The 72,089-nt window shown below is 34.4% G+C and overlaps 3 protein-coding genes across 4 annotated transcripts in view; 1 reads left to right on the top strand and 2 right to left on the bottom strand.

Annotated features, from left to right (window-relative positions):
* LOC114183507 (basic leucine zipper 61-like) overlaps window positions 1–1,512 on the top strand; it is a 3,298-nt gene extending 1,786 nt beyond the window's left edge. Inside the window, exons 2-4 of the mRNA XM_028070546.1 lie at window positions 233–323; window positions 464–590; window positions 898–1,512. Of these exons, the coding sequence (XP_027926347.1) occupies window positions 233–323; window positions 464–590; window positions 898–1,097 (418 nt within the window). The 3' untranslated portion in view covers window positions 1,098–1,512. The remainder of the gene's footprint in view (window positions 1–232; window positions 324–463; window positions 591–897) is intronic.
* A 2,315-nt stretch (window positions 1,513–3,827) lies between these two features.
* On the bottom strand, window positions 3,828–7,497 carry LOC114183886 (glutamate receptor 2.8-like). 2 transcript variants are annotated; one of them, XM_028071053.1, is made up of 5 exons: window positions 7,221–7,497; window positions 5,432–6,678; window positions 5,027–5,336; window positions 4,533–4,930; window positions 3,828–4,421 (listed from the first exon to the last, which is right to left on the bottom strand). In XM_028071053.1, exons 1-5 carry the CDS (start codon window positions 7,489–7,491, stop codon window positions 4,032–4,034), a joined length of 2,616 nt encoding a protein of 871 aa, XP_027926854.1. In that variant the 5' UTR covers window positions 7,492–7,497; the 3' UTR covers window positions 3,828–4,031. The 2 variants fall into 2 exon arrangements, with proteins under 2 accessions (XP_027926854.1, XP_027926855.1); XM_028071054.1 differs by having other exon boundaries at window positions 5,432–6,744; window positions 7,221–7,335.
* Window positions 7,498–42,196: 34,699 nt separating this feature from the next.
* LOC114184827 (glutamate receptor 2.8-like) lies at window positions 42,197–57,685 on the bottom strand. Its single transcript, XM_028072142.1, has 5 exons — window positions 57,424–57,685; window positions 43,878–45,124; window positions 43,461–43,770; window positions 42,967–43,364; window positions 42,197–42,736 (listed from the first exon to the last, which is right to left on the bottom strand). The coding sequence occupies exons 1-5, from the start codon at window positions 57,677–57,679 to the stop codon at window positions 42,365–42,367; spliced, it is 2,583 nt and encodes an 860-aa protein (XP_027927943.1). The 5' UTR covers window positions 57,680–57,685; the 3' UTR covers window positions 42,197–42,364.
* Window positions 57,686–72,089: the final 14,404 nt, after the last annotated feature.

The raw sequence follows: 72,089 nt of genomic DNA, 5'->3' as shown, positions 1-72,089 counted from the left end.
GGATATAACATAGTCAACTTTATCCAACCAATTAAATGTGTTAGTTGAGTGCAGAAGTTAATTATGTTAGGCGAATAATCTCTTGTACCCAATCTTCCTTTTCAAGCTACTTTGACGTAGCCTTCTGCCATAAGTGATTCATCTTCTGTATGTATAAAAATAAAAGGAGTGTAATATACATATACCAAACCGAATCTAATATTTTTTTACTGTTATTATGTATGCATATCAGAATTTTGGCTAATAGGCAATCAGCACAGAGATCAAGGGTAAGAAAGCTACAATACATCTCTGAGCTTGAAAGGAGCGTAACAACATTGCAGGTAAATATAAGTTCAATTTAATTTTCATAATAACATATCTACACCAGGAATATATGAATGTCACATGTAGCATAATGATTGTTGAGTACATCATAGTATGAAACTTGCGCTAATTATGAGAAATTAACGTTAAAATGAAGACGGAGGTATCAGCATTGTCTCCACGAGTTGCATTTCTGGACCATCAACGTTTGATTCTTAATGTCGACAATAGTGCCTTGAAGCAACGTATTGCTGCTTTGGCCCAAGACAAGATTTTCAAAGACGGTATAATGCTTTTCTTTTTTTCCTTTTCCAAGTATTTTCACTTCAGCTTTTTATATACATAACAGTATATGGTGAAAGATTATTTTTCTGTTAATATGTAATACATGCGAGTGACCTAACACATCGTAAGACATATCCTAAGATTCTTGATCTCCATATAGTGAGGATGTTGGTTATAGGGAAGTTACATGTGTTGTTTTGTTTTGAGGATAATGTTATTTTGCAAGTTTTGTGGATTACATATGGAAGTTGGAAAAAGCACGATGATGATGATTACTGAGATAGTGGGAATTTTTGAATGTGTCAGCTCATCAAGAGGCATTAAAGAAGGAAATAGAGAGATTGAGGCAAATCTACCATCAACAGAACCTACAGAAGATGAACAACAATCTTCAAACCCCACCAACATCACAGCCACAAGCACATTCTCTTCATCAGCATCAGCAGCAGCAGATAGCAGTGTCTCAACCATTGGGATGCAAGGAGAAGGAGCAGCTCCTGAGTTGAGGGGAATGTGGATGTATGTATGTATGTATGATGTAGGTATGGATGGATGGATGGATGGATATGTTGGATGGTGGTAATTAAGTAGAAGTTTTCACGTGATGTGTTCCCCATGAATGTTGCTGTGGGGTTGCTGACACAGTGATGGGGTTGGAGGGTAGGAACTTGACAAGTGGAGTGTTTGCAATAGGGTGAAGAATTTTATTGGTTGGTTATATCTTGGGGGTTGGATTGGGATTTTGGGATTTCATTTTCTGCATATTACACTTTTTGGTTTTCCCTTTTTAACAGAAAAATTATTCTCAATCATTTTTTATTTTATTGGGTGGAATAAGGGGACAAACCATCGTGCTTTTGTATTGGGATATGCATGGAAGTTGTCAGAGCATTATTTTTCTCTTTTTTTTTTTTTTGGAGGAAGGGGTGTCTCGTCGCAGTATTTTTCTTGTTTTTCTTCCTTGGGACTAATTTTTTTTTTTTTCATTTTATTTGGATGAATTGTACAAAATTTTAAGCCAACTATAACATTTATTCTTACTTCCATATGGAGGCTGTGCTCTGCTACATGGATTAATTGTACCACCAAATCATATCTATCCAGCAGGTTGGGAAATGTAATATTAATGATGATATGCCATTTACTTAATATTTAAAACATGTCAAATTTAGCATTATAATTTGGTCGGTACTTCAAAACCCCAATAGTTATGTGTCATTATATGAGCATCTATAATATATATATATATATATATATATATATATATATATATATATATATAAAGGAAGGAAACTGTAAGTAGATATAGAAACCAAATAAAACTTATGTCAAAGAGAACATGAACAACTTAAAAGGTTCACAAAACCTAAATTCTGAAAATTTGTAGTTTTTCTTAACAAAATACAACTTTAGAATGGAGGTAAAAAGTCAAATCATAAAATTAATTTACTAAAAGCTTAGTGTTAGTAAAAAAAATTAGGGTTCAATATGGTTTTATTTCTTAATTTTTAATAAAAATTAGAATTAGTGTCTCTTCAAAATTTTGACTTAATTTAGTTCTAAATTTTAGAAATATATGAATTTAGTTATTTTAACTAAATTTTGTTAAATTTATTTGACGTTTTAAACGCGTTTTATGATAACATTTGGATTATTTACACCGGTTGACACATTTATGCTTTAATATTAATTGAGAAACACGTTTAAAACGTTAAATAAACTTAACAAAATTTGGTTAAAATGACTAAATTCACGCATTTCTAAATAAGAAAGACTAAATTAGACTAAAATTTCAAAAATGGACTAATTTCAATTTTCACAACAAGTTATAAGGATCAAAAATATATTTAATCCAAAAAATTAATATATTTATTTTCTTCACAAAAAGATATGTCATACTAAGTTTCAAAGAACAAATATCATTTCATTCTACCTAGACATAATAGAAATATTTTAGAAATCCGACACATAGAGAAGAAATTTCATTTCAACCACACTTTAAAAAAAGAAAATTCCTAAAAACTCCATAGCAAGAATAATTACATTCAAACTGAGTACATAACACATTATTGATGTATTATAGTTATATTGATATATTCTTAACTTTGTTTGTGCATAATTATAATCATATTTAAAGATATTATTTGATGAACATTTGTAATATATCTTAATGAATAAAGCAGAATGAGTTTTCTTTGCTCTAAAACTTTATCACACATCCGTAATTCCTAGAAAGGAAAAAATAAAAAATATAATATTCTTTGATACTTATGTTGGCAGCATATACTGGATTGCCTGACAACAATTATATTAACCTTAACCTTAATCTACACCGTCAATATTACACCTTTATCACTGAATATGATAACTTCCCAAAATCTTAATAACTTTTACTCTAAACGGTTGAGACCCATGTTCTGAAATTGCATTCAGAGACCATAAACGTGGGAGTCATCACATGAATTGACGCAATGGGAACATGGATAAATATACCATAGTTGAATTGTGAGCAACTACTAAACTTACGTTATTGTCGTTGAACGGGAATCACGATAGGCATAATCATCATAGGAGAATAACATGGGTAATGTGGGGAAAAATAGGAAGGAGATATGAAAGAAAAATCAGAATAAAAAAGAAACGAAAACCTAAACTAAAAATAAATAAAAATCATGATACTAACACATGACACCACCAAATTGCGTAAAAATATTAGAAATAATTAAATATTACTTTTATATATTAAAGGAAATAGACAGTTAACTTTCCTGGTCCAATACAGTTTCCTTCTAGCTTTGACCACCATAGATATTATTGGATTATGATGCTATCTCATTGGTCATTGGGGAGTGTGGGGTTCAAACAATCAAATACAGAGAGCACCCTTTTGCACTTGGATTATCCCCACTTGTACTGATATCAGAGTTTCAGCTTTATACTAATTTTTCATAAGTTAGAGTCATAATAGTTTGAACTAATGCAGCCAGCAATAATCACTCACTACGGAAAGATAAAGCTGAACTTATGGCGGTACTTGAAATAAAGCTGAACATTCATTGTGGCTTAATCTGATTATACAATTTCAGAAGTTTTCAAGAGCTGAACGCACAATTATATTTGCTAATAATTGGTATAGAACACGCTTGTTGTGCATTCAAGCAAGATGCATATTCTTGGACTGAAAATGAAATTCTCAAACAAATCAAAGTTATGAAGGAGTGCTGCTAATTAAGGGCTAAACATAATAAACAAATTCAGTTTTGTTAACTTGAACTTCTGTTTATTAATACAAGAACTGTACAGTGATATTTATAACATCACTTTTCCTTTGCATCAGTTACATTAGCAGTAAGTTATAACTTATGCTTGGTCATTTTATGTCACTGTCTGATGTACAACAACACTTTCCACTCCTTAACCAAGTACACTCTTCGACATGTTTAAATTTGGGTTGGTGTAGCATGTGTAGTTGAAGAGGTGGTAGGACTTTCTGCAACATCACTTACTTTTCTTGACATTCTTCTCTTTGCATTTTTACATTGTTGAATGATCATTGTGGTTAGTCTCTGGATTGTTTTCTCTTCACCGTTTGCATAATTCATACGGAAAACGTAAACAAAGAGAGAAAATGTTGATGTGCCTGCTGTGAATATGAAGAGGACCCAGAAGCTGTTCGGGCTGAGACTTGCAGTTTCTCCATTTACTTCTGTGTCTTCACATTCCTCTGATGCAAGCATTTTGTTCTCTAATTCATGCACCTTCCCTGTTTCTACTAAATCTAGAAGTGCTTTGTTTACATCAGGAATAAATGGAGACCCCCTTGCGAATGCCTAAGAAGAAGTCAACACAGAAAGATTATATTTTAAAAGAATATACATTAGAAAGTAGATTGTGAGCAGGTGCATAAATAAAAGTTATGAGAGTATCGTTGCATCACATACAAATCCAAATCCTCCAATTTTGTACAAAGGCCCGGCTTGAATAAACTCTTTACAGTACTTTGCTACGAAAATTTTGGCTGCAGGAACTTCAAGAAAGGCAGCTCCTATTTCTTTCCTTCTGAGAGCTTCAGCATACTCTTCAAGTTCTCCATAGTTCCTCATGCTTTCAGGGTGGAACTGTAACACTTCCTGCACATAATTCATCAGAAAGGATCCTGAACTGTATCCAACCCTGATGTTTCTATTCCGTAGCTGATCAATATCATCTACAGTTGGTTGAAGCCGTTCAGCAGTTAGCATGCTGGCAAGGTTAGCTGTGTAAGTCTGTGTTATGATAAGTGCCACAAATAACCAAGCCACCATAACCATCTTTGATAAATTGCTATGTAGCTTGTCTCCTATGTTCAGTCAAATGAACCAAATTAGAATTAGCTAAGTACTCAAGAATGCGATAAATGATGGCATGCAAGAACATAGAATTTTAAATTAAGTACCATCTAACTTGATTAGAGGGGTCAATGCCAACCAAGCCATGGTCCCAGTTTGATTCAGCACGGAACCTGTAATTTCAGGACTGTGGCGTCTTTCCAACATCCAAAGAATAAAGCCATTGTAGATAACCATGGCCAGTATTAGAACCCACATACTCTTTGTAAAAGGTTTCAAAAATAACCAAGCTCTATGATCCACTTTTGATTTAAGGGGAACTACCATCACCACTCCCGGATCAGTGTACGGCTGAGTGAATTCTGTATACTGATATCGATATGAAATTATGGTCACATCAATTACTGCATCGAAATTCTGTTTTCATGCATACACAAAATGAAGATGTGGGAACGAGTGTCAGTAACTATATATGAAGTCCAAATACAGATAGTATAGTCAAAAAGTCTTACCTTCAAATAAACTTGCTTCACCAAATTATCGTATGTGTCATTGAAAGGATAGAATTTGTAGGGAAAGGGATAGGGCAGCAACTCCATAGTTGCTCTAAAAAGATCAATGGTGAATCCATGGAAAGTGGTGGTATTTTCTGTTTGGTCCTGATTTACAGTTATGAATTGTTTCAATGTGCCCAAAACGGAGACCCCAATTCTTAGTGGGTTATCTGATGATGGAAGGGTCCATCCTCTTGGAGTTCCCCAAGGTCTTCCTGGCCATAAAACTTGTCCAAGTTCCTTCATTGAAGAATTGAAAGCAGCATTTTGGCCTATAATATTTGAGAACCCCAGTTCATGTGTCCAGAACCCAATTTCCTTGTCATCCTTCCCCATCACATTGATGATCTGAAAAGTATCTGAAGGATCTAACCTTTGGTCACTGAAATGAATTTTTCCACTTAAGCCAGTAAAATTATTAAGCAGAATCTTATCCAGTAACGTTTGATCCTTTTTTTTGTTTGCTGTGATCATGGATAGAGCAAGAGTCCATGCAGCATCATAAGCACGTGCTGCAAATATCCCAGGTTCATTATTAAGCTCATGAGGGTTCTCTGAGCTAAACTTTTTTCTAAATTTGAAGTAGAAGTCCTCGTATTGAAGCCCTATTTCTGGGAAGTAGCTCTTTACTCCAACTATCCCTTGCATTGAGGATATAATGGAAGAGTTCAAGGAATGGACAAGACTTGTAAGAGGATCAGTAACGATCCACACATAACCTTTCTCCATCATTCTCAATTCCTTTGCAGTTAGAAACAGGTTTATGGCCAAAGGAAGTGACAAATTAACAATAAAAACTCTGCAATAACCATCCCTAAGCTTCTCCAGTTCTTGAGACAGTGAAGATGAGCTTAACGGAGGGATGGTCAAAACATTGCTTATAAGAACACCTGCCACACTTAGATCTCTATAGAGATGAGAGAACATTCTTGTGGATGAAGAATCGGTATCATCGTATATAATGTTAACGTTGTACCATTCAAAGGAAAGTACAATATCTGCTACTGCTTTCATCTGCTTAAACTGATTAGGTGAGATTTGCACAAGGTAGGGCCACTTCAAAGTTGACCAGTTTGGAGTTGCATCAGCTAGAGATAGAACTGGGGTCATGTTTTGGCTACAAATTTCAGCCACTAAGGTTGTCACTTTCCATGTTTCAGGTCCTATAATTGCTTCCACTTTGTGTGTATCAATAAGATCTCTAGCTGCAGAAGAAAGGGCGGGAATTGTTTCACATAGCTTAGAAAGATCTTGATAATTGTTTCAATACACTGTCACAAACACTTTAAAAAATAAGAACGAAAATATATAATGAAATGAATTGAAACTAATTTTTTGAAGAAGTGAAAATTTTTCAAGAGGAGTTAATTGAATTAAATTAACTTTTAGAGAAGCTAATTAATGAAAACAATTTCCCCCATAAGGTAATCCGTTTATGTAGAAAATATAACTACATACCTTTCTTCTCTTAAGTTTCTATAAATATAAAAAAAATCATCCCGATGACCAATTTTCGGTTTTAGGCCAAAACATCAGTGTTTCACGGAAAACAAAGCTTGGATAAATCAAAGATCACTTTATCGGAGAAGAAGAAAAGGGAAGAAAGAAGTGAAAACATCTCATAACAGTTCTGATGAAAATTAAGTTTCTGCTTACACATGAAAGATACAACGGAAAGATTTATAATAGTTTTATGAAGTTGAATAGAATATGAAAGAATGAAAGAGTAGTGGGAAGTAAGAAAGACCTGCTAGAGCAGCCTGAAGAGGATCAGCATGTGAGTCCCTTATCTGTAAACCAAAACTTTGATTGCTATAATGATAGAAATCTTCCATTGCCATCTTAACAGCTACTATCTCCTCTTTACCGTTACGAGAGTTGTTGTCTGCAATAACTCCTATGGTACCCTTCATCTTCACATGCATGCCATCATCAACAGTTGTTTTTCCTAATGCAGTGCTCATCAAACAAAGAAGAAGAACAAGCACGTGCAAGCTACCCATAATACCAAACACCATCACTCTGGCTATGCATCATTCATATCCACATATTCCTTTATATGTAGCCACAAAAAACTTGCCAAAGTCAATTCATTGAGTCAACACTGAAGGAAGTTTCCAACCATCATCTTTAAGATATTTGTCTAATTATAGAATTTAAGATACTTATTTAGTTATATAATTGAATATTTTGAATTGAAAATAAGCATTTGTATATCTTTTATGATTTATAATTAATTGGTGTAGTATATTTTACATTTACTTTCAAATGAACCAATAAATATATTTTTTCCTAAAAAGAATGATAAAATAATAATTAAATTTAGAGATAAAAAATAATTAGTGTTAATATTGATTAAAAAATAGATAACATTTTATAAATTAAAAAGTAATGATGTTTAAAATAATCTCTAATATTAATAAAAAATTATTATAAAAACCTAACTTAATTCTAACCCTTGAAGATTAAAAGAAAAATAACCAAAAATAGTAAAAGCTTGAAACAGAGAGGAAATGAGAGAATGATTTTTCTTATTGGTCATCTTGACAAAAGCAATGACAGGGAATATATACTGCACAAAGGTGGTACACTTCATTTGTTTTAAGAATCATCTCCTATGTACTACAAAATACAACTGTAGAAACAGACAAAGGAAACCGTTATGCATAGGACTAAATATTTTTAGATGGGCTGCAAGGGCTGCAGGCTTGATTGTGCTGTTGTGGGCTTTTGATTTGATTCTTTTTCTTTTAGCCCCTCACAAGCTGGAGATTTGAAGATATCAAGAAGCCCAAGCTTGGATAAATTGGAGTGAAATAGACATGGATGAAGAGCTTTAGTGAAGATGTCTGCTAATTGATGTGATGATGAAACTGGTAAGAGATGCATGAGACCAGTAAGTAATTTCTTACGGACAATATGGCAGTCAATTTCTAAATGCTTCGTCCTTTCATGAAAAACTGGGTTGGCAGCAATATGTAGTGCACTTTGGCTATCACAGTAGAGGATATGACGTTTAGTAGTAAGAATTCTCAAATCTTCAAAGAGGAAAGAGAGCCATTGAAGTTCACAGGTGGCAGATGCAAGAGCCCTGTACTCTGCTTCTGCAGAAGATCGAGATACAGTAGATTGCTTCTTAGCTTTCTAAGACACTAAAGAATTACCAATAAAAAAAACAATAGTCGGTGATGGAACGTCGTGTGTCAACGCATGTGGCCCAATCAGCATCATTGAATCCAAAAAGTTGTGTTGAAGACTTCCGACTAAAAAATAGACCTTTTCTATGGCATCCCTTTAGATAACAAATCACTTTGAAAGTAGCTTGCAGATGCATCTGAGTTGGTGCTACCATGAATTGACTGAGCGGTTGTGTGGCAAAAGTTATATCGGGTCTTGTGTTGGTCAAATAAATGAGACGACCTATTAATCGTCTATATGACAATGGGTCAACTAGAGGTTCACTAGAATCCTGATGGAGACGCAAGGAATCATCCATTGGAGTTGAAGAGGGCTTGCAACCCATCAAACCACAATCCTTGATCAAGTCTAGACAATATTTGCGTTGACAAAGAGAAACTCCTTTGCTGGAATGAGCCACTTCTATTCCTAAAAAATATTTCAACCTACCAAGGTCCTTTATATGAAAGTGAGAGTGAAGTGTGTCTTTAATTTTAATAATCTCAGAAGTACAATTGTCGGTAAGTACAATGTCATCAACGTAAACAATGAGAGCAGTGAAAGCAGATCCAATATCTTTGATGAATAAACTATGATCAGCATGAGCTTGAACATACCTAGATGACAATAGTAAAAGAGATAATTTTGCATACCATGTACGACTTTCTTGTTTCAAACCGTAGAGAGATTTTTTCAATTTGCAGCAATGGTTCGATGGATGACCAGAAAGTCCCTCAGGAATCACCATATACACATCCTCTAAAAGTTCTCCATGAAGAAAAGCATTACTTATGTCCAGTTGTTGCAAGTCTCAACCGTGAATGGATGCCAAAGCTAGAACAACTCTTACAGTAGCCATTTTTACAACAGGGGATAAAGTTTCCAGATAATCAATCCCTTCAATTTGTGAATACCCTTTAGCCACTAGACGAGCTTTGTAGCGCTCAACAGATCCATCCGGTCTTCTTTTTATTTTGAAAACCCATTTGCACCCGATGAGTTTGATAGAGGGAGGTGTAGGAATGACCTCCCAAGTTTGGTTCTCCATTAAGGCAACAATTTCAACTTGCATCGCCTCCTGCCAGTGAGGTTGAGTCATTGCGTCTTGATACATTTTTGGTTCTTGCTCAGAATTGAGACACATAAAAAAAATGGGAGTGAGAAGAAGACAAGTGAGAATAATCAACAAAAGATTGGATGGGATAAAGGATCGTTGAAGAGGATTGGTGGGGAACAAGAGTCGAATCACTTGAAGAAATATTGCAATAATAATCATCAAGATATCTTGGGCGATTGGTGACGCGGGTGGAATGGCGTGGTAGAGGTGATATTGGATCTAAGTTTGGAGCGTCAAAATTTTGTGAGAAAGAGGGTTGTTGGTGCGGTGAGAGAGATGGAGATTTACTGGTTTGTGATGGGGAAGGCAAGATGGGATTGCAAATGGGAGTAGGTGAGTTTGGGGGTATGTGAAAAGTAGGTGACTCAAAGAAAGGTGGGGCAGTGCTTGTTGGGCTCGTGTCATAGTCAAAGGTTGATTTTGGGCTGAAATTATTGGGATTAGATTGAGGAGTTTGGCTGGATGGTAGGAAAGGGAAACACGCCTCATTAAATTGAACATTTTTTGACACACATATTTCTTTGCTGTTGATGTCAAAAATGACATAGCCTTTAGTGCCTGTTTGAAAACCCAACAAAATCCCACATTTAGAGCGGACATCAAATTTTTGACGTGGAGAATTTGTGGATGCATAACAAAGACAACCAAAAATTTTAATCATGGAAAAATCAGGAGGTTCTTGGTATAATAATTCAAAAGGGGTTTTATTTTTATAACAGGAGAAGGAACACGATTTATTAGAAAGACAACATGTTTTATAGCATAAGACCAAAAATGTTTTGGAATATTAGATTGAAACATGAGTGCCCTGGCCACATTAAGAATGTGTTGATGTTTTCTTTCAACACGTCCATTTTGTTGAGGGGTATAAACACAACTTGTTTGATGTAAAATTCCTTTTGATGAAAAAAAATCGTTTTGGAGAAATTCTGGTCCATTGTTAGACCGAATACACTTTATGGTGGTTTGGAATTGGTTTTCAATCAAAGTAACAAAATTTTGGATGTGCATTTGGACCTTCCCTTTTGATTTTAACAAAACAACCCATGTGTAGCGACTAAAGTCATCAACAATAGTTAAAAAATATTTATGGCCATGAATAGAGAGTTTGGCAAATGGTCTCCAAATATCCATATGCACTAAATCAAAGGATTTGCAATATCTATTAAAACTTGGAGAATATGACAAACGTTTTTGTTTAGCTAAATGGCAAATATCACAATTGTCATCAACATGCTTAGAAATGAAAGGAAAGTTCATATGCAAAATATTGAGACGATTTCTGGAAAGGTGTCGTAGTCTATAATGCCAAAGGTTGGTGTTGGTAATTGGAGGGATGGTGAAATTATTGATGGAGGAGACTTTAGGAGATGTCTGACTCTTGATAATGTCCAAGTGATAAAGGCCTTGTTTTAATTTACCCAAACCAATCATCTTCAAAGATTCTATCTCCTGTATGTAACAATTGACACCAGAAAAGGTTAAAAAATAATTGAGATAAGAAATGAGTTTGGAAAATGATAGTAAATTAAAAGTAAAATCAGAAACGTAAAGGACATCATGAAGAACAAATTCAGGAGATAATTGAACTGAACCAGAGAAATGTGAGAAAACAAAATTTCCATTGGGTAATTTTATTTGGACAGGTTTGATTTTAGAGTAATGAAGAAAAGGTTCAAAGAGGAGGCAATATGATCAGTTGCCCCAGAATCAATAATCCATGGAATGTTGTTTGGTGAGTGTGTGACAGGTGAGTGTGTGACAGGTGAGTGTGTGACAGGGACAGTGTGTGTGTTGGACATAAAGTGATAATTATGTGGTTGTGTGAGTGAGGTGGTGCAAAAAACAAACGAAGTACCAAACTTAGAGTTAGAAAACTGTTGTGGGCTTTGTTGAGTGACTTGAGTGAGGTTGGCTGTGATGGTTGGCTAGAGCTTGTACCATCAGTATCAAGAGGTTGTGACTGCATGAGGTTGATTAGGGTTTGATATTGAGCCTGGGTCATGTGAAATCCAGAACCAGAGGAAGATCCAGCGGAAGTATTGGAGCCATGGTTGCTGACCTCTTGAGTGGCATTGTTGACAGAGACAGTACCATCATGTGGCACACACTTCATGTTGGAAGTATTGCGCATGTGAGCACTTGGGGAAACGTCGAGAGGGCCACCACTGCATCCCTTTCCAGAAGACGTGGACCTCGAGTTGACAAAAATATTTGATTCTTCTGCGACAGGGGAGAAGAGAGTGTTGGCGCTCTTGTTGCACAACCATGGAGAATACGCGAGAAATCGGAGGCAAAGGGTCCATGAGTAAGATTTGGGAACGAACGACAGAAAACCCATCCGCCAGTCCTTTGAGAAATCGAATAACAAAATCATGTTGGTGATAGGTCTTGGCAAAACATTTGCATTTAGGGAATGGGCGATAATTATCAAGTTCTTCCCAATGAGATTTGAGAGAAGTGTAGTATTCAGAGACATAAAGTGAACCTTGCTTGAGGCCATATATTGTTTCTTGGAGCTCTGGAATACGAAGAAGGTCACTATGAGAAAAACGATCTCTGATATCATTCCATATGGCGGTTGCACTCTCGAAAAAAATGACACTTTGAGCAATGGGTGGAGATAAAGAGTTAAGAAGCCAAGACATGATTAATGTATTGCAACGTTCCCAGGTGGTATGTAAAGGATCTGAATATGGGGGGTTCAATAATGGCACCAGTGAGAAATCCCATCTTATTTTTAGAGATTAAAGCCATACGAATGGCACGAGACCAAGAAGCATAGTTAGGGCCAGTGAGAACATGGGTGATGTTGAAGGAATTAGGTCCTTCACTGGGATGTATGTAATAAGGACTGGAGGGATTAAGACTAGGGTCCGTATTAGAACCAATAGATGGAGAGTGAACTTCGGACATGATAAAAGGGGAAGGTATTAGCAGAGCTCCAAGAGGAGCTCTGATACCATAAAAGAAAAATAGCCAAAAGCAGTAAAAGCTTGAAACAGAGAGAAAATGAGAGAATGATTTTTCTTATTGGTCATCTTGACAAAAGCAATGACAAGGAATATATACTGCATAGAGGTGGTACACCTCATTTGTTTTAAGAATCATCTCCTATGTACTACAAAATACAGCTGTAGAAACAGACAAAAGAAACCGTTATGCATAGGGCTAAATATTTCTATATGGGTTGCAGGGGCTGCAGGCTTGATTGTGCTATTGTGGGCTTTTGATTTGATTCTTTTTCTTTTAAAGATATCTCAATCAAGCAACGAGATCATTTAACCAAAATACGGGAGGTGAGTAGAAGTTGGCATCAACCCAAGTGGCAGACTAGCTCAAATTGTTCTCCTTGACGTTGAGACTCGGCCATTAATTTAATTTTGTCTTAAAAGCTTTCACCTATTTTTTTTATTAATCAATATTTTAGCTATATGATTAGTTAACTAAGTTAAGCAACCGTTGTTTTGAGGTGCGAATCTACCAAGTTACTAAATATAAGTAATTATGTTGGTCAAATATGTGGTTGTGTGATTTTCTTGCTTCCCAAAAAGTTATAGCATTAGGCTAAAAAATTGAGGACATTTGGGTGAAATTACCAACGCCTTCATCAGTTTTAAAAGGTCACCAATTCTTAATTTTTTTTAGCACAACCTATCTAACATAAGCTAAACATATATAATCATTGACATCACAATCTAGTGGATCTGTCCATATTTGTACTTAGACCTTTGTAATGCAAATTCCTTAGAAATTAGGTTGTTAATTCATGCCTATAGCATTATATTTACCCTAGATAATTCTATATACTTGTAAGCTGTTCATGTAATCTTTTGCAAGATGTGGGCCGCTCTGCAAATTTATCTTTGTGTATGAATGTCTACATTGAGTTTCTTCAGTTGATGACCACATCTTCCCCTCCCTATAAATACACAAGTTTTCCTCCTACGAAAAGATACTACACTACTCTCTCTTATCTTTCTTTTCCTTCATCTTAAATCATGGGTTTAATACTCTTTAAGAGTTTCTTGCTAAATTTTGAGTACCTAAAAAATATATGAGAAGTACATATTGCATCTAGGGAGACTCTACAAGAAAATTTTTAAATATTAACTAATTTTAGTGACCAATAATTATAAGTAATTATAGTGACCAATTTATATAGCAAGTTACAAAACTTAAAATTGATTACTAAAATAGTCACTATTATATATGAATAAAAAATTATAATTGGTCACTAAATTGATCTTTAAAATTAGCTACCAATGTTTTAGCTACAAAAGGAAATTGGTCACTAAAAATTAACTATTTAGGTTTTGGCTACCAAAATGACTAAGTTTCTAAATTAGTCTCTAATTAATTAGTGACCAATTATAATTTTTTATTTATAATAGTGACTATTTTAGTAACCAATAATTTTTAATTTTCTAAACTGATATCTAAATTGGTTACTATAATGACTAATTATTTTTGGTTTCTAAATTTGGTTTTTATTATAGTGTTTTATTAATATTAGAGATCACATGTAAATAACTCATAGGTCAGTGATCACACACGATTCCAAAACTCCATTTAGTTCGTATTCTCATGAACTTTTCCAACACATACAAATATATTCTTTATTGAATTTTATATATCAAAATTTGAATCTTATCTCTATGTGATATTGATATAGAATATATTGAATCTTAAGTTTTTAGTTAAGATTTTATAACTTACTTTCAAAAGTTTTATTTTCTTAGATTAATATTGCATGACATAATGAAATGTTCTTCTTGATAGTGAGGGTTTTTCTTATTTATTCAATTCTTCTTTTGACGATTTAATAAGATGTTTCTTTTAATTTACATTTTGTAAAATCCCTTTTTCTTTTAAAACTCTAAACCAATCACTGTCAAATCAACAACATAAAAGCTTCGTTTCCAAACTCATTTTCCTCTATAGATCTTCATCTTCTTTATCCAATTTCTCACTCATCTTTCATCTCTTTCATGATCCAAGGCTGGGGTTGTGATCACTATGGAGACCTCTTCAAATCCAACCGAACAAAATCTCAGTTCGGGTAAAAGCACATGCGTGAATTTAGTCATTTTAACTAAATTTTGTTAAGTTTATTTGACACATTTCATATTTAAAGATATTATTTGATGGACATTTGTAATATCTATATTCTTATTTCTCCAAATTATTAGTAGGAGGGATCAAACCCATGACCTTCCACTCCCTTCTCTTTCTTCTAACCACTAGGTCACCTTATCACTCATATATTGATGACTTGATGAATAATGCAACATGAGTTTTCTTGCTCTAAAACTTTATCACACACCCGTAATTCCTAGAAAGGCAGAAACCAAAAATATAATATTCTCTTATACCAATGTTGCCAGCATGTCTTTGATTGCCTCTAATAGCACTGATATTAACCTTAACCTTAACCTTAATCTAATGAGCCTTTTTTGCTTTAATCAAGATATAAAAAGAATTAAAGGTTTAATTAGTATTTTCGTCCATAAATGAGTAAATATATCATAGTTAAATTGGTTATTAATCACCCAAATAACCAATCCAGACTCAACAAAAATTACAACAAAAAATCATGATCGCAATAAAGAGAATTGAAGCAAACAAACAATAAAATAGAAATCTCTACCGTCAATATTACACCTTTATCACTAAATATGATAACTTTCCAAAAGCCTACTAACTTTTACTCTAAACAGTTGAGACCCGTGTTCTGAAATTGCATTTAGAGACCATAAACATGGGAGTCATCACACGAATTGACGCAAAGGGAACATGGATAAATATTAGGGGTGTCAAAACGGGCTAACCCAACCAGTTATGACCCAGCCCGATTTTGGCCTACTTAAGACGGGTCGGGCCAGGCTGGCCCGTCAAGAGAAAATGAGTTGGATTATTTAACATGGCCACGGGCTAGCGGGTTGGCCCACCAACTTTGACTATTTTTTCCCAGATTTTTAATTTGAGGTCGAAATTAGATTTCAATTTTTTTTTAGATTTCCAAATTTGATTTTTTTTTCTCCTTCAATGAAGGATATAACAATAAATTATATACCAGAGTTGACGAATAAATAATATTGACTAAGACAAACACAAAATGTTTACTTTAAAAAACAATGTACAACATTATAAGACAACAAAACCATCACTTACACCAGCAAACGAGCAACTTGTTGTTGTAGAAGCCAAGGACACAGAGCGAAAGTATATATGTTTGATACTATTTTCCAACACATACTTACCCTAACCTCCCCATACTCACCTGCTTATACACAAGACTTGAAAAGGCCCAACGATGAGTTATGGATATTGACGAATCACATTAGAAATATATGCTAAAGTTAATCATCTTTAACAGAACAGCTCACAAGCTTGAAATGAAACAGTTCACAAGCTTGGTCTCACACACCAAAAGTGTTCACTAAAATAATATGAGATCTAAAACTATATTAACAAACAACTATGCAGTTATGGCACACATAAACTGAAATTACAAGCATAATAGAAGTTCATTAGTAGCTGCATTATATAACATCTATAACAGCAATTACAACAACAGAGCAACAAATTTAAGGCATGAATATTCAAATATCGAAATGTGCAGTAGAAAATTCAAATGATCAAATTATAATATATGTGCATTATTGTTGGCTAATAGCTCAAGAGGATCCATCTGGCCTATAAAACAATAGTGGAATTCAATGTCAGATAATTTATCAATGCACCAGAATCTATCAATATATGAATGAAGTGGAACAAACCGAAATGTATCAATGCACCACCATTCTCGACAACAGTACTTATGTGTGATTCAAAAAGACTACAAACTCTTCTTACAAGACTGCAAAAAGACTCTTCAGTTTAGGAGCTCCACTCCATTTCAATAGAATTAATTGAAAGAATGAAAAAAAATTACAAGCTATTGTAGGCAATATATTCCAACATAATGTATGGTGAATATAAACAAAGATAGTAGAGTTCCATAAAGCATGAGTAAAATAAAATCAATTCACCTTCAATCCTCATCAATTTCCTTTTCAGGGTTATTAGATCTTGATGGAGCCGACATCGTACATACTCTTTGGAATGTGATTCAATCGACCTCCAATCGTCGATCCAGGCGTATATCATCGACAAAAACAATGGAACCTCCCATACTCACGGTGGCTTGGGAAACCATAGGAGGAAGAATCCTCAACTAAGGAGAAGGGAGAGCTGACAAATGTGGGTTAAAACCTCATTTCATTCATCTAAGCTAGTTCATTACAATGATCGACCTGCCTTTTATAAGAAAGAAGGAAGTTGTGAAATGCACACTACAAGAAGAGAAAGAAATGCCAACTAACAAAGGTTCCTAACGGTAAGATGAAATCATGGCTAAGATTAGGGATGCTAGCGGAACCCTACCAGTGATAAGGTGAAGGAGGAAGCATTTGACAGGTGTCGTGAAGATGATGGCATGCGTGAGGATGACAAAGGGAAAACCCTAGTTGCTCTGCCTCTCTTATGCAATGGGTTGTCTTGTTGGCTCTTTGAACCAGAATGGCCTCGCGTGAAAAGAAGACTTGGTTGAAGACTTAGGCTACTGCTGTATCGGCCGAAAGACGTGGCTCTTTGAACAACAACATGCCATGACAGGTGATGGATCCACATGATGAATATCGCTGGATCAAATTGGGCTGGTACGTCTAGGCCCAATTGACACCTTTTTGGCTGCTGAAGAAGTCTTGGCCCACCAACGTATGTTACGTTGGAAAATGTTTGCAACTTTGTTGGGTTGTATTTAAAAAGAACCCAATTTAGAACAAACATTTATTTAATTAAAACAAAGGAAAATAAAGAAAATGGGCTTATTCAATGGTGTAAGACCCACGAAATTTAATTAATTAAATAAATAAATAAATAATAAATGCGGGTAGTTAGAGCCTTTATGACATTAAATTCTAACTTGTATGACGTGGAAAAGTACTAGCTCAAATGGTTGAGAGTACTTTAATTGTGTGAGAGGACTTGGGTTTGAGTCCTATGTATGTCATTTATGTGTTAATTAATGGCCATTAGTGATCAAGGGAGAATTTTCAAAGTTCTAAGCAAAGGAGACCAGAAGGAGAAAGAGAATGATGAGGTGGCAGGTTTTGATTGGTGATTTGAGTTAGTGGAGGATTGATGATGTGGCAAACTGTGAGTGGTTATTTTAGTGAGTGGGGAATTGAGGACGTGACATGTTGTAATTGGTTAATTTAGTAAGTGAAGGATTGCCACGTGGCGCAATCTGGTGGACTGGAGTTTAAGTAATATTAGGGGTGTAAATTAGTAAAAAGAAGGGGTGAAGAAAAGAAATAGAAAGTCCAATTACGGAAGGGGGTGTAAACCTGAAAACAGGGGGTGCAGCTAGCTCCAGAAATGTTTTTTTTAGAAATAGATATTCCAATTGGAAAAAGGGAGTGTAAACATGAGAATTGGGGGTGCATTTAGTATCTAAACTATTTCTCTCCAAAATTCCCATTTTGGGACAATTTATGAATTAAAATATTCATTATTTACACTCTTAAGGACCTAAATTAAATTACAGTTGCATTATTAAACTCAAGAATATCCAATAATATAGTATGCAACTAAATACAATTTTGAAGCGCAAAAATAATATTAAATTCCCAAAATTTAATTATTGAATGTGAACCAAGGTTCGACTTATCCTACCTTCCAGGCGATTTGGAAACGGGCAGCGCCTGGCGGTACGTGTCCCCCGCCAGGCAATTTTACTACAGCAGTATTGGTGTTGTTGGTTCTGTAGGCGTGATCTACGAGGCTTTTGGTGATGCTTCAAAGATGGGATTGTTGGTGTTCCTTGAGTTGTGGCTCGGAACGTATCCCTTGAGTTGTGGCTCAGGATAGGGGTTAAATCACATGATATTCCTTGAGTTGTGGCTCAGAATATCATCTCTTGAGTTGTGGCTCGAGATGGCAGATGAACACGAGGAACCCTTGAGTTGTGGCTCGGTTGGCGAGTGTTGCCGGTGTGAGTGTGCTGGTTGTGGCCAGTACAGATGGGTCCAAATAGATTTCCCTCCTCAGTAGTTGACTGACGAGTTTGGTAGTCTTGGGACGTTACAAGTTATACTCGTATTTGGGAACTTCACCTGGCGTTACGGTGTATGATCTGTAACATGGTTTCTCACACGTGCGCTATCGGTTGTGGTCGATAGGTATGACAGCAAATCATCTTGAAGTAATCACTACAAGAGGTAGAACACGAATATCCTGGTGGTGGCCAGGTGGTATGAATTAAAAGGGATGGAATTTCTTTGGTTGATTGGGTTGCCCATATATAAATGTGTATATATGTTTATGCTGTTTTATATGCTTTATCTATTAAGCTCACCCTATCTACTTGTGATTGGCGATGATTGTGTACGCGGTACACGTGAGCAGATGATGTTGATGTAGGTGGTTCTAGTGGAGCTTAGCTGCGGAGAGGGCATAGCTCGGGAATCTTTTATTTTTATTTTTATTGGTTTTGAAATAAGGCTTAAACCCATACAAGTATCTGTTTTATAATATTCTGGTTTTGAGAATTATGGATTTGAGTACTCTTTATTTATTTAATAAAGTTTAAATTTTCCCGCGTTTTGGGAAAGAAGGTATTATTAAATGCGACATGTTTATTTATTTTATCAAAAATTAGTAATATCCTGGCGGGATGTTACAAATGGCCCAAGCTATAAGCCTTGGGGTGGATTCATTATCCCCCCTCTTGAAAAGGATCTATCCTTGTATCAAGAGGGTTCTTTGAGGCCTATAACAACCAAAGCTGGGGTCCACCAGGGTGAAAAACATATATGCATGAGTCATCAAATAGAATTGCTTTAAAATCATAGAAATCGTGTATAAGATATTGATATAAGATGTGTGAAGAGGGATTTTTAAATTTTGAAAAATTTGATATTTGGCCCACTTCACAAGAGGAGTGTATCACACTTTGACTTAAAGGAGTTTAGAAAAGAATTTTAATGTCAAAGTGTGTTGTGGCAAAATATGTGGAGGAGTGTAAAAGAATGGAATGAGATGGATGACAAAATTGAGGGGGGAACAAGACAAAAGATTTAATGGAAAAGGAAGAAGAGTTTAAAGATGGGATTACTCCCTTTGAAAATTAAGTCTTCATGGATCGAAGTGGTGAAGAATGTAACACTAATTCACTAACCATGATTTCCTTCTTTGCTATTAATTCTCTCTTAAACTCTTCCTTTTGTGGTTTACTTGCAAACTCTTTCTCTTGTCTTAATTTCTTTCTTTCTTCACAATCTTTTCTCTTATTCTTTTCTTCTTTAGGTTTTTTCTCTTCTTTTTCCTTTTCTTCTTCATCTCTTTTCTTCTTCTCTTTTATCTCCTTTTCCAATTTCTCTATTTTCTTTCCTAAAGCTCAAAGCTTGTCAAGTTTTTCTTTCTCTCTTTTCTTTTCAAAAGCTCAAGCTTTTCAAGCTCTTCTTTCTCTCGCTTATGTTTTGCTCTCTCTTTTTTCTTACTCAAGAGCCAATCAAGGTTGATTGTAAAATCTTTTTCTTGATAGAAAACTTACCAGATTTTGGATGAATGCATAAACTATGTCAATTAAGTTTTCTATCCTAGACTATTGCTCTCAAGTTATCCTAAATGAAGAGGGAATAAAACGTTTCCATATGCATGCTTTCAATTCATAAAAAGTATTAATGCATGATTCTCTTCCCTTTTGCATTCTAGATTGCCTCTTTTACCACCACTCATATGTACGTCCTACAAACCTAGAAATAATATGCCTAAGAATGTCAAATTGACTATATTTACGAAACAATGGTTGCACCAACTTCTCTGTATCCCACATCCAATTTATGAAGGATATTGGTCATATATCCTCCCCAAAGAATGGAATGTCACTATGAATGGTATTATTCAACTCATTAGTATTATGCCTATGCAACCTAGAAGAACCAACATATAAAGAACAACTCATTGGAAAGACAAAGTTTGAAAAACAATTTTCTCAAAAATGTTAAGTGAAATTTCTAAAAAGAAATAGAAGGAAAACTTTCTAAAGATATTCCCAGGAAAGGGAGGTGAGTCACTTTGGACAAACTTAGGAACCAAACATTTCCTAGCCAAAAATCTTTAGTTAGCTTTCATAAAACTTCTAAGTAAAAATCTCAAGACAATGAAAGCAAGAAAAAACAATTTTTAAAGAAGCATAAGAAAGTATTTCCTAAGACCAAAGAAAGGTCATCTACAAGTTAAAAACACATCCTAAATACCATGAAGACTTAAAACAAAAATTAAACATGCATATAACAAGCAGAAACAGAACCTGGACATGGAAAACATGAAGACAAAAAACTTAACAAACATGAAAACATAAATTAGACGAAAAAAACACCTAAGTGAAGAAGCAAGTGGCCTTTGGAACCCTTTGAACCTCACACTACACGATTAAAACTATTACAAACCATGATAAGGATGGGATTGCTCTAAAGCATTTTCCCACCTAAGCCAAATAAAAGACAACAAAAATAAAAATACATCAAAATTCCGTGATATGAAGAACATAAAACTTAAAAAAAAAAAAACTATAGTTGGAAGTGAATGAGGCTCTGGGTTTCCCTCTTGGTCCAGTGTTTAAACTCTAGCCCAACTCACTCCTAGAAATCCACTCTTTTTTGCACTCAAATGGGTTGTCCTCTCGGTCTACTAGCTCCACCTTCAAGATGAAAATTCACCTACATAGGCTGCCAATATAATGAGATTCAAGCATAATTGAAACAAGAGAAAACAAGTAATCTTCCACTTGAGAGTAAAAAAAAGCAAAAAACAAGGAAAGCTCAAATTGAGAACTAGACTACATCAAATGATGGATTAGATGGACAAACTCAAAGAGAAATCAACAATGACAAGAAAGAAAAATAAGACAATTCAAGAAAGAAGGCACACCAAAAGGAACCTAAGGATAATGTCTAGAATATGATTAACAAAACAAAGTCAAGAAGAAACAAAATAAGTTCAATCCAAAATGGTGCACATGCATCTCAAATTGAAACTAGAATACCAAATAAAGGTGAAGTTATGAACTGCTCTAGCAACTTTCTTTATTTTTTTTCCAGATTTTCTTGTGATTAAATTCGTGTCACTGAATTTTCAATTCTTTCCTTTTCTTTTCACTTATTTTCTTTTCAGCTTTCAAAGATCAATCATACTCTTTAGTTTAGGCCACAGTTCACAACAATTTTCATGCTTCCAATGTCAATTAATAGATGCACATAAAGAAAGACAAAAGATTCAACTAAAAAAAATTATAAAACTAGAAACAGGTGGATGATAGGCTCGGTCAATGCAGATGTAGACATCAAAATGCAACAGATTTTCACTCTAACAAATGCAAAACAAAAACAACAGGGAAATTTATTTCAATTTTGGAAACTATCACAACAAGGACTACAAAGCAAAGCAAAATTGGCCCAAACATACACTACACTCAAGATATGCATCAAAGCACCCTAATAGAGATAATCTGCCAAGCAAAGGTTCAGACAATGCATCATAATGTCACACCACAGTTGTAGACAAAATGAGAGAAGATGGATTCAAAACATAATCTAAAACAAGAGATTTTAGTTTGATATAGAAAGTGTAATAAATTCAATCACACATACTGAATCAATGAATCAAGATACTGAATTGAAATCAAATCAAAAGAAAGTCTAGCACAAACAGGGCAGATATATGAAAAGACACATTAGATGACAAGATGTAACATCTAAGCTCATCATAGACCACCAAAGTGTGATGCAGCAGAGACATAAACTAAAAAGGATGCAGCGTACACTGAATAGACAAAAATCAAATTGTTTTTACTACACAAGTCTGGTTATGGTTCTGATCAAAGAAATCAACAATCAATCAAAACAACTAGACTGACATAGGAACAAAAGATCACTTGCAAGAAACTTAGGCCAGTTTAAACTTGTTCAACCAACACAAACCAATGCAAGCAACGCAGATAAATGAAACTGTAAACATGATTCAGCTTCAAGGATACAAAAATTAGGAATGAACATTGATGTAGAAATTGATGTTCATAGTAATAGAATTATGCCAATAGCACTACCTGTGCATACATATGAGAAGCTTGTGTTTCCACACATAGAGTTTGATATGAATCAAATTACACTATGATGGAATGCGTATGAAGTGCTTCAGTCAACAACAATCCTTAGCTAACAAATTGGTTTTAGAAACAACTCAATGCAAACATTAGTAGGTTTAGCAAAATTAAACAAGAACAATATCAATTAGCACTGCAGAAAATTTTGCTAATGATCTAATAGCAAAGTTAGAACTCCAGAAACATACAATCATAAAAACTAAGCATGTGATACACAACAGTGAGAGAACAAATGCGCAACATTGAACAACACACAAATTAGGCACAACGTCTAAGGAATCAGCAACATATAAAGCAAATTAAACAAGACCTAAGACAAAAAACATGAGATCAATGAAAATTGAAAGCTAAGTAAGAAAATGAAATTAAACCTAATTGACATGTATTGAACGACACACTAACAAAAGAGAAAAAAACTTCGTCTAACAAAGGTTCCTAACGACAAGATGAAATCCTGACTAAGGTTGGGGACGCTAGCGGAACCCTAACAGTGATAAGGTGAGGGAGGAAGCATTTGACAGGCGCCGTGACGATGATTGCACGCCTGAGGATGAGAAGGGGAAAATCTTAGCTGCTCTGCCTCTCTTATGCAATTGGCTGCGTTGATGGCTCTTTGAAGTAGAATGGCCTCGCGTGAATAGGAGACTTGGTGTAAGACTTGGGCTATTGCTATATCGGCCCAAACACATGGCTCTTTGAACAACAACATGCCATGACAGGTGCTGGCTCCACATGATGAATCTCACTAGGTGAAATTGGGCTGCTACGTGCGGACCCAGTTGACACCTTTTTGGCTGCTGAAGAAATCTTGGCCCACCAATATATGTTACGCTGGAAAATGTTGGCAGCTTTGTTAGGTTGTATTTATAAAGAACCCAATTTAGAAATAACATTTATTTAATTAAAACAAAGGAAAATAAAGAAAATGGGCTTAGTAAATGGCCTAAGCTATAAGCCTTAGGGTGGATTCATCAGATTCACCCTTAGAACAAATCTTTTTCCCTCTTCCATCTTGATCAACATCATCATCTTAAAATAACACATGGAATGCAATTGAAATAAACAAGTTAGAATATAAAACATTGCTTATGAAAATATATTTTTAGAATTTAAATTTGAGAAGTTACCATATTCACAAAACCCATGCTTCTAGCTGCAAGTACATATTATGGCTTCAACATGTTTTGACAATAGACGACTTCTATACTTATTCAAAATCTTTGAACCAATGCTGAAAGCCGATTTAGATGCAACTATGGTAATTGGGATACTTAGCAAGTCTCAAGCCTTGATTTATAAAATCTGAGAAATGTTGACTATTACTCTTCCACCATTCAAAAACATCCATACATTCAGTAATATCAACATCCAATGTTGGCTCATCCAAGTATATGTCAAGTATGTTCATTCTTATATTAATAAAAGACTGAAGCTTGCGTTGTTTTAATTCCTAACATAAAAACCAAAATCATTAGTGTATTTATATGTACAATAATAACAATTAAATTAGTAGAAATTAATATGATTATATGACTTACATGAAGAGCATTTGACTTGATAGAATCAATTGAGGATGACGTTGTTGACAAATCAGTATGCTTACGCTTTAGGAGAGGGAAATGTCATTCTTGGAAAAGTATTCAGAAAAAAGCTTGTACAATTTTTCTATCATGTTCTCTAACTTTATTTCCGAAGTAAGAGGGTCTATCTTCTCATAGCAATATCTCAATGTTTCCAACTTTATCCTTGGGTCTAAGATTGTTCCAAATGCAAGGACAATGCCACATTCATCCTAGTATTTATTAAACTTTACCATCACCCTTTCAGCCAAATCTTTGATAGCTTGAGTTTCATCTTTTAAACTTTCCATTAAAAGGGTTTGGATGTTCCAAACTTGTAAAAGTACAAGTTTGATGTAGGATAACTTGAGGCAGAAAGCATATTTGTAATATCATAAAAGTGTAACCAAAAAACATAGATTTTTTTTAACTCTTTTCAAACTCTTTTCCATTTTTTCTTAAACAAACAATACTTATAATTCTCATCAACTAAGTGCAAACTTGTAAACATACGTTGATATTTAAGGGCACTCTAAAGCATCAAATAAGTAGAGTTCCACCTTGTAGGAACATTTATACACAAAGCTGTTTTGGCATCAATGTCCCTTACTTTTTCAATATAGTGTTTAAACTTCATCATCCTACTTTCAGAACCTTTAAAATACTTTATGATCTCCTTAATATGATATACAGAATCACCAAGAGCTTTCAATCGTTCTTGCACAATTAAGTTTAAAATGTATGCACAACAATGCACATGCAAAAACTCACCATCACAAACCAAAGAATTTTGAAAAGAAGCTCACTTATTAAAGTTTTGATCAAAACATCATTAGTATATGCATTATCCAAAGTCAAAGAAAATACTATTTTCTCAATTCCCCAATCATCCAAAAATCCATTTATTTTCTTTGAAAGCTTAAAGCCAATGAGAGGTGGAGGGAAGTGGCAAAAGTTCAAAATTATAGTGCATAACTTCCAATTTATGTCAACATAATGTGCTGTCAAAGCAATATAACCCTCACCAGTTATACAAGTCAACAAATCGGATGTTAAACAACTCATATTTCTGATTTTCTTGAACTCTTCCTTTAGCATGTTTTTTTCTTTCATATGTATTTTCATAACATCACTCTTTATCGTATTTCTAGAAACTTAACACACATCAAGATTCATATAACTTATCCAAGTTCTAAGTATTTCATTATCAACAAAGTTGAATGGTAAACTGTGCTGGATAATTACATTGGCACATAGCTCATGGGAAACCATTGGATCTATGCTTCTAGATTTTAGCTTTCCTAACCCATCCTTATCACCTGCTTCACATCTTCAAATTTATGTTTATTATATTTCTCAATGTGACGCTTCAAAGGAGAAGTGTCATACTTTTTACTACCAATAATGTTTTTTTAGTTGCACCCATTACACTCTGCCCTCTCTTTTCCATCATCACCAACTCCTAATATTTCCAACAATCAGAAGTTGTTGACTTATTAATTTTCTTATTAGAAGACAATTCTCAAAATTTAACACTCTCATCCATATCCTCTTCAACCGCATCAACATTATCCGATTCATGATAACATTCTCAGTTTCATAATCAACACTTGGAGGAGGATTAATATTTGACTCATCCATTATATCTTACTAATCCCCCCTCCCCAGGTTCACTGAATCCTAACATAAACAAACACAAATGACATAACTCAATGAAAAAAAACACAAACATGAAGCCAAGCAACAAACAACCCAAACAACAACACATATTTCTACTGAAACAACAATACAAACAAAATTAAAGTAGTCCACCAAGACAAATGTTGGTGTGGTGTGGTTTGACAACTAACTAACATAACAAGAATCAATACTATGTGCTAAAATAACAACACTTTCAGCATAAAACTGTGTTATAAAACAGTAACACTTTTAGCTTAAAACATTAACAATGTGAGCTCAAAACAACAACGCAACACAAATTAACGGTAGACAACAACATACATCTCAATAACAAAAAAATACATTAAAATAACAACAACAAACATAAAAAATATTACAACAATTTACTACACAAACATGAACAAATAGTCTAACAATTGTTCATCTCAATTAAAAAGAATGGCTCGATATAGTTACCTTTAATCCAAAAGAGAGGTCAACAACTAAAAAAATAAATTTGAGGGAAATTTGAAGCAACACCAACAATCACATAATGGCTCCAAAGAAGGGGTGGGGAAATCGCAGCAAAAACACTCAGAGATACACCTTTACCTCTAATTAAGGGATGTGAAATTTAGGGCTAGGAAAATTATAAATTAGGGTTAGAAATTGAAAATTAGGGTGAAAGAAAAATAGGAAGGAGATAAAGGATGAAAGAAAATTCAGAAGAAAAAAGGAAACAAAAAAAAAATAATAAAAAAACAAAAAATAAAAACCATGATACTAACTCGTGGCACCACCAAATGAACATTAACGTTATGTGATTTTCAACAAAATTAGGATTTAATTTAGTGAAAAATTATATATTGGAAATAATTAAGTATTACTCTTTTGAGGATCTTTACATAGGCTACACATAAAACAAACACTTAAAAAATAGGTATTATCAATGACCATAATCCGTCTAAAACAATAAAAATTCATCGATAAACATTTTTTTTGACAGAATTCTGGAGGGCCAAAACTTGTCGCTAATAACGCAATCATTAATATTTACTGAAGAATATATTTGTTGGTAATAATATGGTTCAATGAGTTTTCTGTATGAAACATTACAGACGAATATTTTCGTCAGTACATTTATAAAACATTATCAACGATTATTTCCATTAGTAAATGCAATGCATGTTTCTAGAACAGTGAGCTATTTTCTCTACACTCAAACAAACCTGTCAATATTTATTCCAAACAGACAAGCAATACAAGTGCAATTAACTACATTCTCTACACCCAGACAGACTTACTAATATTTCTACTTAAGTAGATACATACAATGCTAGCCAATTCAAATATCAATTGTTCTACAATACCATATCACAATACCAAATACAATAGAAAATAAGATTTTGAAGTAATAATATGTTGGTAAGTTATGTATCCATACATAATAGAAAACACCTAATAAGTATATAAAAAAGGTCCTAATAATCTACATAATCATTAGAATTATTACCTTCTTGTTGAAGGTCTGTTGAGATTCTGGCTCTTGGATTGAAATGGGTTGGACTAAGATAGGGTTTTGCCAAGACTGGGTTTGGTTGGAATGATGTTGTTGAAGATGTGTCTGGGCATCAAGAGTCAAGTATTCCATGACTAGATTTTGAAAATGGTTGATGCTTGAGGGTACCTCTTCCACTAGTGTAATTTGAAACAAGTTATCCTAACCCATATAGTTTTCCTTTATTTTTTCCACCACAATCTCAATCCAGCATTGTGTCCTAATGATGTCATTCTGTGTAACATCATCATTGTTAATGTTTTATGATGCATCAGGACATGACCCTTGCTCAAATCTGACCTGTGAAAGTCCAATTTCAAATTCTTCTTGTTAATAGAATGAAAAAATAGTTAAATATGGTACAAATTTAAGTTTAAAGGCAAAATAATAGTAAAAATGTTTGCTTACATGTGTCCTTTGAGATCTTTCATCAACAAACTGTTCAGATCCCTTGTAAAGATGAGTTGTTTGTTGAAATACTTCATCGACAAACTAGCCATATACCTTATGATGCTTGGGGAATGGGATGTCAATGATCCATCATCAACTAATGATTTCTCTGTTATCTTCAACAAAGCAAGGAACCATAATGTTCTTATGCAAGACCTTTCTTATGGTGGAAATGCTAAAATAAAACTAGCATATGAACTTTTGCACTATCAAGGAAATGTGGCATCACTTATAAGATCTCAAACTCATACCATCCCTAGATGATTAGATAAGTAGATGTGTCAAATAAGAAACTAAAACAAATTAGAGAAAACATATTGGTCTCACATGAAGGATTGGAACAAGAGGATTAAGGATGCTTTATATGACTACCAAATTGCTTAGAACACTCCATTAGAGATGCCTTGTAGAATTTTTTGGGGAAAACATGTCATTCACTAGTAGATATTGAGCATAGGGTTACTGAACAGTTAAGAATTACAACCTTGACTTGAGGCAAGTTGGATTAATCAAAAAGACATAAGCGTATTAAAGAAAGTACCAAATTCATACCAAATTACCCAATCCCTAATACACAATTGGGTAACTTGTCATTGTTTTCCCTTCATCCTTTTCTTTCAAATTTTTGCTACCGCTTCAACCATTACATTTATAGATTACAACAAGATAAAAACCAATTCATACATCACAGATAATTTAATCTATTTCTTCCTTAATAAATAAACAAAACCATGAAACCCCACCCACAAAACAATGAAATCATCGCTTACCTCAGTGGTCGGTGCGACACTAAACGCAACAGGGTCCCTCGATGAACAATGCTTTTTCCTCAAGCCTCTATTAACCCACAAACAAGATGGCACCTCGCTCAGGCCACGAATTTCATGACAAGGTTACAATGAGCCATGACAGTGTCACGACAGGGCCACGACAACGTCACAGCAGGGCCACGATAGCATCATCGTAGGGTTGGGTTTTTGCTATTCACTCTAGATGAGGATGAAAGCCTATTCACGTTTTGGGACACTAGTTAAATGGGAGAGGGATTCTAAAAATTTAATGTGATTTCATCCACTAATTTAATGATGAAATTAATCCATTACTGAAGAAATTTATAGATGGCCAGCTCACAAAACTTTACCGATGGATTTTACCGACGAATACTTGGTTAACAAATTCACATACAAGGTTACTAAAAAATATTTCCATTCGTAACTTAAACTAGGATATTCATTGTTAATCCTCACAGTAATTTGTTATTATGATGAATCTAAATTTTTCGGTAAGTTGTGATTTTTTTAGTGAAATAACCATACCACAAAACTAGATATGCTTATTGGTAGGAATCCAACGATGAAGAAGTTTCCAAAGAATCATAGTCTTGACATGAGGTATATTAAAAGACCAAATCAAATTACTTCAAGAATGAAACTCTAACATGTCTTAAAGATAATCATTGACTAATTTCATATTAAGAATATTAAAATCATTCATAGTCCAAACAATAAGGTTTTACACAAAAAAAAATGACTATGTTGTATAGTATAAAAAAATGATTTGCTTAATATAATTTGTAAAATATTTGCATAAATTTGACTAGTTTATTTTAAGGTTCTTTGTATTTTTTTTAATTTCTAAGAGATAAAATATCTTACATTTAATATCTTATACCTTATAGTTTGTAAGGATTGTATTTTCCTTAAAGAAATGTGGTCACTGACTTGTATTGATCTTTGGTCCAAACCGACTCTGTTAGACAAATGACATCAAGAAGGGGGTTTGAATTGATGCTTTAAATTTTTCTCTTGACGTCTATACTTGAAAATCTATCCTTTTTTGTTTTATTAATTAAGTGCATTACCGGAAGCATAAAAAGAAAGGTAAAGGAAAGAAAAAATTCGCACATTAATTTATATGGGTTCGGGTATAGTCAACCCTACATCCAGTTCCCAGTCACCTCAATGTGAGAATGAGAATCCCAATTCACTATCTTTAGTATTTCAATTACAACCACAATGACCTAGTGATAAACACCTTTCTTGAGCCCTTCAAGATATGACAACACCTCCTTTGAATCATACAAGGGACGAAACACCTCCTCTGTACAAAACAAAGGATGAAAATTACAATTAAAATATTTGAACACTGTCACTTGGAAAGTAAGAATACAAAGACAGAATGTTCATCAATCAACTCCTTTCACAAGTGAATTTTCTCATCCAACTTAAATAACAGAGGCAAAAACTTAATCAATTTATTTTTGTGCTACCACTCAGTAGTAATGTGTTGTTTTTTTCTCTTTCTCAAATTACGTTATTTAAAGAAATAATTCAATTAATTAAAAAATAAAATCAAATAAATTCGAAAATCAATTTCTATTCTTTATAGAAAAGATGATTTTTAAGAGAAGATATAGTCAGAGAGTACTTGATTTAAAAATCAGTTTCAATTCGAAAGATATTTTTATTTTTGAAAATTTGTAGAAACATAATTTAATTAATTCAAATAAAATCAAATAAATTTAAAAATTAATTTTTATTCTCTATAGAAAAGATGATTTTTAGGAGAAGTTATAATAAGAGAATACTTGATTTAAAAATCAATTTCAATTCAAAAGTTATTTTTATTTTTGAAAAACTGTAGGAACATAATTTAATTATGTTTTAACCTTAATTTATTATATGCATGAAAAAAATGATTTCACTTGTTAAGAGAGGTGATCGATTTGGTTGATTATTCCTCTTATGCTTCCTCTTTATCCATAGTGACTTGACACCCTAGATACTCTATATCTTTATCTTAAGCTTCTCTGAATCTTGTAGTATTTTTTTCTTGAGTATCCATCAAAATCTTTAGCTTCAAAGGGGTAGTGGTGACATCCTTTTTGCTAAGAGACGCGTCGACTTGTCTCAAGCTTTGATCGAGGCCGACTCGTCTTGACCTCCAGCTTAAGTTGACTCGTATGACCTATAGCTCGAGCCAACTCAGCTCAACATTCGACCTGAGATGAATCACCTCAACCTCTAGCTCAAGAGTACCTGTCTCAATTTTTTAACCCCATCTCAACTTTTATACCAAGTCAACTTGACTTGATTTTTCGGCTTTTGACTCGGCTAAATTCTCCATAACATATTGACCAACTAGTCCTTTCGTCTAGCAAACTCGACTTTACCTAGGTCAATTTGGCTCGACCTTCATCTTGAACCTATTCAACCTTAGATTCGAGCTGACTTGATTTGACTGGTCCTCAGTCACCTTGGTTCGACTTAGATGCATATTGATTTTAATTTTAAAAATGCAAAATGTGATTCAAGCTAAATATAATCCAAACCCAATTATATGAATTGCACTTGAATAATAAAAAAAGATTTAAATTTAAAGTAAATCTATTTAAATAGACTTAAATAATATGGATTCGAATTGTTATGTATTGGTTTTACAATTTAGATTTTTTATCCGTTCTTATTTAAAGTATATATAATTTTCATGCAAGAAAGAATCCATAACAATATTTATGAGAAAGAAATTCATGTAGATTTTTTTTTAAATATCCATTTAAAAATAATAAGTATTTTTGATTAAAAATTTACATTTCAAAAAGTATTTTTAAATATCCATTGATAAAATTTTAATTAATACGAAGTTTCTCGTAAAAAAAATCAACTATTATCTTTCAAATATTTAAAAAAAATCAGAATATTTTATAAATTAATGTTTGCGCACACACACGCACACTCATATATATATATATATATATATATATATATATATATATTTTGAGAATTCAAGTGTGAGTCTAAGTCCCACATTTAGTAAAAAAGATAAAGTTGAGCACCATATAAGTATAAAGACTCATAAACCTATTGCCTTAAGGTTTTGGGTTAAGAATGGTGTCAATCCATTATGTGTGGGTTGAGCTCATGTTCCATTGGTGTTAAATCTCGTTGGTCATCCTTCCTTGAAAGACCCAACAATGGTATCAGAGTTATGGTTTGGTAGGATTTTTTCTTAGGATAGTTTGATTCCAAGTAGAAATTCTTGGGATGGTTTGATTCTAATTGGAAATTCTTGGGAAAAGGTGATTCCAAGTGGAAATTCTCGAGACAGTTCGATTCCAAGTGATACTCTTCATGGTGGAGTATGATGGCGGATATAGACAATGAGTATGTGTTTATTTTAATCAGGGTGGAGAATGTTGGACTGGTGAAAATAACATGTCTTGAAAAGTCCCACATTGCCTAGGATAACCTAGGGGGTGGGTGTTAGTGACTATATAATGGGCTCTAAATCCATGATGTTCCTTACCTCGAGTCAAAGACACGTCAAACTTGTATTTAACTCTTCTTATTTCTTATACTCTTATAATAAGAGCGTTGTGAGGTTTAAGTTAAATTATTTGGAGAGTGTGGGTATACTCGGGGTCAAAGGGTATGGGAGAATTGTTTGTGTTTCCTTATGTTTATTTGATTTCTCTATTAATAAAGTGATTCTCGGGGGTTTCACTACAAAAAAAAACAGTAATTACCGACGGTTATATTCTGTCCATAAAGCCAAAAATCCGTCGGTAATGTAGTTTTATCAACAGAATTGTGACGGGCAAAATTATGTTAGTAAAAGGCCAGTCTGTAATATTTATCGATGGATATACATTTGTCGGTAATTATTGATGGTAATCATCTGTTGGTAATTATCGACAGCCAATAGCCGTTGGTAAAGGTTACCGAAGGAAGGTTCTGTCGGTAAATCCTTCCAAAATGATGCCATACAAATGTTGTCTTGTGCACATTACCGACGGATATATCCGTCGGTAACTTGCTCGAACATTACCGACGGATATACCCGTCGATAAATATTTCGATAAAATAACGTTGAACTGTAGAATCACTTGTAACATCTAATTTACCATACCAATTTAACATAATCAAATCTGCCAATTTAACATAACCAGACCTGCCAATTCAACATAATCAAACTTGTCAATTCAGTATAGACCTGCATATTTACAAACAACTCATATAGACTACATAAATTCATACAAGATATCTAATAAGAAACTTCTAAATTCAATATAAACAATCAAACATAACCTGTGGTGCAAAGATAATGTCAAATGTACACTAATTTTAAACACAAATGTATACTGGAATTGGGTTGGGCTGCACTTGGTCGGGCTACTTAATGCTTGGTTGGATTGTTGTAGGCTGGGCAGGTGCAGGTTGTTGCTGAGACTGTGTTAGGTTGGATACAGCTTGTCGAAGAACTTGTTGGTCAGGAGGCAGAAGTGTGAGGAGTATGTTCTGTAACGACTAAAATTGGCCTTTCAATTCTGCATAAGCCTGATCATTTTCTTGCAATCGTTGATCAGTTACTTTTAGTTTTTCATCAATTTCTTACAGTCGTTGTTTGAGGAAGGTAACTTCTTCAGCACTGGAAGTGGATGCAGTAGATTGGGGCTTTATGCCACTGCTTCCACCTACAAGTTGTCCTGTCCCATATATTCTTCCTTTATTCTTACCCCCGACAACCTCAACCCAACACTTTGTCCTAATTGTATCATCTACAGTAGGATTATCAATGATATCTTGTAATCCACCCGCACATGAGCCTTGTTCAGATCTGACCTGTGAAAGTCTTTTCTCAAATTGTTCCTATATTAAATAAAATAATGAGAAATTAGTTAAATAAGATAAAAATTGAAGTTTTCTTATAATAAATTTAAAGTGTTTGCTTACATATGTCCTCCGAGATCTTTCATCAACAAATTGCTCAGTTCCTTTGCGCATATGAGTTTGTTAAAATACCTCATCAATATGAGCAGCTCGTCCTAGCTCCTTTGCTTGTAACAAAAGAAATACATATATAGAAATTCTAGAAATGATACAACTTCAATAAATTAAGAATGGAGGTTTGTTTACCATACGAATGGCATGCTCTTGGGTGGTAATGGAACCCCCAGTGTGTAGGCTTCCACCCTTTTCGGAACCTCGGTTCCTTTGCGCTGTAATACTTATTGTGATACGTAGGAGAATTCCAATGTGCTAGCAAATTATTCTAAACATCATCCCCAAGCCAGTAAGGCCGTTAGCCTGCATTTTGAGCCTCTTTAAACATCTCAGATACTCTATGAGATGCTTTACTGTGAAAATTTTTATGAATTTCTACTTCATGCTCAAGTTTCCACTGCACCTTCCTTTATGACAATGAATAAAGTGCAAATCAACAATAATAATGAAAAGACAGTTCAATGTTAACCTATAGAAGGAATGACAAGAGAATAAGTGTGATGACATGTTACCTTAAAATGTTGCCAGAAATGTTCTTTGTCTTCTTGAGGTATTGCTCCCCATGACGACCAAACTCTCATAAATTGTTGCTTAATAGACCGTGTGACGGCCTGTGAAGCAACCCTAGAAGGAAGAAATCTGCATATTCATTAAACAAAAGTCATACAAAAGAACACAAGTTGTAATGAAATAAATTTTTAACTTGATAAAAAGTATTACCCTCGATTAAACGGTTCAATCATGGGTCACTCATGAAGAGGAGGGTCAACATCAACCGCATCAGTAGTATCTAAGGTGCCAACAATATTAGGAGAAGGGACTAATGATGGGGAAGGTATAGCAATATTATGCAAAGCATCAAACAATGAGGGAGAAGGTTGTTATAGATGAAAGATGGGAGTGGTGTGGGTACCACAGAAGGGGGTGGTGTGGGTACCATAGGAGGGGGTGGTGTGGGTAACACAAGAGGGGGTGGTGTGGGTAACACAAGAGGGGGTGGTGTGGGTACCACTAGAGGTGTGGATGGGGATGGTGATGGTACAACAATTGGAGAGGGGGACTGTATGGGTGCACTATGTGTGCTAGTAGCAGGGGGTGGAATGGATGTGGATGCTACAATGCCAGGAATCCTCAGAACATAGCGGGCCCTTTTTGGCGCCCTCTTTTCTTTACGTTTTACTATCTCCTTCCCTTTATCAAGATTAGATGAACTTTCGGATGTCATTGAAAAATAAGTGAAATTTAAACTATGAGAATATGCTAAAGAAGTTGAAAGCTTAATCATGTATCAATAAAATTATAATACAACTCTACTTTCAATGTAAATGGCTTCAAACACTTCTTTAATCATCATAATTTTCATCATCATCATCTTCTTCTTCTTCTTCTTCTTCTTCTTTTTCTTCTTCTTCTCCATCTTCATTATCATATTCGTCTTCATCTTCTTGTGTAGGTCCTTCCAATTGTTCAGGATCACCATCAAAGGCATGCAACCCAAACACACCTTTTACTTGAATTATTTCATTGGCATGTGACATTTGATCAACTTGGTAGGTGATATCCTCTTCTACCTCATTTGAATCAATGTGACACCTAGGTTTGGTTTGTATTGCAACACACCACCCACGTTTATTAATGCGAAATGCTGGATATAGCATATAATACACTTATCTAACATTGTTTGCAAGAATGAATGGATCAAATGGTTGGTATCTTGAACTTATTTGAAGTTCAACAATATTATGCCTAGGATCCACTCTTGTACCTCTTCTTGAAGGATCAAACCATTCACAATAAAAAATAACAACTCTCTTTGGAGAAGTACAAGTGTTGTACTCTAACTCATATATTTTAAGAATGATCCCATAAAAATCATCATAACCACCCTCAGTGAGGCCCTTGACGTACACACCACAATTATTTGTTTTCTTTCTGTTCGACCACACTTTGGTGTGGAACTTGTACCCATTGACAAAGTATGTGTGTCATTCTTTGACGCATCTCATGGGCCAATTTGCCAAATCCCTTAGCTCTTGATTCCTAAGACTTAATGGCTTGTTATAAACCTACAAATATGTGACAATAGAGAGTTAAATTAAGTTAACCAAGTTGGTTTCATTAATAGGACCATACTTACTTGATTTCTGAACCAGTAAGGAAACTTTGAATGTATGTTGGCAGAAGCATTTGCTTGAGGTATTTGCTTAGCCACAAGGAAAGAACTGTTAAGAGGAATCATCATAATACAGATACAAGTTGCTTAAAATCATTACAAAACTATTGACGTTGTAAAAAATGAGATTAGAACATACTCACGGTAAGATTTAACTTCAGTGCAATTGATCAACACATGCACAGGAGCAGAGTTGAATTCAACATCAGTTAACCAATGAGTGGCCTCTTTGCCTGCGTGACGACCAACTTGTTGAAACACTGATAATGTTGATTTAGATGTTTCACTTTGATATTGTGTATCATTCCTATGATTGCTTGGTAACAAGATGAAGTTTTGAAAATAATGAGAACAAAAGTATGTGGTCTCACGATGCAAGTAAGATGCACAAATTGATCCTTCTACTTTGGCTTTGTTTTTTACAGAACGTTTTGATTCCCTTATAAATCTATATGAAGAAAACGAATACATTAGGGAAGGAAATAAACAATATATACAAAATATAGTAATCATATCACTTTTCAAACGGATACATCCACCTATATTGCACTGGTCCGCCAAGCCATGCTTCGTATGGAAGATGAATAGGTAGATGCTCCATTGAATCGAAGAATCTTGGAGGGAATATTCTTTCCAATTTACAAAGAATAAGTGGAATATTGTCCTCCAATCTTCTTATTGAATCCCCCTTTAATATCGTTGAGCACAAATCTTTAAAAAAGTGTCTAATTTCTATTAGAGGATTTAACACATGCATTGGTAATGAGCTAAATGCAATAGGAAGTAATGTCTCCATGAAGACATGACAATCATGACTTTTCATACCATGAATACTACCTTTTTCAGTATCTGCACATCTTGCCAAGTTAGAAGAATAACCATATGACATTCTAAGCTCTTTGATCCAACGGCAAACTATTTTAGCTTCATCTTTTGTTAAGATGTAATTTGCTTTTGGCTTCAGCAACTTCCCATTAGTATGTGATTGCAACTCCAAGTCTCTCCACTGACAATACAAAGCTATATCTCTTCTTGCCTTGTCATTATCTTTTGTCTTGCAACTTACATTCATCACCGTGCTGAAGATGTTGTCAAAAAAAGTTTTTTCTATGTGCATCACATCAAGATTATGTCTTAGAAATTTATCTTTCCAATATGGAAGATCCCAAAAAATGCTTCTTTTAGTCCAATTATGCCATTCTCCATACCCATCCATCCTTGTCACACCACTTTCAGTCACTTTTGGAAAATATTTGACTCTTCGCCATACTTGTGATGGGTCAACTTCGAAGGTGGCCATCCTTTTCAACTTCCCCTTTCTGAAATGCTTTATTGTTTCTCCTAAACGGATACTCTATGGGCAAGAATCGACGATGACAATCAAACCAACAACTTTTCCGACCATAAGTTAATGTGAATGACTTAGTGTGCTCCATACAATGCGGACAAGATAATCTACCGTGTGTGCTCCAACTGGATAACATCTCATATGCAGGGAAATCATTAATAATCCACATCAAAGCTGCCCGCATTAGAAAATTTTGCTTCCTTGAAACATCATACGTCCAAATACCACTCAATAACTTATTCAAATCATCAATCTAGGGCTCTAGATAAACATCTATAGATGCCTTTGGATTAGATGGACCTAGTATAAGACACGTTATAAACATATAAGGCTTAGTCATACACATCTCATGTGGAAGATTATATGGAGTAACAATCACTGGCCAACAAGAATAAGGGGATGACAATGCCTGAATGTATGGATTAAATCCATCCCTACATAGACCAAGTCGCACGTTACGGGGATCACTGGCGAAAGATGGATGCTTTCGATCAAAGTGCTTCCAAGCTTCCCCATCAGATGGATGACGTAGCATGCCTTTTGTTTTGTTCTCATAATGCCATGTCATATGTTGTGCTGTTTGCATTGAAGCAATCATTCTTTGCAGTCTTGGAATTATAGGCAAGTAAAACATGGACTTCAATGGTATTGGTTTTTTTTGCCTCTATTCTGGTTGTTTTGTGCGGTATCGTGGTTGCCCATAATATTTGCATTATAGCAAGGATGCATCACTTTTTCCATTATCATTGTCATAAAAAAACATACAACCATTCACACAACAATCAATCTTCTTAGATTTCAATCCCAACTTTGAAACTAATTTCTTTGCTTCATAATAATTGTTCGGCAAAGGATTATTTGGTGGTGTTAGATCTAAAATTAGTTTTGCCATTTGGTCCAATGCTTGGTTGGGAACGTTCCAGTTCAATTTGAAGGCCAGAAGTCTAATGCATATGGACAACTTTGACTCCCTTACCCCTTCAAAGACAGGTTCATTTGCCTCTGCCAATAAATTGTAAAACCTCTGAATAAGTTCATTTGGAGATTCTTCTAAACAATTATCGTTAACTTGTTCAAATGAAGCATGTTGGCCAAGAGCATTATTCAACATCTCTTGCATATACATTGCTTGATTCATCTCAAAGGTAGGTACAACCGTGCTTGAACTAGGAAGACATCTTTCATGTTCACCCAAATAAACAGATGACACCTCTTCACCGTGAAATGTCCAAATCCAGTAATCTGGCATGAATCCTTTTTTGTATAGATGAACTTTAACTTCTTCGTCTTTCAAAATACGAGTACATTCGCACTTGATGCATGAACATTGAATACCTCCCTCAAGAGCATAATATTTATATTAACTAGCCGTCTGGATAAACTCTTCAACTCTTATCACAAAAGATTCCTTCAAGCCTCTCCTACCACTATAACAACGGTCATACACTCAACGACGGTGGCTGAGAACTTCGCCCATGTTCTGTGACAAGGCAAAGATAGACAGTGTTACATTTGTGATAGTGAAAGAACATGGGAACTAAGTAATAAACCTATTATTACTTAAGTCCAACATGGAAGGCCATGTAAAACAGTGAGATGTTCCCAAAAGTATCATATTGTGGGAATATATATCTCACTTATTGGGTAAGATATCCGAAGAGTTACAAAACTCATCATTGTTGTAATCGGAAGAACCTAGTCAAACTATGATTACAACTGTTTGCATAGAACTACACTTAAAATTTCATGTATTCTTTAATACGTTTTGGACTTCATACCTTTCAAGTAAAGGAAAGGCAAGGAGGGTTTATTGAAGTGTAATCAAGAGCAAACCAATATAATAAATCAGTAACAAAACCACCATTGAGTGATGAAGGGGAATTTTAAGTAAAGCAACACCAAATATACTGCACTCATGAGGCCAAAGCCTACTTGCAAGATGTTACAAACAAAAACAATTCCATAAGGAGGGGGCACTCTAAACCAAATTCCAAAATCCAAACGCACATTTAACCTTTCACTATAATTATTCATTTCAATGAATCAACACACACTTTACACTCTTCTCCCCACCACATCTCTGCCTACCAGCTCAAACACATAATCAAACTAACATACAAACAAAAAATAACATCAATCAATTATCGCTCTAGAGAGAAAGGCAAAAAGCTCATACCTGCAATGGCTCAGACTCGCGTAAGCGCCCCAAAAAACTTATAGTTGTTGGCTCCCCAATCCAACGCTTCAACGACGGTGGTTCCCCCAAAAAACCCTTACCAATTACAAAATGAGAGTGAGAATATGCAGAGGGATAAAGAAATCAAAGGAAGAGTGCCAATTACCACTACGCTGGTGACTTCGACGGAGAATGCTGACGGAGATCGCTAAATTCGATTTCACCGCACCCACGAACGTCACAGATGGCTCAGGGCAAGCTCACGGTGGCAACGTCGCGCCGACACAGTCAAATAAAAAAAGGGGTTGGATTGGTTGTCGCACCACTGCTCTGCACCACACCATTCCACTGTGCCAGTGACCTCGACGGAGAACGCAAAAGGAGCTCCCTGCTTTTGACTACGCCACACCCACGAACGTCACGGCAAGGCCAAGACACACTCACGGTGGCAACGTCGCGCCGACACGGGCAAAAACGTGGAATCGAAAACGAGGTTGGATCGAATGACGCTCACCCACTGCTCTGCACCACAGCAAACCCTCCTTTTTCGCTTTTACAGGGAAACTGATTTGGGGGAAGAGCGAAATTCAATTTTGATTTCAGCGAGGAAATTACCGAAGGATATAATCCGCCAGTAAAGAAGTAAGTTCTGTCGGTAAATTAGAGCACAGTGTCTAGGAAACTTATCGACGGACCAATCCGTCGGTAAATAAATAAAAAATTTTCAGAAACATATTACCGACGGTCAATGAATATCCATTGATAAATCCATCGGAAATAAGAAATTACTGACGAATTTATATTCGTCGAAATTTATCTGTTGGTAATAACCAGTTTTCTTGTAGTGTTTTCCTAACAATGTTATCAAAGTCGAAGGTTATGTGATGATTTAGACGAGTTCCTTTATCGAAAGTCTTCCTGATAGTGGGTCAAGTAAGCGTGTCCCATTAAGAAAAGGTTAGAGTGGGTCAGGTAAGCGTGTCCCGTTAAGAAGAATTGTGGCATGAAAAAAAGGGTTCTCGATAGTTAGCTCAAGGTGAAAGTTCCAATGTGAAGGGACTCACACTTGAGGGGGAGATTGCTGAGAATCTAAGTGTGAGTCTAAGTTTCACATTGAGTAAAAAAGAGAAAGTTGAGCATCATAAAATAATGAAGACCCATAAACTTATAGTCTTAAAGTTTTGGGTTAAGACTTGTGTCAATCCCTTATGTGTGAGTTGGGCTCATTGGTGTTAAATCTTCTCGGTGATCCTTTCTTGAAAAATCCAACAATATATATATATATATAATATTTATTTATTTTATTATTAATAATTGAAAATAAATTATAAATTAATACTTAGAATAAATAAATGAAAAAAGCAATATTCTTACGAAACTATTTTACTTATTTCAGATTATATAGTCAATAAATTGTATAAATAATTGATAGAAATATAAAATATTTTAAATTAACTAATAATAACTTATTCAATCAATGCATTTGCATCATCAAAATAATATTTAATAGTTAAAATATTTAGTTTTACTGGTTATCGTATATAATAATAAGTAAAGTAATCAATATTGATCATAACTATTTCCTAATAGTTATTTTGTCTTTCTTTTTTTATGATTGGTGAACTCCTTTATGTGATTAATTGATCAATAATTTTTTTTTCATATATTTAGTCCTTATGCATAATAGCTAAATAACATCTTCCAAAATTTAAGAAGCTAATGTTCAAATAATTAACGCATTCAAAACATGATAAAATGATAGTGAATAATATCATTCATCAAAGCATAAAGGTGAATCAAACTTTATGAATTATTTCAAATTTTCAAAACTTTATTCAAAATGCATCGTTTGTAAATCTAAACTTATTTTATAATATGAAATTAGGATAAATTTGTAGGATATTAACTATTTCCAAAACCCTCTTTATGATAACCCACTACCTTTATGTTGTTGTTGTTCTTCATTTCTAAAAGTATTTTATATATAAAAGGAAATAGACAGTTAACTTTTCTGGTCCACCATCTAGCTTTGACCAGCATAGATGTTATTGGATTATGATGCTATCTCATTGGTCATTGGGGAGTGTGGGGTTCAAACAATCAAATACAGAGAGCACCCTTTTGCACTTGGATCATCCCCATTTGTACTGATATCAGAGTTTCAGATTTATACTAATTTTTCATAAGTTAGAGTCATAATAGTTTGAACTAATGCAGCCAGCAATAATCACTCACTACGGAAAGATAAAGCTGAACTTATGGCGGTACTTGAAATAAAGCTGAGCATTCATTGTGGCTTAATCTAATCATACAATTTCAGAAATTGTCAACAGCTGAACACACAATTATATTTGCTAATAATTGGTATAGAACACGCTTGTTGTGCATTCCAGCAAGATGCATATTCTTGGACTGAAAATGAAATTCCCAAACAAATCAAAGTTATGAAGGAGTGCTGCTAATTAAGGGCTAAACATAATAAAAAAATTGAGTTTTATTAACTTAAACTTCTGTTTATTAATACAAGAACTGTACAGTGATATTTATAACATCACTTTTCCTTTGCATCAGTTACATTAGCAGTAAGTTATAACTTATGCTTGGTCATTTTATGTCACTGTCTGTTTTACAACACCACTTTTCTTTCCACTCCTCAACCAGGTACACCCTTTTACACATGTTTAAACTTGAGTTGGTGGAGCAACAACACTTTCTGCAACATCACTTACTTTTCTTGATATTCTTCTCTTTGCCTGGTTACACTGTTGAATGATCATTGCGGTTAGTCTCCAGATTGTTTTCTCTTCACTGTTTGCATAATTCGTACGGAAAATGTAAACCAAGAGAGAAAATGTTGATGTGCCTGCTGTGAATATGAAGAGGACCCAGAAGCTGTTCGGGCTAAGGCTTGCAGTTTCTCCATTTACATCTGTGTCTTCACATTCCTCTAATGCAAGCATTTTGTTCTCTAATTCACGTACCTTCCCGGTTTCTACTAAATCGAGAAGTGCTTTGTTTACATCAGGAATAAATGGAGACCCCCTTGGAAATGCCTAACACACGCAACACAGAAAGAGTTAAACAAACTTCCATAACCAAAGAAAGAGACTTGTAACACACTCCTTATTGTTGGTTAAACTTTATCATCAGGAACTATAAAATCATGAGTGAAATCTTTCAGTGAAAAGTGTTTCGCCAACAAATAGTATATTTTAGAAGAATCTATTAGAAAGTAGATTGTTTGCATAAATAATAGGCATGAGAATATTGTTGCATCACATACAAATCCAAATCCTCCAATTTTGTACGAGGGTCTGGCTTGAATAAACTCATTACAGTACTTTGATACGAAAATTTTGGCTGTAGGAACTTCAAGAAAGGCAGATCCTATTTCTTTTCTTCTGAGAGCTTCAGCAAACTCTTCAAGTTCTCCATAATTCCTCATGTTTTCAGGGTGGAACTGTAACACTTCCTGCACATAATGTTTCACGAAGGATCCTGAACTGTATCCAACCTTGATATTTCTATTCCGTAGCTGATCAACATCATCTATAGTTGGTTCGAGCTGTTCAGCAGTTAGCATGCTGGCAAGGTTAGCTGTATAAGTCTGTGTTAGGATAAGTGCCACAAACAACCAAACCACCATAACCATCTTTGATAAATTGCTATGTAGCTTGTCTCCTATTTTCAGTCAAATGAACCAAATTAGAATTAGCCAAGTACTCAACAAAGCGATAAATGATGGCATGCAAGAACATAGAATTTTAAATTAAGTACCATCTAACTTGATTAGAGGGGTCAATGCCAACCAAGCCATGGTCCCAGTTTGATTCAGCATGGAACCTGTAATTTCAGGACTGTGGCGTCTTTCCAACATCCAAAGAATAAAGCCATTGTAGATAACCATGGCCAGTATTAGAACCCACATACTCTTTGTAAAAGGTTTAAAAAATAACCAAGCTCTATGATCCACTTTTGATTTAAGGGGAACTACCATCACCACTCCCGGATCAGTGTATGGCTGAGTGAATTCTGCGTACTGATATCGATATGAAATTATGGCCACATCAATTACTGCATCAAAATTCTGTTTCATGCATGCACAAATGAAGATGGGGGAACAAGTGTCAGTAGCCAGCATTAAGAGAAAGACTTGGTATAGGCTAGCAAATAATACTATATAATAAGTCTTACCTTTAAGTAAACTTGCTTCACCAAATTATCGTATGTGTCATTGAAAGGATAAAATTTGTAGGGCAAATAATAGGGCAGCAACTTCATAGTTGCGTTAAACAGATCAATGGTGAATCCTTGAAAGGTGGTGGTATTTTCTGTTTGGTCCTGAATTACAGTTATGAATTGTTTCAATGTGCCCAAAACGGAGACCCCAATTCTTAGTGGGTTATCTGATGATGGAAGGGTCCATCCTCTTGGAGTTCCCCAAGGTCTTCCTGGCCATAAAACTTGTCCAAGTTCCTTCATTGAAGAATTGAAAGCAGCATTTTGGCCTATAATATTTGAGAAACCTAGTCCATTTGTCCAGAACCCAATTTCCTTACAATCTTTCCCCATCACATTGATGATCTGAAAAGTATCTGAAGGATCTAACTTTTGGTCACTGAAATGAATTTTTCCACTTAAGCCAGTAAAATTATTAAGCAGAATCTTATCCAGTAACGTTTGATCCTTTTTGTTGTTTGCTTGGATCATGGATAGAGCAAGAGTCCATGCAGCATCATAAGCACGTGCTGCAAATATCCCAGGTTCATTGTTAAGCTCATGAGGGTTCTCTGAGCTAAACTTTTTTCTAAATTTGAAGTAGAAGTCCTCGTATTGAAGCCCTATTTCTGGGAAGTAGCTCTTTACTCCAATTATCCCTTGCATTGAGGATATAATGGAAGAGTTCAAGGAATGGACAAGACTTGTAAGAGGATCAGTAACGATCCACACATAACCTTTCTCCACCATTTTCAATTCCTTTGCAGTTTGAAACAGGTTTATGGCCAAAGGAAGTGACAAATTAACAATAAAAACTCTGCAATAACCATCCCTAAGCTTCTCCAGTTCTTGAGACAGAGAAGAGGAGGTTAACGGAGGGATGGTCAAAACATTGCTTACAAGAACACCTGCCACACTGAAATCTCTGTAGAGATGAGAGAACATTCTTGTGGATGAAGAATCGGTATCATCGTATATTATGTTAACGTTGTACCATTCAAAGGAATGCACAATAGCTGCTACTGCTTTCATCTGCATAAACTGATTAGGTGAGACTTGAACAAGGTAGGGCAACTTCAAAGTTGACCAGTTTGGAGTTGCATCAGCTAGAGATATAACTGGGGTCATATTTTGGCTACAAATATCAGCCACTAAGGTTGTCTCTTTCCATGTTTCAGGTCCTATAATTGCTTCCACTTTCTGTGTATCGATAAGATCTCTAGCTGCAGAAGAAGGATGGGAATTGTTAGACATAGCTCAGAAAGATCTTGATAATTGTTTGAATAAACTGTCATAAACACTTTAAAAATAGAATGAAAATATAACATGAAATGAATTAGAACTAATTTTTGAAGAAGTGAAATATTTTTGAGAGAAGCTAAATGAATTAAGCTAACTTTAAGAGAAGCTAAATGAAAACAATTTCTCCCATAAAGTAAATCAGTTTATTTATAGAATACAACTATATAATATACCTTTTATCTGTTAATTTCTATAAATATTTATAGAAAACAAAAATCAACCAGATGACCCCTTACTAGAAAATCCCACTATAATCTCATTTCTGACACCAATCTTCGGTCTGAAGCCAAAACATGAGTGTTTCATGGAAAACAAAAAGGTTGGATAAATCAAAGATCACTTTATTCGAGAAGAAGAAAGGGAGGAAAGAAGTGAAAACATTTCATAACAGTTCTGATGAAAATGAAGCTTCTGCTTACACACGAAAAGATGTAACAGAAATTGTTGTAAAATCTGACACTCAAACTCTTATTTTGCTTTTATCAATATTTAAATGATGAAAATATATACAACTAATTATTCTAAAATCAAATTGTGTAAATATCTGCATATAGGACTCATGGAAAGAGTGGTTTGGAAATTTTGCTAGCCATTAAAAACCATTTTGGATTTTAGAGGAAGACCGACAAGTGTGACCTGGCCGGCTTTATTTATATATATAAAATAACGACAACAGCCTTAATTGTACATACAAATATTTAATTTATTGATTTTTATATTAAACTTGAACCTTAACTCTATATGCTATTTATAAAGAATATACAAAAATCTTAACCGGTCAATTCTTTGGTCCTCCATTAGCTCGTCATAAATATCAATGAGGAAGTTATCATGTCTATCAAAGAAGAAATGAGCAAACAAATGAGGGAGGAGACGAGGGAGGAGATTAAGAAGGAGATGAAGAAGGAGTACTTTGATATGAAGGAACAATTGTTAGCAGACATGAGAGCAGAGTTAATCTCTCCCTCAGCTTAGCCTTGTAATCTCCCTCAACAACCTTCTCTTAATTGTATAAGCACAAAGGGGAGTTGTGATGTTCCTCCCGAAGAAGTTTCTCTCACTATTGATGCAGATTACGAGCTGTTCATTTATGCTCTCCTACAATGCTTGGTGACTTTAAGTAATTTGTCTAATTATATTGTTTTTGCATGTATTTGTTTTAGACTAATTGTATTATGAGATTTATTTTACAAATATTATTTGGTTACCTTAGGTAAAATGTATACATTGGGATCAACCATACACCATGCAACCATTGCCGATGATATGATGAGGGTAGTGGTTGTAGATGTTCGAGATGCTACTGCTCGAGTCCCTATCCTCACTCAAGAGGTTAGATAGTAGGGCAAGCCCCTGGAAATATTTATCCTTTGGCCAGTTAGATTAGCAAAAGCAATTACAAAGGAAGTAATTGTCCTTACTTGTTTTAATTATGCATTTATTTATATCGGTGTATACTAATGTTATTTTATACTTTAAATATGTATAGCAGATTGGAGGACAAGAAAAGGAAGATGTGAATGAATCGTTACCACAGCCGAAAATTCTAGAACGACTTGGTGCAATGGTAACGACTATCATCTTGCAACCTATACAATTAGAAATGCCTCCCAAGCCACAAATAGGACATTTAGCATCCCTTTTTTTATATGTCAAAAGGATATTTTTGAAGTTCTCTCTGGCACTGATATGTTATGTATATCAATAATACAACTTTTGTTGTTGTAAGTAAACCTTTATTACTTTTATGAAGTTTGAATATATTCAATATGTTATTCTAATATTGTTTATTTTTAATGTTTAAGATATTTACATTGTAGATGCATTGAGAGGAAGAATGATCACATATATGGGTTTATTGACCCTATTGCCATTCAAGGCGTTGGGAATAAAGGTGAAGAGGTTCAAAAGTACCTATTAGAAGCCTTTGATGTGGGGAAAAAAGAAGTGTACTTAGCACCTTATTTGCAGCAGTAAGTATATATTTTATACATTAAATTATATTTATGTAAAACTTATATGTCACTAGTGCAGAATTGCATTTTTACCTCGTCTTATAGGCCTCGGTTGGCAAGGAACTGAAGCATATAATGGCGCGATGGCATTTTTGCAATTCCATGCAACTTTTATGCCTCGGTTCAAGTAAAACCTGAAGCCAAAAGGTGTTATAGGCTTCAGTTCAAATAAAACCGATGCCAAAAGGTGTTATATGCTTCGATTGAACATACCCGAAGCCAAAAACGTGGCCAGAAATTTCAAAAATGCCATTACTTGTTATGTCTTTGGCCTCGGGTGGCAGTGAACCGGGGCCAAATAGCACTATATGCCTCAGTTATCAATTGAACCGAGGCCATATAGTTTAATTAGGGCACAAAAACGCGAATCCCTCTTCTTCTTCCTCTCACGCGCTGCATCTCGTCCATCTCTCTCTGCAACTATTCCGGCGACACCACCACGCGAGCTCTACTTGATCTTCCACCATCGTTGTGCTCCCACCGTCACGTCTTGCCTCTGGCCACGCTACTCAGGCCAGTCGTCCCTCTGATTGGACAGTGTCTCTCTCTCTCTGCAACTATTCTGACGACCCTCCACCACCACGTAAGCCCCTCTTCTTCTTCCACCAACGTTGTGTTGCCACCGAACTGTCTCGCCTCCGGCCATGCTGCTCCGGCCACCGTCGCTGCACCTCTTTTTCCTGCACCTCCATTTCGTGCACGAACATTTTCCTTTTTTCCCGTAATTATCGCGTCGCGGTTCCTCCATGGTAAATTTCCAACGCGTTTTTGTTTGGTTTTCCATTTTGTATATGTTAATTTTCAATTTTAGTTATTGTAAGTGTTAATTTGCATTGAGATTGAAATTGTTTGGAGTGTTTTGATTAATTTTGTGAGAGAATTGAATCTCAATTTAAGAGCATTGTGTCTTCAAATGTAGAGCATTAAGTCTGAATTTAAGAGAATTGTAAGAACACTATAATTAAATAGGTAATATATGATATTAAGAAAATTGTTGTTTTTGCTTTTATTTATTACTTATGACTTTCTCTTGTGTTTTTTGTTATCTCTTTTAGCTCTTGACGTGTTGAATTGCATCATCTTCCAGTGTCATCTGCTTTTTACACGCTCCCAGGTTCCTAATTCTAATATTTTCCTATGATGCCAATATGTTGTTTGCTTTATATATATGATTAATTATTTGTTAAAAAATGTTGTTTGCTTTTCTTATATGTGAGTTAGCCTTAGTTTCCCGTTTGAGATTCAATACGAAAATTATGTATTGTCCCTAAGTTTTCATTTTGAAAAAACTACATATTTTTTTAAAATTAGATATAAGGGGATACAATACTAATAATTTAAATGTATTGAATCTTGAATTGTCCAATTGGACAGTTTAAGAGGATTAATATATATATATATATATATATATATATATATATATATATATATATATATATTTATTTATTTAAAATACATATCTTAAAATTCATGAATATTAATCAATTGTGTTTTGTATTGATCTTCGGGTGCATATTTGATTGTGGTTTATAATCACTTTCATTTCGTGAATCCTGAAGGTCAATGCGAAATGCTGGCAACATTTCGTGAAATTTAAGATATGTATTTTAAAAGTAATATGTACCAGTAAAATAAAGAAAGTGAATCTTCTTAAATGGGATAGGGTCACACCTTGATTACGACGTGAGCATTGATTCAAAGATTACTGAAATTGTTCATGCAATTTCAGTATGGATCGAGATTGGATTAATTTACCACGTATCAGCGCTCAGTATGAGAATGAAGTAGAAGAATTTAAAAAATTTGCGCAACGTTATGAGGGGAGAAGTGATGATGAGGTGAAGTTCAGATGTCCTTGTGTCAACTGTTTGAATGGAAGAAAATTGAATGCAACTCAAGTTAGGGAACATCTTATTTGTGATGGTTTCCTTAGAAGTTATACAATATGGATGGCACGACGAATTAATACACATTCCAACTATTTCTCGAACTGAATATCTTGTCGATTCCTCCATGAAAGAGCAACGGGAAGAGTGATGTGAAGAGCGAGTAGAAGAAGACAATATGGGGGACATGATACGAGATGTTGGCGCAGAAGCTTTTGCACAAGCGCATGTGTATGAGACGATGTCTACTGATGTGAAAATTCCATTGTATGTTGGTTCAACTAAGTTCACGCGATTATCAGCGGTTTTAAGACTTATGAATTTGAAAGCGACCAATGGTTGGACAGATAAAAGCTTCACAGAATTGCTCGTGCTCTTGAATAAAATGCTCCCGAAGGAAATACTCTACCCACTTGAAACTATGACGCCAAGAAAATTCTTTGTCCGATGGGTATGGAGTATAAAAGGATACACATATGTCCTAATGATTGCATATTATACAGAAAATAATTTGAAGATTTGAAAAAATGTCCAAAGTGTGGGTCATCACGGTTCAAGCAGAAAAGAAACAATGAAGATAATGGTCAAATAGAGAAGGAAGGATCTGCTTTGAAAGTAGTCTAGTACCTTCCAATTGTGCCCAGACTTAAGCGTTTGTTTGCAAATCCTAAAGACACTAAAAACCTTAGATGACATGCAACTGAGAGAAGATGTGACGGACTCCTTCATCATCCAGCTGATTCAATGCAATGGAAAAATATTGATCAGGAATTTCCCAAGTTCAGTGAAGAATGTAGAAATATTCGTTTTGGCTTAGCTACCGATGGAATGAATTCAATTGGTAATTTAAGTACAAACCACAGTTGTTGGCCCGTTATATTATTCATTTACAACTTATCTCCTGGACTCTGTATGAAAAGAAAGTACATGATGTTGTCTATGATGATATCTGGTCCAAAGCAGCCTGGAAATGACATAGATGTATATCTCAATCCTCTAGTTGAAGACTTGAAATTGTTATGGGTTGATGGTATTGAAGTTTTTGATGTTGTTGCTTCTAAAACTTTCATGATGCATGCAATGTTATTTTGCACCATTAATGACTTTCCAGCTTATGGTAATTTGTCAGGGTACAGTGTCAAGGGTCATAAAGCATGTCCTATATGTGAACAAAACACAGCATCTCATCAGTTGAAAAACGGAAGGAAGACCGTGTATCTGCGCCATCGAAGGTTAAGCTAATCATCCTTATCGAAGGTTAAAGAAAGCATTCAATGGACATTAAGAGAATGACAAAGCACCAACTCCATTAATTGGAATTCAAATTCATGAAAAAGTTAATAAAGTACATCATGTATTTGGTAAAACGTCCAAGAAGTCACTGCATCGAGCCCTTGGAAGAAAAAATCAATATTCTTTGACCTTCCATATTAGTCGAAGTTAGAAGTTAGGCATTGCATAAATGTCATGCATGTATAGAAGAATGTGTGTAATAGCTTGATTGGTACACTACTTAACATTCAGGGAAAGACAAAAATGGAGTAAATGCTCGTTTGGATTTGGTTGAAAAAAAGATCCGTGAAGACTTGGCACCAAGGGAGGTTTGGTAGGCGTACTTATTTGCCCCCTGCATGTTACACTATGTCCAGACAAGAGAAGATAAGATTTTACTTATGTTTAAAGGGTGTCAAAGTACCTCAAGGATACTCTTCAAATATTCAGAGTTTAGTGTCCATGCAAGACTTGAAGCTTGTTGGCCTAAAGTCTCACGATTGTCACATCTTAATGCAATAATTGTTACCTGTGGCTATTCGTGGAATTTTACCCAAAAATGTTAGACAAACTATAATGTGTTTGTGTGCATTATTCTCTTCAATTTGTAGCAAAGTCATTGATCCTTTAAAGTTAGATGAACATCAAGCCGAAATTGTTATCATCTTATGTCAGCTAGAGATGTTTTTCCCTCCATCATTTTTTGACATCATGGTACATTTACTTGTTCATCTGGTGAGAGAAATCAAGTTTTGTGGACCAGTATACTTAAGATGGATGTATCCCATTGAACGTTACCTGAAGATTTTGAAAGGGTATGTGAAAAATCAATATCGTCTAGAAGCTTCAATGATCGAAAGATATATTGCTGAAGAAAGTGTCAAGTTTTGTTCAGATTACATGGCAAAAGGAAAACTGATAGGAGTTCCTCACAGATCATGGTTGAATAGGTGTTCTATAAGTAACATCATCCGAGGTGTGAGTATGATTACCAAAGATCGCGAAAAGTTGATGCAAGCACACCTATACATATTGAACAACACAAATGAGGTAATGCCTTACTTATCTGCACACAAAGTCATTGTGAAAGAGAACAATCCAAGACAATCAGAGAAATGACATTTGATGGAGCATAATAGAACATTCATGCCTTGGTTTAAATCTGAGATTTTGAAAGATTCACAATGCTTTGAGACTTTGATGTGGTTAGCAAATGGGTTGAAATTTGACGTCATCTGTTGTACAGGTTATGAAATCAATAATTGCACATTCTATACAAAGTCTCTAGATGATAAAAGCATAGTACAAAATAGTGAAGTCAGTCTTGAAGCTGAGTCGCTACAATTTTCTACATCTAAAGATCAAAATCCCGTAGTAGGATCAATGACATACTATGGTGTAATACAAGAGATATGAGAGGTTGATTATACCATGTTTACTATTCCACTGTTCAAATGTAAGTGGATTGACAATAAGAGTGGTGTCAAAATAGATGAATCAGGAATGACTCTAGTGGATTTTCGAAAGATGGGTTATCGAGACGAGCCATTTATCATGGCACAACAAGCATATCAGGTTTTCTATGTTAAAGATCCTGTGTTTGAACATTGGTTTGTCGCTCTTCATGGAGAAAAACAGATTGATCCTAATGAAGAGAATATGAGTGATCTTAATATTGTTGTCACCCACCCATTTAGAAGAACGGTAAATGTTGATGAAATCCATCTAGTTGATGATGTACATGCAATTCGAGAAGATCACGATGAAGGAATATACACATGACCAATCAATAACTTTATGTATGAATTTCATGTTCTTGTTAAAATTAGGTGTTTTGTTAAATAATTTTTTATATATTATTTTATATGTTGCTTATTAATGTTTTTTTATGTTTTCATTTCACAGATACATGGCTGAACATTATACTTCATCAGAGGATGAAGCACCTACTAAGAGACCCACCAAAGGAGCCACTAGGTTGAGAGAGCTCTTAATTAGAAGAGCTAAAGGTCAGAAAACACATGTTGATATTAACGTCGACACTAGCCTAGTGGTCGTTATGGGGATGTCTTCAAAAGCTATTTAGGAATGTTGGTACGAGAGAGAATATCAATCCTTACGCCATCTTTTGATCATGTCACTGAAGTTGATCCGGAAATGATATGGCAAGATTTATTGGTCACTTAACATTATACTTTGGTTTTGTTGATAATATGATAAATATTGTTGATGACATTTTCTATATTGTAGCTAACATTTGATATTCCAAATGTGGCGACGCTTAAACAAAAATGTTTGTCATCAGTGACTGAGAAATTTTGTGGTTTTAAGACCAAGTTGACGTCTAGGTATGTCTTTGGATATAAAAAGAATGAAAACTCATTGTTGAAATACACTTGGATTGATGAAGACACATGGAGTCAGTTTCTTGAGCTTCGGACATATGAGGGATGACAGGTATGTTTATTTGAAATTATCAATAGCACAATTGATAATTATGCAAAATTTTAACTAATTCATAAAGTGAGTTTTATATGTTACAAGTAAAGAGAAAAAAGGCTCAAAGCATAAGTGCTCAAAATAAAAACCTGCACATATGATCTCGTGGTGGGTATAGAAAACTTGAAGAGAAGATAATGACAGAAAAGAAAAAATCTAGGCCCCCACCTTCTGAGGGTGAAGATATTGAGCCTCCTTCACCACCATCACGTCATTAAAAGTGGAAGTTAGCCCGTTTACGCTCATCGGGCAACTACACTTCTGAATCTGCACGAGAAATCTCTGAGAAAATTGTAAGATAGAATTCTTATCTAAATAGCTCGTTCATGTTTTATATTGTATTTTTTTATAAATTTTTTTGTTACATTGTAGGATTCGTTTGTTGAGCAGACCTCCCAAAGAGGATTCATTCCAGAAGGTCGTCATGACATACTTGCTGCTGCAATTGGATTACCTGAGCACCCTAGACGTGTGCGTGGTGCTGGATCAAGAGTCGGCATACGCCAATTTTTTGGTTCCTCCTCTCATTAGTCTTCATGCAGTCATGGTGCTGATTATGAACAAAGAATGAAGGAAATGATCACGACGCAGGTGAGAGAAGAACTTATGCGCCAATTTGAGCATTATGGCATTCGTTCGCCAATGGATCCTCCGCTAGAACTAGACCCATTTGTGCCTCCCACGGGTAAATTTGTTTTCTATAAGTTATGAATTGAATAAATGATATTTAATAATGTAATTGAATAACATTAATAAATCACTGACTCTAACAGGTAGAAGCAGAAAAGGGAGTTGTTCAGCTCCACCTGGGGATGACATGGATGACACTCATCCATGTCAGCTATATATTTGGGATGGTATAGAGAAGACACTAGTGGCTCGTGGAAAAGTATTTGACGCAGCCACAGTTTTTCATGGCATGGAGTTATCAGAGGATGAGGTTAAGGTCACGGTAGAGGAGGTGTATACTGTGGCACAAGCATTCCAGTGTTTCCTCGCCTGGCCTAGAGATTTGGTTGTTACTAACACCCCCGGTACAGACTCTTAATCCCACAAATATACTACATTTTTAAGTTTACATGTTTATTATATTCAAACTTAAATTATATTCCATTTTAACTGAAATTCCATCAGTATAGGAAAAACCTCAATCAAAGAAGATTCTTCTCTCTTTGGACGATCCTCTTGGTGCATTGCTCCAACTTGCAGAAATCATAGCTGATAAGCCAATACAGGTTCCTTGGGATGCTAACATTTTTGGAAGAGATCTTGACATCCCACTTTACTTGCATTCCCAAGATGTCTTGGAGCTTGCACGGGGACAAGAGGAACTAAATATTACCATTATTCAGTTATGGATGGTGTAACTCTTTCAGTCATTATATATAGTTATATGATATATTTATCTATTTACTTATATCAAATCAATTTTATGTTTAAGTATTTGGCTAGTGTCATTGAAACTATGGGACTCAATGATGTATATGGGTGTAAACACCCAACTCACTCATGAAGGCAACAAGTTTGATGACATCCAATCATATGTGATTGGACGCTTTCAACGCGGAAAAGAAATTTATTTTGTCCCTTATGTTACTGGGTAAGTCATTTTTATTAACTTATGAATATAATATGTCATTTTAATGCATGACAACGAATTTATTTTCTTCTAGACATCATTGGCAATTACTTGTGGTTTCCCTAAGGGAGAACCTTGCTATGTGGTTTTGCTCTTTGCACCGCCCTCCCCCCAACCATCTTAGACAAGTGATAGATTGGTAAGAAACCTAATCTCAATCTTATGAAAATGACATGTTATATAAAAGTATCCTAACTTATTCCCTTTATCATAGTTCAATTATTGGACATAACATGTTGTTAGGGAGATCAACGGCTAAGGCAAAATGTCTTGTATGGTGTTCCCTCCAAGTTTGATATTTATATCCATATATTTATAATTGTTTGATTTGATTTTCTTCATTAATTGATTTTAATGTTGTTGATATAATGTAGTGTAATAGAAAAACCGGCTGATATGAGTGCGGTTACTATATAATGCAATGGATGACAACAATTGTGCGTACTCGTATTACAACTAATTGGGAAACAGTAATATAATTTTGAATTAAAAAAATTACTTTGCAATATTCTAAAGTTTGGTATACTAAAGTTGTCTTTCTATATACTAACTTAACTTAATGTCTTATTTTACAGACATTCAAGAGTCCTTTGCCAATTCTCGCAAAGTCCATAAAGTTTGGTAGGATAGCATGTGCAAAATTCATAATTCAAATGTACAATAGTATTGATTAGGATATATGTATTTGGATTGTGTATATTTCAATTATCTTTTAAATGTTTTTGGATTGTGGATGTTTGAGAAAATATTATCTTCTGGTTTGTGCTGCTGTGTGAAAAAATATGCAGGTTTAAATGTGGGAATCATAATAAAACAAAAAATTTATTTAAAAAAAAGCAGTAGAATAGGCCTCGGTTGTTACCTAGACTGAAGCAAAAAGGGATATATGGCCTCAGTTCTTACCATAACCGAGGCCAAAGAGTCTGCGAAAATTTTAATTAAAAAAAATATTTTTAACCTATGGCTTCGGTCCTAGCTGACCCGAGGCAGAAAAGGAGGGTATATGGCACCAGTTTGTTGACAACCGAGGCATAAAAGGGGGTATATGGCCTCGGGTAACAACCAAGGCCAAAAGGGGGTACCTTTTGGCCTCGCCCCAATATGTCTCGGTTCCAGAACCGAGGCAAAATGATGAAAATAATCAGGGCAAAAAGCCCTTATTGCACTAGTGTGTGTATAATGGTATTTGAATCTACAGGGGTCACTGGTAATTGCTAGTAATTCTTCCTCATAAGTCTCTTATGGTTCTCTTGTGTTCATTACACAAGAAGACTAACACTTTGAAAATTAAAAGTACATTACAAGTGTAAGTTATTTTTATTAACTTATTTTTTGTGTTAATTTTACTAAGTTCCATACTAGACATAATTTCAATGTACATTAACTTTTACAAAGTGGTTAAGGCTCATTCCAAGTTGCAGGGACAACAAATCGCTTCTAGAAAGAAGTTACAGTTCATTGTGCCAACTGTAAGTAGTTAATCTTCATATTTTTGAAATACAATTATCGAATTTATGATATTATATGAATTTAACTTGTAGCGCTCACATCAACCAGGGAGCTATGAGTGTGGATATTATATCAAGAGGCACATGCATAAAATTATATATGCAAACATTGTTGACTCATAGGATATGGTAATATGTACAATTTATAAATCACATCTAAAGTATTTATCACTAAAAGATTGTTAACTCAAATTGTTCATACCGTAGATTTTCAATGACATGTCTCCAATGGATCAAGGAGTCTTGAAGGAAGTTTGTGAGTAGTGGGCTTCGTTTCTTTTAACTATTTATAGAAGATGATGTTAGGTATTCTATGAGCTTTCATATAAATCATAGATGTTTAGTCATTCGGTTTTGAGTTGTATTATATTTCATATGAACATTAGATTGTATTTCATGTAAATATTTGATTGAACAAAAATTGTTGTATGGGTGTTCTAGGTGATTTTATATATAGGTTTTTGTATGTGGTAGAAAGAATAAACAAATTGTTCATAAAAACAATATCACTTTTTATACTGGTTATCGTCACAATAGGTATAAAAGACAGGTTTTTTTTTTATATCAATTGGAACTATAACCGGTATAGTAAGTTATTTTTCCTTATACAACTTTCCTTTCCAAGTGCATCTTCTATACTAGTTATAGAAATGGTATAGAAACATGTTTTTTTTATACATGTCATGGAACCGACATAGAAAGTTGAAACTTTCTATACCATTTGTATCAATACTGATTCTAGAACCAGTATCAAAAATTCTTTTTAACCGGTATAAAAAACCTATTTTCCACTAGTGATTTTATTAATCCTTAAATATCTGCTAGTAAAAAAGTCAAAAAAATTTTGGATTGTGAAAATTTAGGGGGAGTAAATTTTCAAAATATATAAATTTTTGAATTTGATTATATCATAAAAAATGAGCCAATGATTTACACAATTTATTTTTATAGATTATTCCTTACTTTAAGAAATTTTGTTTCCTTAATTTAATTTTGCATGACTTAATGAAAATATTATTCTTGACAACAAGGATATTTCCTACATATTTATTCCATTCTTCTTTGACGGCTTAATAATAAGATGCTTCTTTTAATTTACATTTCAACTTTTATCTATCTATTAAAAGTACGAAAAACTTCAGTTATGCTTGTACATTAAAATTTATGCAATTTTTTTATTTGTCCGTTCTTTAAACACAAATTAACTTAAAACTCATTCATGTAATCTTTCAAACTTAATTGTCTATGATTTTGATTTATTAATAACATTTTTGCATTTCAGTTCAATCATTCATAATGTACAATTAAGCTAATAATTTATTATGATAGAGGGGTTATAATAGTTTTATGAAGTTGAATAGAATATGAAAGAATGAAAGAGTAGTGGGAAATAAGAAAGACCTGCTAGAGCAGCCTGAAGAGGATCAGCATGTGAGTCCCTTATCTGTAAACCAAAACTCTGATTGCTATAATGATAGAAATCTTCCATTGCCATCTTAACAGCTACTATCTCCTCTTTACCGTTCCGAGAGTTGTTGTCTGTAATAACTCCTATGGTACCCTTCATCTTCACATGCATGCCATCATCAACAGTTGTTTTTCCTAATGCAGTGCTCATCAAACAAAGAAGAGGAACAAGCACTTGCAAGCTATCCATAATACCAAACACCATCACTCTGGCTATGCATCATTCATATCCACACATTCCTATATAAATGTAGCCAAAAAATACTTGTCAAAGTCAATTCATTGAGTCAACCCTGAAGGAAGTTTAATGGAAAGAGTGGTAACTTGTCAAAAAATACCTGTCAAAGTCATCTTTGAGATATTTGTCTAATTATAGAATTTAAGATACTTGTCTAGTTATATAATTTAAGATTTTGAACTGAAAATATGTATTTGTATCTTTTATGATTTATAATTAATTTGTGTCGTATATTTTATATTTACTTTCAAATGAACCGAAAATATTTTTTTTTTCAAAAAACAATCAGAAAATAGTAATTAAATTTAAAGATAAAAAAATAATTAGTGTTAATATTGATTAAATTAGATACCATTCTATAAACTAAAAATTAATGATGTTTAAAATAATCTTTAATATTAATAAAAATTATAATTTGTTTGTGAATTAAAGTCTAAATATATCTTTGATATCAACTACTAAAATTTTGACTATTTATTGATTCTAAATTAATCCCTATTAAACACTAAAAAATCTAACTTAATTGTAACCCTTGAATTAATATATCTCAATCAAGCAACGTGATCACTTAACCAAAATAGTCTTTCTTTCTACATATACGGGAGGTGAGTAGAAGTTGCCATCAACCCAAATAGCTCAAGTTGTTCTCCTTGACGTTGAGACTCAGCCATTAATTTAATTTTGTCTTAAAAGCTTTCACGTGTCTTAAAAGCATTACCTTGTGTTTGGTATGTATTTCAACGATGCTAAGAAATTAAAATGCATTGTATTTAAATTGCTTGTAATTAAATTTTATTTATTTTTTAAATAATTTGTTTAGGTAAAGAAATTAAAATACCTTACATTTCAACTTATTGTTTGGATAAAACAATTGAATTTCTTGTAAGATAAAATTTCAATTTAACAATATTTATTTTAAGTTTAATTATGTTTTGAGTTCATGATAAATTTGGAAACAGGTTCGACAACCCAGATGGGTCGGACGTGCTCGACGACCAAGTCGGGTCGGTCTGACACGATGACAAAGTCGGGTCGATCTGACACGACGACCCAAAAACGTTGGCCGGTCGCGAGACCTGGACAGGCTGGCCGATCGGAAAACTCAGACGGGTTGGACTAGCCCAACGGCCCATACGGGCCGATCGTGCTTATCAAGTATGTAGACCCGGCCCCACCTGGTCCGTTTGGGTCGTTGGCACAGCTTGGCCTCACTAGATCATCGGGCCCACCTAACACATTTGGGTAATTGGGCATGTTTGTATCATCGGATCCACTCGACCAATCTATGTTGTTGGGCCAGCTCGACCCAACTAAGTCGTCGAGTCGGTCGATACAGCTTAGGTCGTTGAGTCAATCATGCCTGCCTAGGTCGTCGAGCCAATTAGACCCGTCAAGGTCGTCGGGCTTGTGTAGGTCGTCGGATCCTTTAAGACGTTGAACCTTTCTAGGACACAAAGTCGGTCAGGCTTGTCAGATCGGTGGGCTAGTCGGTTTCGTCTCGATTGTAAGACTGATCGAGCCCGTACGAGTCGTTGGGTCGGTCAGGCTCATTCGAGTAGTTGAATCAGTCCAATTTGTACGGGTCGTTGGGTCTACCAACACCTATAGGTCGTTTGGCCTGCTCGGCCCATGTGGATCGCTGGGCCTGTTCGACCGGTTTGGTTCATCGGGCCCGCCCAATCCATCTTGATCGTCGGAGCCCGTCTTTTGTTATTAAGCTCACCCGACCTGTTTGGGTCATTTTGAGGGTAAGGTTGAGTGAGCATAATTTCAAATTCCACCTATTTTGAGGATATTTAAATTTCTACTAATTTAGCTAATTGAAATACTTCAAAAAAATGCTTGCATTTTAAATGCTTTTTAATTTCTCTATCCAAACAAAGTATTTCATTACAAAGAAATCTAAATTCTTCAAAAAAATGAATTGCTTCATTTAAATACCTTATCCAAACACACCATTAGGCTAAAAAATTGAGGACATTTGGGTGAAATTACCAACGCCTTGATTTTTAATAAAGCAGTTTTAAAGGTCATCAATTCTTAATTTTTTTAGCACATATCTAACCATAAGCTAAAGATAAGCTAAACATAATCATTGACATCACGATCTAGTGTATCTATTGCATCAGTCCATATTTGTACTCAGACCTTTGTAATGCAAATTCCTTAGAAATTAGGTTGTTAATTCATGTCTATAGCATTATATTTACCTTAGGTAATTCTATATGCTTGTAAACTTTTCATGTAAAAAATATATATTGATAAAGTTGGACGTTTTAATGTAGGAATGGATAAGAAAGCGTACATTTTTTAACATTTTATATTTTTAATTATGATAGATATTTATATTGTGTGGGGTTTCTTATCAAGAAAGTATGCATATTAATAGAACAAATTCTAGAGATGAAAAGGAGCATGTGATAGTTGAAAAATAGTATAATGTTGAAATGATTTTTTTTTTTCATTTTGTACTTTGAAAACCATGTCACTAACACAAAGAAAACAAACTTTTTATAATCGTTATTTTAAGTTTTTTACGTCTGTAGATAAGTTATAACATAAATTTGTGTATATAAAAATTCTCGACGAAAATTTACATATATTGACTTAATAATAAATGTATATTTTTTTCGTTTAAATTTTTAATACACGTATATTTACCTCTGTTGTATCTGCAACAAATGTAAATTTTTTATCTTTGTTTCTAAAACATCCACCAAATTTATGTTTGTTACTATAGTAGACGTTAATTTACACCTATTAATGTGATAACAAATGTAAATTTATGTTTGTTACTATAGTAGACGTTAATTTACACCTATTAATGTCACTTGTATCAGCATCTGCTCCCGTGTAACGAATCACACGATCATCGCCATATACAAACAGAAAGGGTGAGCTGATAAAAATAAAAGTAACATATATAATCACAGATTATAAATAAGACACCCATCTTAATCAACCTATTTAGTTCTTGGCTAAGACCTTAACCCCAAGGCTTTTTAGCCTTCAAACCACACACAAGTTAGCCTTGGACTCGGGAATATGATGCTCACACGAACCTGCCTGCTCGTGGTCCTGCCTCTATGAACCTCCCCGCTCGTAGTCCTGCTCTACGAACCTCCCCGCTCGTAGTCCTGCTCTACGGGCCTGCCCGCCCTTAGTCCAACACATGTGATCCTTCAGCCACGTACCTCCCCGCATGTAGCATCTCTCAAGCGTGAGCACGGAACATACGAACCTACCTCGCTCGTATCCCCACGCGAGAGTAACTGGATATGAACCTCTCCGCTCATATCATCACATGTTAACCACCATCCATGAACCTACCCTCTCAAGGCACAACATCTCCCGATCCAAGTATAACATCATTGCTTAAAACGCAACACATACACAAGTCATAGTCTGCAGGGATTCCACCCGGCGCAGCACCAAGTGCTGTCAGGTGAAACCAGTCCAGACCGCCTGGCGGTACAGTCCCTTTCGTTAGGCGCCAAACTTGTACGCAGAGCCCTTGTTTCGTCGCTATCGCCTGACGGGTTACCCCTTGTCGCGCTCACACAGACACACTGTTGTGGTGTCTATCTCCTAGCGGGCCACACTTCTTCCGCCCCGTGCACTCGTGACAACGTCTCTCCCCTGGTACGCTTATCACCTAACGCACCCACTCGTGCTGCCAAGCGCCATATCAGTAGCACACAACTTCTATTTTGGCCCTCAAATGGTCTGACTTACGGTAGGTATACTACACTCCCCAAAGATTCAAATAGAACCTTCTCCATCACTGTTACATTATGGGTAATCTGTAACTCTCATATGTTCATGCACCTACCCCTTACCATTGTTAATCCATTCCCTTCAAGGTTTCTAAGTTGCCAAGGCTTTAACATAGTATAGTAAGTATCTCCATGTCTATGGTAATAACCAACAATCTACTATCATACATCAGACATTTCCAAATATACTACACTGAAATGAATAAACCTCCTCCCCAATATTCTTAATTACCTTTCATAGAATTCCACACAGATGCCCATCTGAATTTACATTTTTCATCCACTTACTAGTCACCCAATTCTACCAATAGATACTATTAACTTATTCCTACTTGCCACACCCAATATAACATAACCACATATCACCCTTCTATGCATATGAACCAAGAATGACACCTGAAGTCCATAAATTTTAATCAACAATTATCAAAACACGTAAGAAAAGACTAGGATTCCAAGACTTGAAACTGGCGGCTCAACCCATGCCGCCAGGCAACACTTCAGAGGTTAATGTTGTTCTTGTTTCTGACATGAACCGCCTGGCGGCGATGAGTATCTGCCAGGTGGCGCGACGTGGTTCGTGTTCTTTTTGATTGTTTTGATGCTGGTTGTGTGAAATGCCAATTGATTTCTGGAATTCGATGTGTGTATTCCCCATTTGGTGCTTTGCTGATATGAAACTGATTTAAAATTGGGTTGTGGTAGTGTTTTTAGACACACGCGTGCATGATAAATCTTGATCATATGGGCAAGGGTGGAATGAAACGAAAATTGGATTGATTCGAAAGAGGAAAAGATCAAGAAAATCTTATGAATTGAATTAAGAACAGGAAGTTAGTCTCTTATATTATGAATTGTCGCATTTTGGTGTGTTTAGCGTTAGGGATGGATACTAGTTATGGGCTATCATACTCGCAGGTGTGGAGAAGCCTAGGTTTAGGCTGGTTCTGGTGTACCGCCTGACGGTGCTAGGCTTGCCGCTAGGCGATGGCGAGGTATAGGCGTTGTTTTGCGATTTCAGGTAGAGAAAAATGAGGGAGGAACCTTGGTGAGTGAGAGGTTTTTAGAATTTAATTGGTAACATTGAAAGGGGCAATATATTATGGTAAATAAGTATGTGAATGGTAATAGGTTGAAAGCAAGACTACGGGCCTATGCGGGGTAGGCCATTGCGGGCGAGCGGGTTTAACATCCAAGTCCGTCCTGCGTTTTACGTAAAAATATAGTAAAAATTTTAGTAAATAATTTTAGTAAAAATTTATATTCTTTTTTTTACGTTATATATATATATATACATATATATATATATATATATATATATATATATATATATATATATATTAAAAAAATTGATTTATTAGAAATAGTATTATTCAAAATTTATATACATATTTATGACAATATTTGAAAATGAAAGTTAAGACAACTTGCTGTCCTTTTTTTGTTTGTTTGATGAAGGATGCAGGTTGTGACAACTTCTAATAAAAAATTTCTTCTAAAATGTGTACAAAATTAATTGATAATAATTTCAAGCAAAGATTCCATAAGTATTTCAATCATTTTTTTTCTGTAATGAATAACTATATTTCAAAATATTGAATGAGTTAATTTAAATATGTTTTATTTATGATATTCGAAATAGTAAAATAATAATTGTGACAAAAATAAATTAACAGATTAACTTGGGTGTACACTTTTTTTTGTTACGGCCATCATCCTGGTTGTGACAATAATAAATTTAGAAGTTAATACAATATCTTTGAAGATAATTTTTGGAAAAATATGAAAGGGTATGTTATTAGTACTTCTGTTCAATATTGGTAAGTGATGAATTTGTGTATAGTTAGTTAAGTAGTGTTTTTTGTTGTTAACCACTGTTGTTAATAACTATTTAACCGCTATACTTGTATTATTATTTTTTTTACTAATAATTGAATATTAGAAATAAATTTGTTGGGATTAAGCATTATAATGTGCAGATCATGCTAAGATGTTTGTATTTTTAAATGCGAAAAGTATTATTGGGATGAATTAAAATAATAAATAAAAGGGCCTTCTAAATATACAAATTTTAATTTTAGCATAATAAAGTAATTTCTTTAAATAGCAAAGTTAATACCTATTAAATATTTCTTGTCTAGGGGTCCAAACTAAAAACATCTCTAAACTACCCTAAACGGGTCCCTCAATATGTGACGGTGGAAAAGATTATCTATAGAATAGAAGGAAATATCACGAGAAAGATGAAATGTACCTAACAAAGAGCAATCTCTAGAAATATTTGAATTCATTTTTATTTTATGAGGTGTCGTCAATAATTTCAAGATTCCTCCTTTCATGTTGGAACTTTCTGCATGCTGACTTTTCAGAATAATGAAGCTTCAAAGATTCATATCAAAAACCAATATAAAAGTATATTTTATTTTTTATTTTATGTACCTTCAAACTTACCACTATTGCCAACAAATTTGAATTGGTACTAAAGTCGCCTCAATGCCTATATGACCACTGCAATTAAAACACACTTAGGGAAGTAGAATCTTCATTGAAAATTTATAAATAATTTAATTTTGACAAAAGTAACTATCATTGACTTCGTCATATAGGTTGTTATAGTAAAAATTGTATGTAACACAATTACTTAATTTTGTTTTTTTATGAGTCTTCATCTCTCTCTTTCTCATTAACACATTCAAATCTCTTCTTACTTTTGCTTTCTTTCTGAGTATAGTTTTTGTTGAGATGAATGAAATGAGGAGACGGTGGGTTGGAGGCAAGACTCTAAAGCACAAAACTGTGAACAAGATTTGATTTTTTTGTTGTAGAATGACAACGGTATATAAAGTTTTGATTTTTACTCAGCTTTAGGTTATTTTCATCTTTCTCAATGAAAAAAATCATCTTCTTTTTATTTTTTTCTTTTATCTAACTGATTTTTGCGTTGATCATAACTTTATTTTGGTTGAAATGCTTAAAATGAAAATATCGAAGACAGACAAGACTCTCAAACAACAGAAATTTTGAACAACATTTCGTCTATTTTTGCTTTGATCTTAAGTTTGTTTGTTTTATTTAGATCAATGAAATGGTGGAGAAGGTCGGCCAGAGGCAATGCTCTCAAGCACAAAACTTTGAACAAGATTTTGTCTTTTTCGATCTATAATGACAATGGTATTTAAAGTTTCGACTTTTACTCAGCTTTTGGTTCTTTTTCTCTTTCTCAATGAACAAATTCATCTTCTTCTTACTCTTTATTTTATCTGACTAAAGTTTGTTTTTATCTTAACTTTATTTTTTTAGATGAATGAAATGTTGGAGAAGATTGAAGAGAGGCAAGACTCTCAAACACACAAAATTTGAACAAGATTTTGTCTCCATAATAAAATGGTACGTAAAGTTTCAATCTTTACTCAAATTTTGTTTGTTTTCCTCTTTCTTAATGAACTTATCCATTTTCTTATAATTTTTCCTCTTACAGGAATAAAGTTTGCTTTCATCTTCTTCTTAATGAACTTATCCATTTTCCTTTTTCCTCTTAATGAACTTAATGGACTTGGACTTTATCTTTTTTGTTGCTAAACTCTTTTATCTTTTGATATAATATTTCTCGAATAATTAATAGATTTCATCTATTTCTAAAATATTTGGAAGATTTTCTCTATTGATAATTTGAGATATACCAAAGATAATTAACTAAAAATCTTTAATTAATTATTTAGCAACTTAATTTATGTCCAATTTTCAATTTTGTCCTTCTTGTTTGACTATTTGACAATCTTTTTAACCAGAATTTGCCCAAAGTTGACTGCATTTGACCAACTTTGACCCGTTAACCGTCCATTTATAGGCTAACATGTGACAATCTCTCTCAAAATTAGGGTTTCGTTTGATGCTGGTGCAATAAAGGAATGAGGCTACTCTATGGCTCGCGATGGTTGAGAAATGGCGTTCCTGTCGGCGACACAAGGTTCTACTATCGCAGGTCTCATCATCCTCATTCACGTGTGATAGCTAACGACTTCAATGGATCTGTGGTGGTCCAGTCTTGCAGTTGTGTGGTGATGCAGTCTCGTGAATATGATGCTTTAGTGCTCTTGCGGTGGCCATGCTTGGATGTCAATGGAAATGGATTTGCATCCGAATGAGCTCTTGATGGTGGAAACCATGGTGCGTTCACGGTGGTGGCGTTTTTCGACAGATTCGTGGTGGTTTGAAGGTGCAGATTCGTGAGTTGTGGTTGCTGTTGTAGGTTCATCAATGTTGGTGGAGTTGTGAGGTTCGAATATGTGCGATGGTTTACTTATGACGAAGTGCCGCAATGGAGGTTGACGATGGCTCACAGTGGTAAACGAATTTGGCTCGCATCGTGAATGGTGCATGCGAGATTCAGATCTTCTCTTCTCTAGCGTGGTGAGGTCTAGGCGCTGCTATTGGGTGGCCCACGGTACTCCAGTGAGGTTCAAGGACGGAACCAAGGTGGCTACTAGTGTGAAGATGGTGGAAGATGAGAAAGAGCCAGGGTTTCTGTTTGAGAGATAGGAAGAAGATGATGACATGGCAAGCTATAAAGTCTTGGATTTAGACACATGTCATGTTTTGGTTGGTCAGTTTAATTCGTGGAGGATTGCCATATGGCATGATCAGGTTGAGTTGGGTTTAAGTGGTAAGAGGGGTAACTTAGTTGAAACTAGGGTTGTAGAACAGGTTTTGGGGTGGTCCATTTGAAATAAAGGAGTGTATAAGTAATGTAGGACGTGCATAAGTGATTTTTCTTGAACTTGCTGATTTTAGCCTTATTTGAATGTGTTTTGTAATTTTAATCAATTTATTTTCACACCTTAAATGAACTTAATCTTAATTTCAGCTGCATCAACAAACATTAGAATATCCAAGAATAATTTTTGCAACTAAAAATAACTTTTTAAGACATTTTTTATCTTACAAACTCAATATATCCAATAATCACAAATCTTGATTAAATCAATCCTTAAGCACAAAAATTCTATTAAATCTCCAAATTTAAAATTAAATGAGGATAAAAATTTGAACTCATTACCTAGACTGTAACAAAAGCCCATAAACATGAAACTTGAGTTACTTAAACAATGACATTAGCAAAGGCCTCAAACGAGGAACTGAGTTACCTATACTATATCAAAAGCCCTCAAACGAGGCACCAAATTACCTAGACAGAAACAAAAGCTCATAAACATGAAACCCAAGTTACTTAGATAGTAACATAAGAAAAAACCTCAAATGAGACACTGAGTTACTCAGATAGTAACATAAGTAAAGTCCACAAATGTGGCACCCAAGTTACTAAGATAATGACATAACCAAAGTCCATAAACAAGGCATTGATTTACTCATATAGTAACATAACAAAGCCCTTAAAGAAGGCATTAAGTTACCTAGACGATAACAAAAGCCCACAAATGTGGTACCCAAGTTACCTAGATAGTAACATAAGTTAAGCCTGCTCAAACAAAACTCAAGCCTACCTAGACAGTAGCTTAAGTTAAGCTTGTAAAAGTAAAACTCGAGCTTACTTAGACGGTAGCATAAGTTAAGTTGAGATCAAGGAGCACTTGAGCCTACCCAAGTTTGTGGCACAAGTTAAAGCCTACTTCGACAACACATGATACAACACCGAGTTCAACATGGTCAAAGATGAACAGACATAGTCCGACCAAGCAGCCAATCATCCTACAAGGTCAAAGACGACCACCCACAACTCAGCCAAATGACCAATCCACCTACAAGGTCAAAGACGACCACCCATTGCTCGGCCAAACGACCAATCTACCTACAAAGTCAAAGACAACAACAAATAGTCCAACCAAATGACCCATCCACCTGTAAACATGAAAACAACTACAACTCAGTCAAAGGGCTAGTTACAATCACAATAAACATTCTCTTTAATGTGATGTATACACATAATATTTGGTTAATTAAGTAAAATATTGCATTATTATTATTATTATTATTATTATTATTATTATTATTATGCTAATTTAACATATAAACGGTAAGTTGTTATATTTATTGACATTATTAGATATTCTTTTGATATTATCAATTTTTTTCACATAAATCATATGGCTTAGAAACCTTACAAATACACAGTATTTAACTAAGAAATACACATTCTCATTTTCATACTCACATACACTCTCATATAGATCCCAAACTCCCTTATTGACTTGAGAGTCAAAGAGTCTTCTGCAGGTGGATCTTCCCCTCTAGACAATGAGGGATTCAATTCCAACAATCAGAAACATTCAAGCCACCACTTGGATCTTGTCACCCATCTAAAGGTCCATATGTCGTATCTCGATAAGAGCAAAAAATATTTTATAAATATTGAATTTGTTCTTATATGTATTTATTTTTCATAAACATGTATTAAAGTTCCATCTTAAATTAGTTTGTCTTTAGGTTTGAAACTAATTTGAATATAAATGAAAAAGTGAGACTCATTCAAATAAAAGTTCAATTCCTCCAAAAAAGAATATTAAACCAACATGAATTAGAAAATTAAATCAAATTGGATCGGAAAACAACTCTTTTGTAAACAAAAATGAACTTCTAAAGCAATTGATTGAATTTACATCAAGTTGCTTCTCCTTAAATCATTAAGGTATTTAGTAAGAAAGCTGTTCTATTACAAAAATTTATATATTCTAATTGAATTTCTATGAATTGATTTTGTCAACTAAAGTGACTTGTTTGTTATTTTACATTGTTATGGTTTATGTGTCTTAAATAAAGCAAGTGACTTAATTAATTATTAAGTGTCTTATAAATTTATGTATTTTTAATTTAATCTTTATTAAGTTAGGCATCTCAAGAGGTTTCTCTCTTATAATCAAGGATATTTTCCTTTAACATATTTGGATGTGTCAATTTTTGTGGGGGCTATTAAGGCACGATTTCTTCAACCTTTAGTTGAAAAGATTCGTAATAAGCTTGTTTCACCAGTGCACAAAAGGGTTTCAGCCGTGGTTATTTTGTCCATTTGGCTTCGGATTAAAAATGAGGTATATCCAGTTGAGGTACAAAGGGTGACCTTTTTGCCTTGGTTTATAACTAAGGCTTATTCAACCCTTACAACCTCAGTTGCCTCTAGAACCGAGACAGAAAATTGAGACTTACGTTTATAAAATTAAATTACAAGCTTTAGCAATTTTATAGTTTTGTTGCACCTCACGTTTCCAGAAATTGCAGCACATAATGAAGGAAATTTCATCCACAAAGAAATTGAATCAACAATTGAATAAGCCAACAAATTAATTACGCCTAAACAAAAATGCACCATAAGTCACTTCATCTTAACCAACCAACCAAATGAAGAAATTCCATACTTACTTCAGCTGATACTTATGAATCTTGCTTCCCCTATTTTGTTCCAAATGAATCATTTGTGCAACTTTACGGTATGAAAGACCAAGCAGCTTAAATCATCACTTTAACTATCTTCACCACTTTCACAGTTGTTCATGCAGAACCCTCCAAAATCAAACAAAAACCACTTTTGGTAAATAATTGGGCAAAAACACCCAAAAAATGGACTTAAATGGCAAAACAAAAACTCAAAAAATATCAAGCAATGTGCAAAAGAACGTGGTGGCCTAATAATTGTTATTGTCATCGCGAAACGGTGGTCGAAGGGGCAACGACTGTAGGAGATGCAACTGTTGGATACAATAGAGAATAAAGCATATCTGCTACGTTTAACTTAGGAGTTTGCTTATGGAAAAATGACTTGGACAGAACTCATGCGTATTCGATTCTAAGTATCATAAGTATATGTTCTTTAAATCATCGTCAACTTGGTATGGTATTAAGGATGCAAATGATGCTCTTCTTGAAAATACTTTTTGGACCCTAGGTAAGGGTGATTATATTAATCTTTGAAATTATTGTTGGTGTTCTGACATTTTCATATCTAAATTGGATAGAATTCCTTATTTTGATAGAGTAAGTTTATATTTTATTGTTAGTTTGGCTTAGACATGTACTCATTGGAACTTTCCTTCTTTTGCTGCCAGTTTATGTGATTTTTTTTCTTCAATGGTTAATGAGGATGTGGATGTGCCTAATTGGATTTTGGTCGATACTAGTTTGCTTTCTCAAAAAGTTGCCAAAAGGTTTTACTCTTCTGGTAGGAAATGTGTGAATTGAGGAAACTTGATTTGGTTGGATGAGGTGTCACTAGGTAAAACTTTGGTTCTTTAGAAGTTGTTGTATAGTCGTTTACCTATTGATTTGGAGGTTAAAGAAAAGGAGTGATTTCATGCTCTGGTGTTCTTTGTGTGGTAATAATGTTGAATCTTTCTCTCATTTGTTCTTTCATTGTTTTATTATTATACGGTTGTGAACATGGTTGAAGGAAACTTTTTCAGAATTTGTAGTTTTCTTTTTTGGATTTGGTTGTTCAGTTTATGAAGTCTTTTTATAGTCCTTTTCACGAAGTGATTAAAGTAACTGCCATTACTGTAGTCATTTGGATGATTTGGAGGATGGAAAATCATAGTAGATTTCAGAATCCAATTGTGTTTTCTTATGCTATTTTTTCAAATTAAGAAGTTAGTGCGTATGGTGGGAAATAAATCTAAGAAACATATGAGTGATACTATCTTTGATTTTTTGGTGTTGAAATATTTCAATATTCAAACTAGGGAATGTATGGTGAATAGTGATGGTGTAGCTAGGGGTTATCCTTGTTTTTTTTTCATGTGCTAGTATTTTTAGAGAAAGCCTAGGTGAATATGTAGGTAGTTTTTAAGCTTTTTTATTGGTACAAACTTCTATTTATGCCAAGGACCATGGGCTAGTATTTTCAGAATATTATTTTTTTTATCCAAATTGATGAGAGAGATTAATTAAAAAGTATAAATATTTTAGACATTTAACTAAAAATAACTAAAATATAAATGACTTAAAATTTAACTAATTCGATTTTTATTTTCCATGTAGAGATATGATTTGGCAAAAGATAGTTAAGATTCTAAAACTTTAATTTTATTGTTAACCAAGTTCGTGGTATTTCTATTAATACATCAGTTAACGGCAATGTCTCATCTAAAAATATAAAATTTTGAACTCAAGTTTACGATAAACTTATATATATATATATATATATATATATATATATATATATATATATATATTAAATGAATATATGTAAACAATGACAATACAAAGTAAACAATTATACATCATTCCAATTGACAATAAAATAAATTCAATTAAAAAATATAAAATTTTAAATATCAAAAAAAGTTATAAGAAAAATTTAATTAAAAATACTCATATTTATTAATTGTTAAAAAATTAATTAAACTTTCCTTTTTAGCTTATTTCTCCCAAGACAGCATAGTTTTAATTTACTAATATTTACAAACAATCATTGACTTTAAACTCCTCCACGGCAAAATAAACAAATTAATTACTTTGACTAATTTGTTTAGAAATAAGTACCAAAAGGATGGGAAATTTCTATACGCAAGAGGACTCTTATGAATATATTTTCAAGTTTCAATCAAGACTTTCCATGAAATGGAATCTGTGAGAAAAACAAAAGTTAATATAGAACCTAGAAATTGTATAGAAGAATTTATCTTACATAGCCAAATATATTTTGCAAAAATTTCAACTTTAAGCACTCAACAACATGGTTTACATCGGGATGATTAGGTACTCATGTTCCATGTACTAGTCCTCTTCAAGCCGAATGGGGTTATGCCTGCGTAAGGCACTCTAACGCTCAAATTAGTCAAATGCGTTAGATGACAATAAATGCAATAATTAATGAACATAATTAATGTACCTTATATACTGTGCTATTTATACTATATTTATGGACGTTTTACCTGGGTGGGTATGATCCATGTGAAAAATTACCTTGATTAATCTTTGGTTAATTAGTATGCTTAATCATTCCTTACTCACGATCTTAAGTAAGTCAACTTAGTCAGCGTTTTCTATATTTCAGTCCTGGTTGATCGATTTGTTGTTGGCCAAGTCACCACTGTGCATATTCAGCTAAGTACATCTAGGCATAGGTGGTCGAGATTTCCTCGGACATATATGGTACACTAGCCCCCAAACTCAATTTGTCTATATGTGAGTCTTTAGGTTGTCGCTATGGTGTTGGTATCTAGTGTCGTCATGTGCAAAGAAAAAATTGTATTGCTTTGGTCTTATCCTATAAGTATAGTAGCCCCTGTCCTCGAGGAGCGTGTTGAGGAAGAGGTTGTAGTTATTAGGTGTCAAGCTTGATTAGATGTTAGAGGTGAAACATTGTCAGGTTGCACAAGAAACGAAGCAACATTGAGAAGGTAGAGGGTTGCAAGCTTTGGCCGTTAGATATGAAAAGATCTAAAAATTAAGATGGAGTTGGAATACGAAAGGTTGCTAGCGTTTTGCAATAAATAAAGGGCTCATTTGTGTTAGATGAACACCTTGGTTTTTAAAACCTCCTTTGCTGCCAATATCTTTAAGGAAAGTTTTCAATAATTTAGCACCAACTAGTAATAGGTATATCTCATAGTGGTTCCAATATGGGTTTTGGTGAAGGG

The sequence above is a fragment of the Vigna unguiculata genome, chromosome 5 (assembly GCF_004118075.2).
Source record: "Vigna unguiculata cultivar IT97K-499-35 chromosome 5, ASM411807v1, whole genome shotgun sequence".
Lineage (NCBI taxonomy): Eukaryota > Viridiplantae > Streptophyta > Magnoliopsida > Fabales > Fabaceae > Vigna > Vigna unguiculata.
The sequence above is the reverse complement of the archived record's forward strand: the minus strand, read 5'-3'. Positions and strand labels throughout refer to the sequence as shown.

What these genes read in the sequence shown, in the direction of transcription:
- LOC114183886 (XM_028071053.1), bottom strand. Translation starts at nt 7,491, where the DNA reads ATGGTGTTTGGTATTATGGGTAGCTTGCACGTGCTTGTTCTTCTTCTT. An exon ending in TCTTCAGGCTGCTCTAGCAG is followed by an intron (nt 6,679 to 7,220) that starts GTCTTTCTTACT and finishes TTTCTTCTGCAG; the next exon opens with CTAGAGATCTTATTGATACA. An exon ending in AAATTGGAGGATTTGGATTT is followed by an intron (nt 4,422 to 4,532) that starts GTATGTGATGCA and finishes ACTTCTTCTTAG; the next exon opens with GCATTCGCAAGGGGGTCTCC.
- LOC114184827 (XM_028072142.1), bottom strand. Translation starts at nt 57,679, where the DNA reads ATGGATAGCTTGCAAGTGCTTGTTCCTCTTCTTTGTTTGATGAGCACT. An exon ending in TCTTCAGGCTGCTCTAGCAG is followed by an intron (nt 45,125 to 57,423) that starts GTCTTTCTTATT and finishes CTTCTTCTGCAG; the next exon opens with CTAGAGATCTTATCGATACA. An exon ending in TGAAGCAAGTTTACTTAAAG is followed by an intron (nt 43,771 to 43,877) that starts GTAAGACTTATT and finishes TGCATGAAACAG; the next exon opens with AATTTTGATGCAGTAATTGA.